The sequence below is a fragment of the Lithobates pipiens genome, unplaced genomic scaffold (genome assembly GCF_037356315.1).
Source record: "Lithobates pipiens isolate NorthernLeopardFrog02 unplaced genomic scaffold, aLitPip1_a1.2 Scaffold_28, whole genome shotgun sequence".
Taxonomy (NCBI): Eukaryota; Metazoa; Chordata; class Amphibia; order Anura; family Ranidae; genus Lithobates; species Lithobates pipiens.
Genome location: NW_027507789.1, coordinates 45644270 through 45714802, shown reverse-complemented (window position 1 = coordinate 45714802; position 70533 = coordinate 45644270). Strand labels below are relative to the sequence as shown.

The following is a 70533-nucleotide window of genomic DNA, read 5'->3' as shown; positions in this document are numbered from 1 at the left end:
CCAACGGACGTGCCCCACATGTCCTCACACTGTCCCTCTCCCCCCCAACGGACGTGCCCCATGTCCTCACACTGTCCTCTCCCCCCCAACGGACGTGCCCCCATGTCCTCACACTGTCCTCCCCCCCCCAATGGACGTGCCCCCATGTCCTCACACTGTCCTCCCCCCCCCAATGGAAGTGCCCCCATGTTCTCACACTGTCCTCTCCCCCCCAATGGACGTGCCCCCATGTTCTCACACTGTCCTCTTCCCCCCCCCAATGGACGTGCCCCCATGTTCTCAAACTGTCCTCTCCCCCCCAATGGACGTGCCCCCATGTTCTCACACTGTCCTCTCCCCCCCAAATGGACGTGCCCCCATGTCCTCACACTGTCCTCCCCCCCCCCCCCCCAATGGATGTGCCCCCATGTCCTCACACTGTCCTCCCCACCCAATGGATGTGCCCCCATGTCCTCACACTGTCCTCTCCCCCCCCCAATGGACGTGCCCCCATGTCCTCACACTGTCCTCTCCCGACCCAATGGAAGTGCCCCCATGTTCTCACACTGTCCTCTCCCCCCCAATGGACGTGCCCCCATGTCCTCACACTGTCCTCTCCCCCCCCCCAATGGACGTGCCCCCATGTCCTCACACTGTCCTCTCTCCCCCCAATGGACGTGCCCCCATGTCCTCACACTGTCCTCTCCCCCCCCCCCCAATGGACGTGCCCCCATGTCCTCACACTGTCCTCTCCCCCCCAATGGATGTGCCCCCATGTCCTCACACTGTCCTCTCCCCCCCCCCCCCCCAATGGACGTGCGCCCATGTCCTCACACTGTCCTCTCCCCCCCCAATGGACGTGCCCCCATGTCCTCACACTGTCCCCCCCCCCCCCCCCCATGGACGTGCCCCCATGTCCTCACACTGTCCTCTCCCCCCCAATGGACGTGCCCCCATGTCCTCACACTGTCCCCCCCCCCCCATGGACGTGCCCCCATGTCCTCACACTGTCCCCCCCCCCCCCCCCATGGACGTGCCCCCATGTCCTCACACTGTCCTCTCCCCCCCCCCCCCCCCAATGGACGTGCCCCCATGTCCTCACACTGTCCTCCCCCCCCCCCCAATGGACGTGCCCCCATGTCCTCACACTGTCCCCCCCCCCCCCCCCAATGGACGTGCCCCCATGTCCTCACACTGTCCTCTCCCCCCAATGGACGTGCCCCCATGTCCTCACACTGTCCTCTCCCCCCCAATGGACGTACCCCCATGTCATCACACTGTTCCCCCCTCAATGGACGTGCCCCCATGTCCTCACACTGCTCCATTCCGGAATCCTTTGATCACAGCGAGGGCGGCTTGGTATCTTTTCTTCTTCAGCAACTGATTGACAACTCGGATCACAGACGCCGGTAACACAGCACCCGCCATTCTGACAGCCAGAGAGCCCTGACACTTCCGGGTTCTTAACACAAGTGCGTTCCACCGGCGTTCCAAAGGTCACGTCCATGCTTTAAAAGTCCCCGGGCAGAAACAGAGCTCGACGCACTCAGTTCCTCTTGTGGCACTCTTACCTGGGTTGTGTGATTTGGAGCTTTGTGAATTGAGTGTGAATCCCAATAACAGTACAATAAACTATAATAGAAAGTGGAGCTAAACTCTGAACTTCTAAGAACCCTGGGTGTGTTTAGGAACATTAATATTTTGGGACCATTCAGACCTGTCATTTCCACACACACTTATACAAGTATAACTAAAGGCAAGTTTTAGTTTTAGATGGAGTGGAGAGGGAATAGAACCCCTGTCAGTTCTTATTGCTGTCTGTGTCCCCTCCCCATTAGGGATATTCATCCTCTCTAAAAGAATCCCACATTTTTTGTTGTCCCCAGAAAAGTAATAGAGGGGAAATCTTCCAATGGGGACAATGGTTCTGGTCACCCGGAGGTCCCAATAAATTCCTTTAAATTGCGGGGGCTAACTCTCACTTCCTCTTTGGCTATGGGACAGGAAGTGAAGGGAAATCTCTGCAATGAGGCACAGATGGTGAAAAAAAAAAAAAACCTGGCAGGGGTTGTAACCATCCCTTATGCTGCATACACACGACTGGACTTTCCAGCAGAAAAGGTCAGACAAACTCATTTCATCGGATATTCCGATCGTGTGTGGGCTTCAGCTGAATTTTTTCCCAAAAAGTCTGACGGACCTAGAAATAGAACATGTTTTAAATCTTTCTAAAGGAATCAATTCCTATCGGGAAAACTGTTCGTCTGTATGCTGTTCCGACGGACCAAAAACAACGCAAGGGCAGCTATTGGCTACTGGCTATTGAACTTCCTTTTCTAGTCCCGTCGTACGTCATTGTGTTCGAAATGAATGGACGAATGGTGTGATTGTGTGTAGGCAAGTCCGTTTGGCCGCAACTCTGTCAGAAACTCAGTCGGAAAGACCATCAGAATTTATTCTGAGGGGAAAGTCCGGTCGTGTGTACACGGCATCCCTCTATCCAAAATGAAAAAACATTTTACCCTGCACCTACCTGACCACCTCATGCCCAAAATCACAATGTGCTGGGCATCACCACCTAGAAAAAAACAGAATCAAGGAAGACCATCGAAAATCTAGTGGGCCACCTTTAAAACAGACCTGAAAACCATTGTGGTTCCATGGGACAAGGCTAAACTGGTCACGGCTGACAGAATTTGGTGGAAAGCACCAACTACCCAATGCTCCAAATTGCTTGAGGAACCAAGTCTAAGAACAAGGGTTAGAACCTTGTTTTTTAAAAGATTTAAATTGTCCCATTGGAGATATTTTCCCTTACTTTCTGTCCCCGAGACACAACTGGAACTAAAGGGAAATCTTTCCAAAGTGGGGTGAAAATACCCTTTAGAGAACAATTGTCCCCAGTCAAAGATTTCATCTTCGGTTCCAGCGACAATTGTAAAAGTTTGGACTTCCTGTCCTTGACTTTTCCGGTGTCAACGGTCCCCAAGGCAAATAGAGAGGGGGAGTCATCCTAATGAGGACAGCAATACAAACCTGACAAAATGTTATTCCAGACCTGGCAACTTAAACGCAAGGTCTGTTTTTTTAAATGGGGCTTCCCCAGCTTCTGCCTTGGTGAGGGTAATGTCTTTCCAGCAAGATCTGGAGAAGGTAGAGTACTCCAAATCTTACAGAGGACACAATCCCAGCACTGTGCTGCAGTGTTTTCTCCCACAATTTGGAGTGCTTCCCATTCCCGAATGATGTACCCCCCCACCCCGAAACAAAGAAGTCAGGAGAGAGAGAGAAGTATTTTAGTGTCTTTTTTTTTCTCCAATAAAGCACCAACCATAGTCCTTGCCGAGAATGTTCTGACCTCCTGTTTGCAAACCTCAAATTTCGAGGAGTTTGTATACTTTTTTTTAATACACCATCTAAAGACATTCTGGGAATCTGCTGCAGGTGCTGACCACCCAACCTGGCACGCCCTGGGGGACACCTCAACATGTGACTTCTTGTAAGCTGTACCTCTTGGAGTGCTATGTTCCTCGAGGTACGTTCTGGCCGGGGACCACGCAGGATTATTTGACAATCTTTAACCACTTGCTTACTGGGCACTTAAACCCCCTTCCTGCCCAGACCAATTTTCAGCTTTCAGTGCTGATGCACTTTGAATGACAATTGCGCGGGCATACAACACTGTACCCAAATTAAATTTTTATCATTTTTTTCCCACAAATAGAGCTTTCTTTTGGTGGTATTTAATTACAGCTGGGAGTTTTATTTTTTGCTAAACAAACAAAAAAAGATGCAAAAAAAAATCATGTTTAATAGTTTGTTATAAAATTTTGCAAACAGGTAATTTTTCTCCTTTATTGAAATGAGCTGATGAGGCGGCACTGGTGGGCACTGATAGGCTGCACTGGTGGGCACTGATAGGCTGCACTGGTGGGCACTGATAGGCACAGTTAAGGTGGCACCGATAGGCACAGATAAGGCGGTACTGATGGGCACAGATAAGGCAGTACTGATGGACACAGATAAGGCGGCACTGATGGGCAAAGATATGATGGCACGGATGGGTGGCACGGATGGATGGCACGGATGGGTGGCACTAATGGGCACTGATAGGTACCACTGATAGATGGGACTGATGGGCACTGATAGGTGACACTGATAGGTGGCACTGCTGGGCACTGATGGGTGGCACTGATGGGTGGCACTGATGGGCACTGGTAGAGGACACTGATGGGCACGGATATGTGGCATATGAGGTGCAGCACTGTTGTTGAGGCAGATTGTGGGCACTGATAGGTGGCACTGTGGGCACTGATAGGTGGCACTATGGGCACTGATGGGTGGCAATATGGGCACTAATGGGTGGCACTGATGGGTGGCACTTTTCCTATAATTAGGTGGCACTGGCAGGGGGCAGGTGGGAACTGATGAGTCCCTCTCATGGCCGCCGGTGATCGGCTTTTTTTTCTCCTCGCGCTGACAGGAAAAATAGCCGATTACCGGCTCTGTTGTGATCACACAACAGCTGTCATTGGCTGACAGTTGATCACATGGTAAGGCGTCGGGATCGACACCTTGCTCCGATCTGTGATCAGGCGAGTCTCATAGGCTAGTCGTTTTTCGTGAAAAAAATCTGACAGACCTAGAAATAGAACATGTTTCAAATCTATCCGACAGACTCAATTCCGACGGACTAAAAATCAGGAAAACTGTTCATCTGTACAGTATGCTGGTCCGACGGACCAAATACGATGCAAGGGAGCTATTGGCCACTGGCTATTGAACTTCCTTGTTTAGTCCCGTTTACGTCATCACGTTCAAGACTAACGGACTTTCGAACGGACTTAGTCCTTTCGTGTGTGGGCAAGTCCATTTGTTCAGAAAGTCCATCAGGAAGACCGTCGGACCTAGTCCATCGAAAAGTCCGGTCGTGTGTACGCGGCATAACTCTACCTGTGTATTGCACATTGAGGCCGCCCATTTATTTGAATAGCCTGCCTAATGCACCAAAATAAGTGCACGCAGTATTTTCTAAACTATTTTATAGCCTTTTAATTAGTTATATAAAATGGTATTTTACAGATAAAAGTTTAATACAGGGAACACCCATGACATTAGTTTTGCCCAGCATTCTGGGATTTCTTCGGAGAGAGCCCATCAGTAGCTTTCTCCTTTGTGTCTGTTTCTCTAATTGAGTCTGTCTAAGCAGAGCGGGCAAGGAGAGATAAAATGCGCAAACTTTTTGTGGTGGCTTTAAAACGCTTCTTGGGTTTTTTCTATTTTCTCTTTCCCTTTGCTGTCCTGTTTTTACATGTTCAATCGTGTAAAAAAAAAAAATAATAATAATTAAAAAAAAAAGGGGTCTGTTACCTCCCATTCTGATCCAGTTTATTATTTTGTACTGCATTTTTGGGTACCATTATCTTTCCATTGCACTGTTCTGTTGCCTTTTTTGTATATATTCCTCATTGACAGAATGACTTATTATTTTATTATTATACAGGATTTATATAGCGCCAACAGTTTGCGCAGCGCTTTACAACATGAGGGCAGACAGTACAATTACAATACAAATCAATACAGGAGGGATCAGAAGGCCCTGCTTGTTAGAGCTTATTATGGAAAGTCTTTACATTTATGTCCTTATGTATGTTTTTTACCCTGGTATTTGTTTGAATAAAAAGTTATTTGACTCAAAATGCGCAAATCTTTGGGTTATACAGTATAATAATAATACTAATATAGCTATGTTAGTTAGGAATACGCTCTGCTGCCCTCTGCTGGTTACTCCTGTGTTTGCACAAGCGAAATTCTTGATGTTCTGTGCAAAAATATTTTCACCCAAAAAAATAAAAATAAAATCGCACATTTTGCTATGTTAATCTTGGGAGGAAAAATGAATAAATAGTCCCCATCCCAAATATGTAATTATAACATAAATATATATGTAAACTGTAAATATATATTATAAATTAAAAATGTATAAATATAAATATAATATAAATGATAAAATATAAACAATCCATATACCTATGTTGGTTAATGATGCTGAAGTTCATGAATATTCAGGTTGGATCTTTATTCACAAAGGCGATTATTTACTAAACATTCATCTGTAAAGTTTATAATAAAATTGTGAACTTTAACAACAATTCTGTCTCCCTAAGACCACTTTCACACCGAGGGCGTTTTGCAGGCGCTATAGCGTTAAAAAATAGCGCCTGCAATCCACCCTAAACCAGCTGCTCCATTGTCTCCAGTGTGAAAGCCCAAGAGTGTGCTGGCAGGGCTTCAAGAAAAGTCATAGCAGCAGTTTCTTTGGAGCGGTGAAGGAGCGGTGTGCTGCTCCTCCACCGCTCCTTCCCATTGAAATCAATGGGGCAGCGCAGATATACCACTGGCAAAATGCCGTTACTGCGGCGCATTGCCGGCGGTTTTAACCCTTTCTCGGCCGCTAGTGGGGCGCTTAAAACTTTGCTACAAATCCAATGGTAAAATGCCGCAAAAAATAGCAGCGTTATACCACCAATGTTATGGGCGGCACAGTGTGAAAGGGGTCTGACTGCCATGTATTTAAAGGGGGAAGCGAATAAATACATTTTCTATATGGCTCATCCAAATGTGACTTGTTTTCAAATTAATTGGGCATCCCTCTATTGGTTAAAGTTAAATTTGGCCCGAGCTAAGTGATAGAAATCATAAAATATGGCACCAAACGTGGCACCATGACAGCCAAGCATTTCAAATGGGGAATTTTGAATAAGAAGCCAAGCTATTCCAATATGAAAACCATCCTGGCTCACCCAAATTCCACCTGTTTTTCACCCATTGGGCATCTTAATATATGGGAAAGTTAAATTTGGCCCGAGCCCATACCTTCCTACTTTTTGAGATGGGAATGAGGGACACCTATCAGCAAAAGTATGCAGGCATAGGACACACCCCCTGGCCACGTCTTCTTAAAGGAGAATTGTACAAAAAAAAAACAAGATCGGTTAAACCCACAAGTGCTTTTTTTTTACCACTACTATTCCTTTATATTGGAATTTGGAATTTACAAATGCAGCAGTTTAGAAATAAGATGAAAGGTTTAGTGCTGGAAAAAACACTTTTTGATAGATAATAGGTGCATTTTATATACAACTATATGGATCAGACCAAAATGAGGGACAAATGAGGAGGAATGGGGGACATTGCTCCAAATCAGGGACAGTCCCTCGAAATCAGGGACAGTTGGGAGCTATGCGAGCCAAGTAATCTAAATAAAAAAATATGGCACCAAACGTGGCACCATGACACCCAGCATTTCAATGGGAAATTTTGCATAAGAAGCCAAGCTACTCCTATATGAAAACCATCTTGGCTCACTCAAGTTTCACTTGCATTATACACATTGAGCATCCTTCTATATAGAAAAGTTCAATTTGGCCCGAACCAAGTGATATAAACCATGAAGTATGGCACCAAACTTGTCACCCTGTCACCCATGGGTGAGTCATGATGGTTTTCACATAGGAATGGCTTGGCTTCTTATTCGGAATTTCCCATTGAAATGTATAATTGTCAGGGTGACCATTTTTATGGCTTATATCGCTTGGCTGGGGCCAAATTGAACTTTTCTATATAGAAGGATGCCCAATGTGTAATAAAACAAGTCACTTCTGGGTGAGACAAAATGGTTTTCATATAGAAAAAGTTATTTATTCAGAATTACCCCTTTTGGCTTCATGTACACGGGACCTTTTTGCAACCTCTCCGGAACGATTGACCTTGACATATAGTAACCGACATTTAAAACAACTGTTTTAATACGTGGCAGTTAGGGAGACAGATTTGTTGTTAACCACTTGCCGCTCGCCATATAGCAAAATTACATCGGCAAAGTGGTTGCGATATCCTGACCGGACGCCATATGATGTCACTAGGATATCAAGCCGCTACGCACCCCCCCCCCCCCCCGGAGTGCACATCACGGCGATCGTTGTTGCGGTATGTCAGCCTGACACCCCACAACAAAAGTCTAGATAAAGAGCCTCTGACGGAGACTCTTTACCACGTGATCAGCCGTGTCCAACCACAGCTGATCACAGTGCAAACAGGAAGACCCGGTGATCAGCTTTTCCTCACTTGCATCTGCCAGACACGAGTAGAGGAGAGCCAATCAGCTGCTCCTCTGACAGAGGGGGTGGGTCCATGCTGATTGATTATCAGAGCAGCCCCCCCCGAGGATGCCCACACTGGACCACCAGGGATGCCACCAGGACCACCAGGGATGTCCACCACTAGTCACCACCAGGTATGTCCACCAGGGACAAAATTCAGTGCCCACAATGGATGCCAGTTAGTGCCCACAATAGATGCCAATCAGTGCCCACAATGGATGCCTGCCAGTCAGTGATGCCCATCAGTACCATTCATTAGTGTACATCAGTGCCACCTATCAGTGCCCATCCATGCCACCTATTAGTGCCCATCCATGCCACCTATCAGTGCCCATCATGCCCTTCTATGCCACCTATTAGTGCCCATCCATGCCACCTATCAGTGCCCATCAGTGCCGCCTTTCAGTGCCGCCTTTCAGTGCTTCTTATTCAGGTTGGATCTTTATTCGCAAAGGTGATTATTTACTAAACAATCATCTGCAAAGTTTATAATAAAATTGTGAATTTTAACCACTTCAATACCGGTCACTTATATATCTTCCTGCCCAGACCAATTTTCAACTTTTAGCGCTGTCACTGTGACAATTGCGCGGTCGTGCAACACTGTACCCAAATGAATCATTTTTTTTACCCACCAATAGAGATTTCTTTTGGTGGCATTTGATCACCTCTGGGATTTTTATGTGTACCCATCAGTGCTGCATATCAGTGCCACCTATCTATGCTCATCAGTGAAGGAGAAAACTTACTTATTTACAAAGTTACAAAAAAAGTCATTTTGTTATTTGTTTAGCAGAAAATAAAAATCCCAGTGGTGATCAAATACCACCAAAAGAAATCTCTATTTGTAAGGGAAAAAAAAATGATTCATTTGGGTACAGTGTTGCGCGACCACGCAATTGCCACATTGACGGCGCTAAAAGTTGAAAATTGGTCTGGGCAGGAAGATATACAAGTGGCCGGTATTGAAGTGGTTAAAGTTCACGATTTTATTATAAACTTTGCAGATGATTGTTTAGTAAATAATCTCCTTTGTGACTAAAGATCCAACCTGAATAAAAAGCTGGCGAATAAGGAGCCAACTTCAGCATTGTTGTTGGTTAAGAATAACCCCCCCCCCCCCTCCAAAAAAAATTATATTTAAACATAAAATTATATATATATGAAAAAAGTAAATATAATGATATATGAATATAATATAGGTAATATATGATAAATATAAGAATAATATCTATATATATATATTATATATATATTATTATATTATATATTATATAATATAATATATATATATATATATATATATATATATATATATATATATATATATAATCCCTATATAAATAGATCCATATAGATATGTTGGTTGGGAGTGAGAGCATACGAATGAAAAAATAAATATAATGATATATAAATACAATATAGGTAATATATGATAAATATAATAATAATGATATAAATCATATATAAATAGATCCATATAGCTATGTTGGTTGGGAGGGAGGGCTCTGCCGCCCTCTGCCGGTGTTCTGCCTAATACAGTCCGGCCATCATTTGCTGTCCGCTCCGTACTGCGCATGCGCAGTACGGAGCAGCCGAAGCTTCGGAAAAAGTCCGAAGTTGAACGGCGCCTGCGCCGTGAGTGGAGGCGGTAGCCCCACTATCCAAGCGGACATAGGGTTAAGAATTTTAGAGGGCCCCTCGCGGGCGAGCTTCGCTCGCCACGCTTCGGGCTCGGCCTCGCTCCGCTCGGCTCTTTTTTATTCTAACTCTATGTCTACTTGGATAGTGGGGATAGAACCTGGACTCACGGCGCAGGCGCCGTTCGTCCTCGGCAATTTTCGGAATCTGTGTTCCTGTGTACTGCGCATGCGCAGTACGCAGGGGACAGCTTCTGATGGGGGACTGTATTTTACAAGACACCGGTCACTCTTGTGATTACACGAATGGGACATTTCCCATAATGCTGCTCTTAGGACATCTGCAGCCTGCAAGATGGCGCAAGCAATATTTGAGGCTTTTGAAGGTAAAATGCGGAATATAATCCGCGCCGGTGATGTGTGGACGGTGGAGGGCGATTGATGTAGGTCCGGATTCCGCGGCGGGAGGGGAGCCCGGGGGGGAGAAGAGCCGGAGGAGGGAGTGTGCGGGAAGAGCACAGGGGGGTTGTTAAGGTGGAGCAGAGGGGGGCAGGATCCGGGAAGAGCCGCCATTGTTGGGGCGGAGGGGGGCACAGTGGAGAAGTGGAACAGCGACCTGGTCCATGTGATGATCACCTTTTGTCCTGCACGTCAAATGTGACCTGAGGAGATCAGAGAAGGACTGCAATCACTCCTCACTGCCATGTATATCCTCATCTCACAATGTGTGCGATCTCTTATCTGCACCGTGTGCCAATATTATATAACACCCCCCCAAAACATAAACCTATAAATGTAGCTGGGTTCACATTCTGATTATAAAATAGCTGTCTATGGACATCAAAGTGGGGTTCCAAGGACACCAAAGTGGGGTTCCATGGGCATCAGAGTGGGGTTCAGTGGACATCAAAGATGGTCCATGGACATCAGAAGTGGTTCCATAAACATCAGAGGTGCTTGAATAGACATCAGAGATAGTATGGACATCAGAGGTGGTCCATGGACATTAGATGTGGTTCTGTGGACATCAGTGGTGGCTCTGCAAATATCAGACATTGCTCCATGGACATCAGAGGTGGTTCCATAGACATCAGAGATAGTCTGGACATCAGAGGCAGCTCCATAGAGATCATAGGTAGCTCCTTGGACAGAAGAGGTGGCTCCATGGATGTCAGATGTGGTTTCCCTGATATCAAAGGTGGCTCTACGAACGTTAGGCACAGCTCCAGGGATGTCAGAGGTGTCTCTTATGGATGTCGGGGGGGGGTGTCTCCATGGACGTCGGGGGTGTCTCCAGAGACGTCGGAGGTGGCTCCAGAGACGTCGGAGGTGGCTCCAGGGACGTCAGAAGTGGCTCCAGGGACGTCGGAGGTGGCTCCAGGGACGTCGGAGGCGGCTCCAGGGACGTCGGAGGCGGCTCCAGGGACGTCGGAGGCGGCTCCAGGGACGTCAGAGGCGGCTCCAGGAACGCCGGGGGTGTCTCTGTGGATGTCTGGGGTGTCTCCATGGACATCTGGGGTAGCCCCATGGACGTCAGAGGTGGCTCCAGAGTCATCAGAGGTGGCTCTATGGACATAGGGGGTGCCTCCATGGACATCGGGGGTGCCTCCATGGACGTCTGGGGTGGTTCTCCATGGACATCAGAGGTGGCTCCATGGACATCTGGGGTAGCCCCATGGACCTCAGAGGTGGCTCCAGAGACGTCAGAGGTGGCTCTATGGACGTAGGGGGTGGCTCCATGGACGTCGGAGGTGGCTCCAGAAATGTCAGAGGTGGTTCCAGGGATGTCGGGGGTGTCTCTGTGTATGTCGGGGGGTGTCTCTGTGGACATTGAGGATTGCTGCATGGATGTCGGGGGTGTCTCCATGGACATCTGGGGTAGCCCCATGGATGTCAGAGGTGGCTCCAGAAATGTCAGAGGTGGCACTATGGACATAGGGGGTGGCTTCATGGACGTCGGACGTGCCTCCATGGACATCGGGGGTGTCTCCATGGATATCGGGGGTGCCTACTTGGCCTTCGGGGATGCCTCCATGGACGTCTTGGGGGGGTTCTCCATGGACATCAGAGGTGGCTCCATGGAGCTGACATGTTCTGTGGACATCAGATGTGGCCCCATGGACATCAGAAGTGGTTCCATAAACATCAGAGGTGCTTGAATAGACATCATAGATAGTGTGTACATCAGAGGTGACTCCATAGACATCAGAGATGGTCCATGGACTTTAGACATGGTTCTGTGGACATCAGTGGTGGCTCTGCAGATATCAGACATTGCTCCATGGACATCAGAGGTGGTTCTATAGACATCAGAGATAGTCTGGACATCGGAGGCAGCTCCATAGAGATCATAGGTAGCTCCATGGACAGGAGAGGTGGCTCCATGGATGTCAGATGTGGTTTCCATGATATCAAAGGTGGCTCTACGAACGTTAGGCACAGCTCCATGGACGTCGGAGGTGGCTCCCTGGATGTCGGAGGTGGCTCCATGGACGTTGGAGGTAGCTCCAGGCACGTCTGAGGTGGCTCCAGGGATGTCGGATGTGTCTCTGTGGACATTGAGGGTGGCTCTGTGGACATTGGGGATTGCTCCATGGATGTTTAAGGTGTCTCCATGGACATCTGGGGTAGCCCCATGGACCTCAGAGGTGGCTCCAGAGACGTGGCTCCATGGACATCAGAGGTGGCTCTATGGACGTAGGGGGTGGCTCCATGGACGTCGGAGGTGGCTCCAGGGACCTCAGAGGTGGCTCCAGAGACGTGGCTCCATGGACATCAGAGGTGGCTCTATGGACGTAGGGGGTGGCTCCATGGACGTCGGAGGTGGCTCCAGGGACGTCAGAGGTGGTTCCAGGGATGTCGGGGGTGTCTCTGTGTATGTTGGGGGGTGTCTCTGTGGACATTGAGGATTGCTGCATGGATGTCGGAAGTGTCTCCATGGACATCTGGGGTAGCCCCATGGATGTCAAAGGTGGCTCCAGAGATGTCAGAGGTGGCACTATGGACATAGGGGGTGGCTCCATGGACGTCGGACGTGCCTCCATGGACGTCGGGGGTGTCTCCATGGATATCGGGGGTGCCTGCTTGGCCTTCGGGGATGCCTCCATGGACGTCTTGGGGGGGTTCTCCATGGACATCAGAGGTGGCTCCATGGAGCTGACATGTTCTGTGGACATCAGATGTGGCCCCATGGACATCAGAAGTGGTTCCATAAACATCAGAGGTGCTTGAATAGACATCATAGATAGTATGGACATCAGAGATGGTCCATGGACTTTAGACATGGTTCTGTGGACATCAGTGGTGGCTCTGCGGATATCAGACATTGCTCCATGGACATCAGAGGTGGTTCCATAGACATCAGAGATAGTCTGGACATTGGAGGCAGCTCCATAGAGATCATAGGTAGCTCCATGGACAGGAGAGGTGGCTCCATGGATGTCAGATGTGGTTTCCATGATATCAAAGGTGGCTCTATGAACGTTAGGCACAGCTCCATGGACATCGGAGGTGGCTCCCTGGATGTCGGAGGTGGCTCCATGGACGTCGGAGGTAGCTCCAGGCACGTCGGAGGTGGCTCCAGGGATGTCGGAGGTGTCTCTGTGGACATTGAGGGTGGCTCCGTGGACGTTGGGGATTGCTCCATGGATATCTAAGGTGTCTCCATGGACATCTGGGGTAGCCCCATGGACGTCAGAGGTGGTTCCAGAGACGTCGGAGGTGGCTCCATGGACATCAGAGGTGGCTCCAGAGACATCGGAGGTGGCTCCATGGACATCAGAGGTGGCTCTATGGACGTAGGGGGTGGCTCCATGGACGTTGGAGGTGGCTCCATGGATGTTTGAGGTGGCTCCAGGGACATTGGAGGTGGCTCCAAGGACATTGGAGGTGGCTCCAGGGATGTCAGAGGTGGCTCCAGGGATGTCGGGGGTGTCTCTGTGGATGTCAGGGGGTGTCTGTGGACGTTGAGGGTGGCCGGACATCGGAGGTGGCTCCATGGACATCAGAGGTGGCTCTATGGACGTAGGGGGTGGCTCCATGGACGTTTGGGGTGTCTCCATGGACGTCTGGGGTGTCTCCATGTGGGGGTGTCTCCATGGACATCTGGGGTGTCTCCATGCGGGGGTGTCTCCATGGACGTTTGGGGTGTCTCCATGCAGGGGTGTCTCCATGGACGTCGGGGTGCCTCCATGGAGCTGACATATTAAAACAACTTCTTTATTAATTCCATGAAACGGAGCACACAAGCAGTGAGATTTCTTACTCGTTTCATGCGCTTAAACCTAACGCGTGAATGTTCCCAAAAATAGGAAGGGCATATCTTTGCAGTGGGAAACAAAAGGAATGGCATTAATAGCATGCATAGGTTATATATTTATAAGCACCTTTTTACAGCTTTCATGCAGGCATAAGAAAATGTTACCTGCACCAGCACATACACAAGAATATTTGGTAATTTATGACTACTGCATGTCTGTTGTGATTCTAAGGGGTCTGCCTTTTAAAACATTCACAGTGTAGATGTGTTTAGCATTCACACAGGTACAACAAACTATCACTGTATTGTTTGTAATATGACTATCTATCTCCTATGGTCATCGGCGCCATCTAGTGGCGATAATGCAGTATTTTTTCTGATTGAGTATTTCAGAAAAATACAACATTATGGCCACTAGTTGGAGCTGATGTTCGTCCATAGGAGATAATCATATTACAAACAATACAGTGATAGTTTGTTGTGCCTGTACAAATGCTAAAGACATCTACAGTTATACTGTACTACTACATTATGGCCACTAGTTGGAGCTGACGGTCGATCATAGGAGATAATCATAATACAGACAAGACTGTGATAATTTGTTGTGCCCGTGCAAATGCTAGAGACGATCGGCACAGTGTTTTTCTTTTTTTTTTCTTTTTCATACATTGACACCTCTGTGTTTTTTTAATGTCCAGATGGTGGGAATAAGCTTTAAAGTGGATGTAAACCCTCACATATACCCAGTGAGGTGAACAGCCTCAGATGACACACGGAGATTAAACAAATCTCCCTACATACGTTTTACTTGTATATCTGCTGTCTTTCCCTTTCTACACAAATTTGGAAAGTGCAGATCGTGTTCGAAATCTTGTTTCCTCATTCAGCAGTGGAGTCTGGGCTTACACTGTTTGAAAGCTGATTGGAGGAAAGGCACACACCAAGCTTCTACATAGGCAAAAAAAGGAAGAAACAATGCAGAGCGGTGCTATGAATAGACAAGCTGTCTGCTAAACTATTTATAACACCCCCCCCAACATTTCAGTCGATGTAGAACTTGTCAGAAGTTATCATGCTGATAACAGAAGAACGGAGCAGGAGAAAGCCATGGGACTTAGTGCTTTGAAGAAAGATAAGAAAACATTACAGAGGTCAAATTTCATGAATCAGGTTTACATCCACTTTTAAGATGCAGGCCTATCAGTGTAATTAGCAACCTTCTCTTATGGTAGCCCTACATGGTCTAGTCCGGCACCTGATTTGATGACCTCAGGTTACAGTTCGGTGGGGACCAGACCTCGTAAAACTACCTTAGGGAGCTGTAACAAGGTTTTATGACAGCAGGAAACACACCTTGTTTGTACAAGAAGATCTTTAAACTTATCGTCCTTTTTTATTTTTTATTTTTTTACCCTTACCTTGATCGAAACCACAGATCTACACTTAAAGCGGTAGTAAACCCGCAAATTTTTAATTTTTTTTTAAACCTGCAAAGCAAAAGGCATAATGAGCTAGTATGCACCGCATACTAGCTCATTATGAAATACTTACCTTAGAACGAGGCCCCGACATCTGGCCCGATCCACGCCGAGGGAGCTGACATGCTCCCTCGGCGTTTCTTCCGGGTATCGCGGCTCCGGCACTGTGAGTAGCCGGAGCCACGATATCGCATGCGCGCGGGAGATTTCATTACGGCCGGCCACTGCCGGATTTTCAGGCCGAGAATCCCCTTGTGTGCATGCGCCGCTGCAGTCAGCGGCGCATACCGAGGGGAATATCTCCTAAACCGTACAGGTTTAGGAGATATTTTTTTTACCTACAGGTAAGCCTTATTATAGGCTTTCCTGTAGGTAAAAGTTAAAAATTTGAGTATACAACCACTTTAATGATGTTCGTGATGCCCTCAGGCAATAGGTCGGCAAGGACCAGGCGTTGTAGAACTATCCTAGGGGGCTGTAACAAGGTCTTCTAACAGCATGAAGAATACCTCTTTTGTAGAAGAAGATTTTCAAATTTTGATCCTTTTTTTTTTTTTTACCCTTACCTTGATCGAACCCACAGATCAAAATCTAATGAAATTCTTGATGACCTCTGGCAACAGTTTGGTGAGGACCAGGTCTTGTAGAACTACTCTATGGATCTGTAACAAGGTCTTCTGACAGCAGGAAGCACACCTTTTTTGTTGAAGAAGATTTTCAAATTTTTGCTCGTCCTTTTATTTTCACCCTTACCTTGTTCGAACCCACAGATCTACACTTGATGAAATTTCATGATGACCTCAGGCAACAGTTTGGTGAGGACTAGGAGTTGTAGAGCTATCCTAGGGGGCTGTAACCAGGTTTTCTGACAGCGGGGAGCACACTTTTTCTTCTTCTTAAAAAAAAAAAAGTTTTCAAACTTTTCATCCTCTTCTTACCCTTACTGTCACGTACCTTGGTATCAGAGCCGATTGTAGAAGGAGACCTCCCTTACAGCTCTGGCTCGGGAACCACTGGGTTTGCAACAGTGGTACAGGAGCGCAGCGAGGTAGGAGTGCCTGTGTGGTAGTTGGTACTGGTGCTGATGAGTAGAGCAGATCCACCGGATGGACTGGACTGTAGAAGCCGCAGAGAGGGGTGGCAGCAGGTGTGGGTCAGTGACCCCAGGATCCTATGCAGGAACTGGATCAGGGCTAGACTAGAACAAGGTGAGACAAGCCAGGTCATACTTGGGTAATCAGGCAGTAGATCAGCAGGCAGAGAGAGTCGTCAGCAGACAGGCAACGGTTCGGCAACAAGGTCAACAGATTCAGGATAAGCAGAGTCAAGGCAGGCCAGGTCAGGAGAGGAGAAGGCTGCAGTGGTCAAACAAACAGGATCAGATAACAGCAGGTTCATGGTCAGACTTCAGGTAAAGCTGCAGATCAGACAGTGCTGTATAGGAGCAGCTGCTGTTCTTTTAAAGGGGAACTGGCGCCAAGCCGAGTTAGGGGATGTGCACGTGTGCCTGCCGCTACCTGTTGCGGCTTGTTCCCGCAGGAACACATATGCGCGCACGCCTGTGCGCCTGTTCTGTCACAGAGTATCCCTGACACTTACTTTGTTCCAACCCACAGATACACTTTTCAATATCTGAAATGTGGACCTCCACCGTTGGTTGAACCTCATCTGTTTTGCACCCCATGGTACATCTAACTGAGATGTTACATCGATTTTGCTTGCAGTGAAAAGAAACTTGTACTGGTAGAAATATCTGGGCAGCCATTGCTGGTGTATCATCTGAAAAGGCTAGCCAGCACTGCCTACAGGACTTTCTGATTTACTGACTCACAACAAGGATACATCAAGTAAAATCGAAGTGAAGTGTGAACTTGTGGGTTTCATCCTTGTTTGTAGTCTAACTCGGAAAGTATTGAGTTTTACGAATCGGCCTCATGGCCGGACAACTAGGTTTTTAAAAGAAGAGATCTGCATTGGCAGTCTTTATATTTCATCAGGACAGGTTTCCTTGGCCTTGTTGATAGTTGATAGCTTATTCTAGATCTTTCATACAGAAGGGTGTCAATTTCAAGCAGGTGCTTCTGTATACGTGTCATGTGTCTGCAAAGCCAAATAATAATGGGATATTTACTGTGCACAGAGCCAGACATATCACACAGCTATATTACCGCTGCTTCCATAATGTCTGCCCTGACAACTATTGTGGAGTCTGACAACCATCCTTCTTTTTCTCCAGGCATGGACAACCAAACAGTGTTAGCAGTGCAGTCCTTACTCGATGGCCAAGGTGGAGTATCTGACCCCAACGCTCAAAATGTCAGCAGCGCTGGACCAATCCAAGGACTCGGTATGAAATTCAGATTAAGAATACTTTATAAATCCAAAGGTAGATTATTAATCCCAAGAGAGAATTAAAGCATTTCTCTTCAGAAGATATTTCATAGTTTCCTAGTTAGTAAGGTTGAATAAAGATACCAGTCCATCCAGTTCAACCTGAGTGAGGTGTCTACAATTGTCCCTATCCCTGTACATTGCACACTCACATCAGTCCCTACCCTCAAGGAGCCCACAATCCAAGGTCCCCATTCATATGTTAGGGCCAATTTTGGACAAAAGCCAATTAACCTACCTGCATGTCTTTGGACTTTGGGGTCTTCTTTTAAATATAGCCATGTTGCTTATTAAATGGTCACTAGACATACAGTAATTCATAAGCCAGATCATTGTTCACAGAGCTCAGTTATATATGGGTTAATCTGCCCATAGATATAAGGGGATTTTGGCTGGCACCTGAAGAACCAGAAAAAATTTGGACCTGTTGGTACCACACCAGCCGACATCCTGCAATCTCAAAACCCAAGGAGGCGGGCATAAGATTGTTGGTCGAACAAGTGATGCAACCAATTGGATGCAGTTACTGTTCAGGTATTCTCACAGCCATGGGTGCCTGCTGTCAGACTATAATAGCTGGTGGGGAGATTCCTCCATCCACACTGTTTAACAGAACTAAATAGGAAAAATCTGATGCCGCATACACACGATCAGAATTTTGGTTGGAAAAAGCTCTGGTTTTACCTACAGGATTTCGCTAAAGCTGTCTTGCATACAGGGGCGGACTGACAACTCATGGGGCACCCGGGCAATCAGGGATTATGGGGCCCCCAGGCAATCAGAGATTATGGGGCCACACAGTATACACAAACACACACAGTATACAATCACACAGGTTACACATAAAGGTACACACAGTATACACAGATATGTTTCTATTGGCTGAGAAGGTACTGGAGAAGTGGGGCAGCTATAACCTTGGGATTTTTACATACTGTCCCTGGTTTTACCGAGGCTGGCAACCCTTATGGGGCCCCCTAGTGGCCCGGAGTCCTCGGGCAGTTGGCGAGTGGCTGAATGGTCAGTCCACCCCTGCTTGCATACACACGGTCACACCAAATTCCGACCGTCAAGAACGCAGTGACGTACAACACGTACAACGGGACTAGAAAAAGGAAGTTCGATAGCCAGTAGCTTCCATCTCGTAGTTGAATCTGAGCATGTGTGAGTTTTTGAATGTCGGAATTGCATACACGCGATCGGAAACTTTTTCCGTCTGAAAAATTGAGAACCTGCTCTCAATATTTTAAACAAAAAGAGGTAGCTGCGCTGACAGTGACACCCCTGGTAGTGAACCAGTGCTGAATACAAAATGAATAGAAATATGTGAATATACAAACAAACAAGTAAAACATGCCAGCATAAATTCAGTGCGTAAATGAATATAAATCCTGTTAAATGTGATGATAAAAAATAATGAAAATAAATAAAACTGAATGTAAAATAAAAAACTCAAATAGTCAACAAAGTCCCAGTGATGACTTGAGTAATTGTGATAAATTCATGCAATCTTCCGTCACCAATATGTGCTGATCACCATAAAGAATGCACACTTACCAGAGGCAAGCAACAAACAGCCAGGTCTTTTGCTGGCCGAAATTCCGACAGTGTGTATGCAGCATAAGCCCTTGTACACACGGTCGGATATTCCGATGTACAATGTCCGATAGGACCGTGTTGTCGAATAATCCGACCGTGTGTGGGCTCGATTGGACTGTTTCTGTTGGAGTATCCGACGGACCAAGTTTTCCAGCTGGGCTATAAAATTTTCCGACAACATGATCCGTTTAGACTTTGTCCGATTGTGTATAGAGAATTCCGATCGGACAAAGTGCCACGCATGCTCAGATCAAATTCCTAGACCAAAGCTATTGGCTACTAGCCTGAACGTAGTCCCATGGTAACAAAATTATGTCATCACGTTCTGAACGATCGGATTTTCCGACAACTTTGTCCGACCGTGTGTATGCAACAGTTTCGGACAAAATCCAACGGATTTGGTTGTCAGAATGTCCGACCGTGTGTACAAGGGCTAAGAGTGTATGGCCAGTCTTAGTAATGGAGCTCCTTGGTTGTTCACTTACACATAACCCATATATTAGGAGTAGTAATTCTCTTTTTTTTAATTTATATTTAAGGCTGGGTTCACACCATAGCGATGCGGGAACGCCGCGAATCCGCGGCGTTTTCCCGCATCGCATGCCTCCCGCCGGCAGTTCACACTGCCCTATGCGAACTGCTGGGAGTGTCAATGAAATCTTAATGACACCCCCAGACCAGTCCGCATATCGCAGTGCGATCCGCAAACTCGGACAGGAATCGGATCGCATGGTGTGAACACCCATGCGATCCGATTCTGCTGCGGACCAAAAAAAGGGTCCTGTGCGAGTTTGCGGCGGGTGCGATGCGAATTCAGCCATACTATCTGTATGGCTGAACTCGCATCGCACAGACAGATCGGATGTGATTTGCACTGCAGTGCGGTGCGAATCACATCCGTATCTCTCACCCGCAGCGGTGTGAACCCAGCCTAAAGCAGAGTTCCATATATGCTCAAAGGTGCACATGCTGCTGTAATGGCAGCCATTTGCTCTGGTGAGTTTTCAATTCACTTGATGTTGGTGGCTGGCCCATTTTTATACTTCACTATATATGTTTTGGGACTATATAAATTTACTGACACTTCTAACATTTTACATGTCAGTTTTTATTGATACTTTTTTGTTCTTTACATGTTGTTTGCATTATTAAAGCGTTTGCTACCCCAAAACTTTATATTCCTGATATGTGCCTGCTGTACCATGTACTTGTATGAGAAAGTATCCTGTTCTCTTTGTATTGATTCCTTTGTGTGAAATCCCCGGGGGATCTTTACATGTTGTTGTTTTTTTTGCATTAATAAGTCTCACCGAATTTAATTCGGTATTCAGGATCGACACTGTTTATTGAATTTATTGGTGCTACACTATTGATATATAAATAGGTACGTATAGCATGTTTGTTATTTAAAGAAAAAACATTTAATATCACTTTAAGCCAATCGGAACTGTTACCAGATCGGTACTGGCCTTTAGCAATATATATATATATAATATAGTGTATAACACACACATGCGTGCACACACACAATATATAATGTATATACTAAATAAATAAAATAAAAAATATAATTATTTCTCCACAAAAATAATGTTCTCCTATTTCCTTTACAAGTTACGAGTTGTTCATGAAAATTATGGCCACTAGATGGTGCTGAAAGTTCTAGGAAACAAATACTAATTCTCAGCTCCATCTAGTGGTCATAATGTGGTATTATCAAAAACCACTTTTCTTCAATTAAATACACCTCTTGGTCTACACAGTGCCTCCAATATAACTAATGTTAAATGTATATTAACAGCAGAGATATATGTTTAGTTGTGATCTTTCTTATAGATGATGAAGATGTCTTTCTGTGCGGGAAGTGTAAAAAACAGTTCAACTCCTTGCCAGCTTTTATGATCCACAAACGGGAGCAGTGCCATGGCAATGCACCATCCCTGGCATCTGTCTCCCTGGGAAACCACAGTGTTTATACACCGCCTGTCAGCTCCGTGCAACACCAGCCAGTTAACAGACAGGTGAGTGTATTTTGTATCATCATTTCAGCAGCTGGCTTAAAATAAATTTTCATGTGACTTTCACTTTTTTATCATTTCTTTTTCTTACTTTTTGTTTTTACTGCAATAAATAAACTGTATTATGAAAAACATATAGACTTCCTTTAACCAATTGCTTACTGGGCACTTATACCCTTTTCTTGCCCAGACTAATTTTGAGCTTTCAGCGCTGACGCATTTTGAATGACAATTGCGTGGTCATGCTACACTGTAACCAAATCAAAATCTTATAGTTTTTTTCACACAAATAGAGCTTCCTTTTGGTGGTATTTAATCACAGCTGGGTTTTTATTTTTTGCTAAACAAACAAAAAAAGATGGAAAATTTGGGGAAAAAAAATCAGGTTTCATAGGTTGTTATAAAATTTATCATACAGGGAATTTTTCTCCTTCATTGATATGCACTGATGAGGCTGCACTGGTGGGCACTGATAGGCACAGTTAAGGCGGCACTGATGGGGACAGATAAGGCAGCACTTATGGCCACTGATAAGATGGCAATGATGAGTGGCACTGATAGGTACCACTGATAGGTGACACTGATGTGCAGCACTGTTGATGCGGCACTGAAAAGTAAGCCCTTCCCACATATTATATTTGTCTGTATAGGTAAATATTGTATTAATAACTAAAAAATGTGCAGAAAGTGCTTGGCAAATGTGTGTCAATAAGTAGAAAACACAGCGGTTCTAAGGCTGGACTTTATTTTTTTCCCTACAGATCTCCACGTACATCGCCGTTCCTCCCTCACCGCTCATTCAAACTCTGGTACAGGGTAATGTCTTGGTGAATGATGAAGTCCTGCTGTCCGCAATGTCTGCCCTTACCTCACTGGACCAGTCGATGCCTCCTGCCCCTGCTCCTGTACAGGTAACAGCATGTGCATCATTCCTGACCACTAGAGTGTCTGTGTTGCCTATAACAACCAATCAGACTCCAGCTGTCATTTTTGTAGTGTATATTAGAGGATCAAAGCAAGGATCTGGTTGCTGTGGACGGGACTCTCACTTTCTTTAAGAACAGACACATATTGGTCAATTCATGAAGGCTTTATATCATGTTATGTCATTTAATGTGTTACAAAAATATCACAATTAATTTATAAAATAAGTTTCAGGCACGTGGAATGTCTTCAGGGTTTATATCAGATCATGTGATATTTTAGCACATCATAAAAATGAATGCAAAAGTAAATTCACAAGGTTCATCACAAAGGTTATCCCTACGTAAAGCGGAGTGGAAGCTCTGCTTATCTGCTTCCTCCCCCACCCCCCCCCTCCAGCACCTTTGGGTGGGGGGGCGTCCGTGATGAGATCACTCGGAAGCTTGGTCCCCCTCATCTTTCCCCCGCTGCCGGGCCATTCAAATAACGCAACGCGCTTTGCACATGCGCAGTAGGGAACCGGCTGCGAAGACTTCACTGCCGGTTTCCCACAGAAGCAATGGCGGCGGCAGCACCCGACAGCCGATAGAAAAATCGGCTGGGGTGCTGGCACCTTGGGATCCCTGGACAGGTAAGTGTCCAAATATTAAAAGTCAGTAGCTACAGTATTTGTAGCTGCTGACTTTTTTTTTTTCTGAAGGAGGCTGGACCTCCTCTTTAAGGCTGCAGTCACACATGGGCGTTTTGAATAGAGGACAGAATCGCCGCGATTTCAAAATGCCCAGGTGTGAATGAAAAATCCCGACAAACATTTCAGATGGCATTCATTTAAATAGCACCTAAAAACGCGGTGCGGTTCTGTCGTGGTTGTTAGGCGATAAATCACCCTGCAAACGCGGCAGACCACATCACATGAAGTATGCCGCCTAAAGAAGCTGCTGAACATTTTTGGTTGACAAGCGTCACGCGACACGGTTTGCTGTGATAGCAGCGCAATTTGTCGTGCCAGAACCGCACCACGTTTTTAGGTGCTATTCAGAGAAATGACATCTGAAATGTGCGATTTGTCATTCACACATGGGCGTTTTGAAATCATGGGCAGAATCCGGGCGATGAATGCGGCTCAAGAATTTTCGTTACCGCTGTATGGTCAATAAACGGCGAATAGGTGATTATGCATTTCTGGAGTGCGTTTATAAATGAAGCTTTAGAAAACACAGAGGCAGCCAGTGCTCCCATGAATGGCTGTGATTTTAGCTATCATTGAACAGCTCAGCTCACAGTAACGATCTACAGAGGCAAGCTGAGTGTCTCTGTACCTTGTGGTCACTGTGAACCAATCACAGCCATCACCATAACAAACACTAATGCCGCGTACACACGGTCGGATTTTCCGATGGGAAATGTTGGATGTGAGCTTGTTGGCTGAAAATCCGACTGTGTGTATGCTCCATCGAACATTTGTTGTCGGACTTTCCGCCAACAAATGTTGGCTAGCAGGTTCTCAAATTTTCCGCCGACAAAACTTTGTTGTCGGAATTTCCGATCGTGTGTACACAAGTCTGTCACACAAGTTCACGCATGCTTGGAATCAAGCAGAAGGAGCCGCACAGAGTTGAACCTCCTTTTTCTCGGCTCGTCATACGTCTTGTACGTCACCACGTTCCCATGTTCTTAATTGTTGGCCAACATTTGTGTGACCGTGTGTATGCAAGACAAGTTGGAGCCAACAACCTTCCAATAAAAATCCACTGTTTTATTGTAGGTTTTATTGTAGGAAAGTCCGATGTGTGTACGCGGCATTATAGTGTTTACAAATGTCCAGCTCATTCACAGTCACACTGAATGTCTCTGTACCTTGTGATCACTGTGAACCAATCACAGCCACCACAAGCACAAACACTAATAGTGTTTACAAATGTCCAGCTCATTCACAGTGGAAGAAGTTCCCCTTCCTCCATTGTGAATGGGCTGAATGTTTGCAAATACAACAGAAGGGGGGATCAGCAGTTTAAAGGTGGGGAGTCTTAAAATGTCAGTGACCACCAATGATGTGGGATCGTTTTTGCAAAGGTAAAGAAATGAAGGGAAAATTTAAGCAAACCCAAATTTGTGTGCCGTGGAAAAAACATCTAATGTGGGAGCAGGTGTCTTTAGTGTCTTGTTTCTGGCCAGAGTTCAGCTCTAACCTTTTGTCATCAATACATTTCTTTTGTTCCCTGTGTGTGATTATGTTTTATCATTTGGGCAAGCTTTTTTTTAATTCATTTTTTTTTAATTGTTGTTTTATCCAATAAGGACCTTATTTCCCCTTGTTAATTTTACAGAGCCATCTGAGTATGCACTCTGGGGGCACCTACCTCCACACCCCGTCTTTGCATCCACGGCCTCCTCACCCACCACTCTCTGCACCAGGGCAGAGCCTCATGGGGGTTCCCGTCCAAGCTAACAGCGGCAGCTGCAGCACCGTGGTTCAGGTCTACAGCTCACCGATCAGCATGCCAGGGAACACCGGGATGGAGATCCATGGACTCGGCATGGCACCCTACACCCAGATAGAGGTAAATTTACATGTCTACAGCTCCTTATAATAGAAATAAAAGTAATAAAAAATTATGAAAGAGACAAGGTAGGAATCAAAAGTAAAATAATTTAAAAGACCGCATCTCTCTGTGCTCGTACGCAGAAGTGAATGCATATGTAAGTCACGCGCGCATGTAAACAGTATTCAAACCACACATGTGAGGTATTGCCACAAACGTTGGAGCAAGAGCAATAATTCCAGCACTAGACCTCCTCTCTAAGCCCTTGTACACACGGTCGGAGATTCCGACAACCAAATCCGTCAGATTTTGTCCGAAACTGTTGCATACACACGGTCGGACAAAGTTGTCGGAAAATCTGATCGTTCAGAACGTGATGACGTAATTTCGTTACGATGGGACTACGTTCAGGCTAGTAGCCAATAGCTTTGGTGTAGGAATTTGATCTGAGCATGCGTGGCGCTTTGTCCGATTGGAATTCTCTACACATGATCGGAGTATGTCTGATCGGAGCATTTTGTCTGAAAATATTTCCGGCAAGTTGGAAAATTTGGTCCGCCGGATATTCAGACGAAAACAGTCCAATGCAGACCACACACAGTCGTAATATCCGACAAAACGCTCCGATCGGACACATTCCGTCGGAATCTCCGATCGTGTGTACAAGGGCTTACTCTACATAGGTCACCTGTAAAGGCGTTGAAAATGTTACCTATGGAGATTTTTAAGTACTGTAGTTTGTCGCCATTCCACGAGCATGCACAATTTTAAAGCGTGGCACGTTAAGTATCTATTTACTCAGCGTAACATAATCTTTCACATTAAACAAAAAAATTGCAGTAACTTGTTTTTTTTTTATTTTTACTTTTTTTTTTTTATTCATTAAAGCAGGGGTCTCAAACTCAAATTTACCTGAGGGCGACAGGACAATTTTTCATATGCCATGGGGGCTGCATGCAAACTTTCAAACTTCAAAAACAACAATAAACTAAATATGGTGGTAGTTACTGCTTGCTACCAGTCACTACTTACTGCCAGATTCTTGGCAGTGTTTGCTCTGTGTTAGATGAGCCAAATTTGCTTTAAGTGAGTTAAAAGTTGAGACCCTAACAACAGCCTGAAGATGGGCATCAGTTAGCCTAGACCTGGTTCTAGATTTATTAAAGCTCATAGTTGGAAAATAAATTTCACACAGGTATGTATTTCCATATAAGCACCCCCAGTACTGGTGTCAGCGGATGCATTATTAACCCCCAGCACTGGTGTCAGACGCACTATTAACCCCCAGCATTACCCCCTATGCTCCACAAATATCCTGCCTACACTCCACAAATACCCCCTCTTCACAAATTCCAACCCCAGTCACCCCAGTAAGAAAAGGGAAAGTGGTCAGCGGGACTTTAAATGACCTTTAGTCACCCCACTTTAGTGACCCCACTAAGGACTTTGCTCAGCCTCAGTGTGATGGCTCACTTACCTCTCCTCCTGGCAGTCAGCTGGTAGCCTGATCTCCTCCTTTCAGGTCCTGGCTTCAACACTGGCCTAGTGGCAGGGCATACCAAGAAAGCCGCAATCTCCCACCCTGAGGTGACAGCAAGACTCTGGATCCAGGGCCGGGCACAGCCTCCGAGGGAGGACAGCTCTGGTCAATCATCAGTGTCTAGGTGGGAGGGGCAATGGGTGGATCCTCCCTCCATTCTGTTCTCTCTCTGCTCTGCTCTCCTGTGCTGTGTCTGTGCTTCCTTTGCTGTGCGCGCTGGGCTGCAGCAGCACCCAGGGGGGAGAGGATACAGGAGAGGGAGAGAGAAAGCTCTTCGGTGCCCCCCTCCCCCCCCTGAGGCGCCTGGGTGCGATGCACCCGCCTAGGATCGACCCTCCCTGTGGGCCATTTGTAACCAATCCCGCGTGCTGGTATTTTGAGTCCCCTGCATTAAAGTGTATTTTTTCAAAAAACAAATACCGTTTGCAAAACATCTGCACAAATACCATGTGACATAAGAAATTGCAACAATCGCCATTTTATTGCCTAGAGTCTCTGTTAAAAAAAAAAAAAAATTTCCAGCCAAACATACTGATTTCATCTTGTAAACAAAAAGTACCAGAAAAAAACCCTGGTCAGCAAGTGGTTAAAAAATCATTTTAGCCCTTAAGATTACATAAAATCTTCAAAACATATATTTTTCTGAAAGCAAACATCCTAGAGAATAAAATAGTGATAGTTCCAATTTTTTTTTTTTTTTTTTTAATGTCACTCAATATTACATCATTAATTTTAGGGCACACAAACGCAATAAATTACCCACTTTTTGCTAAAATATAAATGACGAGGTTGCACCCTGAGTAAATAGGTACCCAACACGTCAAAGCTTAAATTTGCATGTCCCCGTGAAATCGAGCCAAACTTCAGTAACCTATATTTTCTATAGGTGATGCTTTAAAGCCCTCTTTAGGTCATCAGCTTCAGAGGAGATCTGGTGCTGGAAATATTACACTCACGTCGGCATTCGCAGGGATATGTAACACGTGTATCCCAATCTACGCTTATGTTCGTACATGCGTATATGTGCGGGTAACTGAAATTTTTTACAATTTAACATTTTTTTTGTTTTTACTTAACATTTTTTCATCACAGGGGACAAAATGTCTAAAAGACCCTGGATACCTGTACTCCACTGAATGTAATTCAATGCAGATTGCATTGCAATATAATTTTTTTTCCTGACCATACTAGCCGGGGACACTGATGGGCAGACTCGAAAGTGATGTCAACCATGTCCCTTTCTGGGTCAGCAACAAGGAGGGGAGGAGAGCGGGCGTGTGTCCACTCTGCTTCCTCCCCTCTACCCGGTGGCACCCACAATGTTAATCCCGGCCCCACAGATGGCATGACCTAGCAGCAAAAAGGTTAATGCCTTAGGAAGCATTCACACCTTGATGTCTTGCTTTGCTGCGTTAACGCACATGCAATAATGCAGTCCATTCAGTTGGCAGAAAAACATCCAAATAGTCAGACATGTACAATTTTTTTGCAAAGCGAAACACAATGATGTATGGTAGTACATTACCTAATGCTTTTAGGTGTCATTGAAAATGAATGGTACCGTAATGTTGCTCTGCTTTGTGTCTTTTAACCACTTAAGGACCGAAAGAATTCCCCCCCTTAATGATCAGGCCATTTTTTGCGATACGGCACTGCGTTGATTTAACTGACAATTGCGCAGTCGTGCAACAGTGTACCCAAAAAAATTGACGTCCTTTTTTCCCCACAAATAGACCTTTCTTTTGGTGGTATTTGATCACCTCTGCGATTTTTATTTTTTGCGCTATAAACAAAAAAAAGACAATTTTGAAAAAATAAATAATAATATATATAGATTATATATATATATATATATATATATATATATATATATATATATATGTATATGTGTGTATATATATATATATATATATATGTATATGTGTGTATATGTGTGTGTGTGTATATATATATATATATATATATATATATATATATATATATATATATATATATATATATATATATATATATATATATATATACTATATTTTTTACTTTTTGCTATAATAAATATTCAAAAAATAAAATAAAAAAAACGCATTTCTTCATCAGTTTAGGTCAATATTTTTCTGTACATATTAGTGGTAAAAAAATAAAATAGCAAAAGCGTATATTTATTGGTTTATGCAAAAGTTATAGCATCTACAAAATAGGGAATATATTTATGGCATTTTTATTATTATTTTTAATTTTTTACTAGTAATAGCAGTGATTAGCGATTTTTAGCGGGACTGCGACATTGCGGTGAACAGATCGGACACTTTTGACACTTTTTTGGGACCATTAACATTCATATAGCGCTTAAAAAAAAGCAACTGATTACTGTATAAATGTCACTGGCAGGGAAGGGGTTAACACTAGGGAGTGATCAAGGGGATAAGTGTTCCCTAGGGAGGTGTTTCTAACTGTGGGGGGAGTGTACTGACAGGGAATAGAGAGAGATCGCTGTTCCTGATAACTTCCCTGACAGAATGAGGATCTGTCAGTTTACATTGACAGATCCCCGTTCTGTCTCTCTCGGGATTGATCGCAGGTCGCCGGTGGACATGGGCAACGCATATCGGCTTCAACGTCACGTGGCCCCTATACCCCTTAAGCGGCTGCTGTACAGCTACTGCGATTTGCGCAGGGGAGCCAGCCTTCCGCTGTATAACGATGGAGTCAGCAAGTAGTTAAGGTCACTTTGCAGTAAAGCAAGGAAAAATTCAAAACTTCTGTAGTGTATTATTTATGCTTTGCTAATCAAAATGAAGCTCATACAACTGTAGGAAAAACAATATAAGTATATTACAAAATATGCATACAATATACACATGCACAAGATATCTATCCTCCCTAGCAAATGAGCATGGAACATTGTATGCAATAGTAATAGGGATACACCAATTACTTGACTTGGGTTCTTCCTGGTGATATAGAGTTTTCTTCCTTCTACCGAAGATCTTTTCCAAAACGGTCCCTTATTTTTCAGAGTCCTCCAAAACTAGTTATTTGTCTTCAGCACGTGACTGAGTTCAAGTCATTTGTTCCCTTCCGTTAATTCCTGCCAACATCACTTCCTGTTTCATGAGCTTCATGTACCAGTCAAACAAGTTCATTAGCATATGAACAGGGGAGGCCTAGCTTCTAAAATCACTCTATAGAGGGTGTTTGACAGGAAGTGAGAAGTGTTATGCCGCCTCCTCACTCCTGTTTTAACCCCAAAAAACCCATTGACGCAGCTCAGCTGCAAATGTAAACAAGGCCTAATACCACACTGACACTTCGCAAACTTGAATTGACTCATCTTATCATGGATTATATTGTAGACTTTGGGGGCAGGAGTGGTATTAGCGACAGAAGGATTATTATGAATTCTTTTATTGGCAGGTTCCAAGTCAGTGCGTTGAAAGCACAGTTTATAACACTCCCCCGGTATACAGCCCCGGGAAACAGGGTCTCAAATCAAAAACCACAAGTAGCTGCTCACCCTGTACTGACTTGAGTGGGAGCAACATGGGAAGTGTGGAGGCCACTGTCCCTAACAAGACTCGCCGGCCGAAGTCTGACAACAGCAGCCCAAACGGTAAGGATATTCAGCCTTGCGCAGTTTTTGCACACATATAAAAAAATCATTTTAGGCCTGAAGATTAGTTAAAACCCCCAAACGTTATATTTTTTCGGGGGGTGGGATAGTTAAGTGCTTAGGTGTAACCTTTTTTTTTTTTTTTTTTGCAGCTAACTTTACTTTTTCCACATAGGGGTCCAAAAGTCCATTAACTTGTTCTAATTCTATAGTTCAGGACATTAGGGAAGGGCTGATAATACTTGTGATAACATTGTAGAGATCACAGGGCAGCGCTGGATTTTCTGACAGCGTCAGCCTATTGAACAGATATAACAAAATGCTTTTAATGGTTTATTTACCCAACCAGAGGGAAAGAAATAAGAGTAACTACACTTTTGTTGAGAAAAAAAAAAAAACATTCCCCCTGGGTGAGCTATGTACATTGCAAGGATTTTAACAAAGTTTGTTGCCAATTCCTTCCTTTTGTTATTCTGAAGAAATAGTCGTCTGTTTGTCTGTGTCCATGTACAGAGTGAATCTGAATGGGACTGATTTTATCATTATCAATTAGCTGCTGCACCTGCAGGGTTCTAATGAGCAAAGTGTCAGGGTCTGCATCCCGTTAGATGTGTTTTCCCTTTGGGGGAATCTCACTTGTTGCAGGGGATACTCAAATCTGACTTGTATCTCAGTGCAGACCTCTGAGAAAATCAGTAGGCCAATCAAATAAGCAGGAAATATTATTATTATTATTTATTTTCATTATTATTATACAGAATTTATATAGCGCCAACAGTTTGCGCAGCGCTTTACAGCATGGGGGAAGACAGTACAGTTACAATACAATTCAATACAGCAGGAATCAGAGGGCCCTGCTCATTAGAGCTTACAATCTAGGATTACTGGGATGCGTTCTGCACACCATCTGTTTATAGATCGCCTCCAGGTTGCCATATGGCATTACATTTTACAGAAAATGACAGCACTGCAGATTGAAGTGGAAATTACATTTTTAATAACATTCAATTACAACATGACTTGTGCTGTAATCGTATATGCTATATTATTTTTATTTTTTTCCCTACGAAAGTGGAGTTACCCTTTAAGTGAGATTAGACCCCTGAAAGCATACTCCCCTCCCTTGCTCCAGGATCCCAGAGGATGGGGATGCTGTAGACTGAGGGTCCTGCACTTGGAAGGAATGATGCACATTTTTATGATTGTGCAGAATTACCATTCATAATGCCACAATTACTATATAAAGTGTATATATAAAAATTTTAGTTATTTGTCCAGGAAAACTACCTGAACATTCATTCTGTGCAAATGGGGCTAAATGAAATGTTACTAGGCTATTTTCTCTCCAGGTCTGATGTTCTTCTTTCAAAAGAATAGCATGAATCAGGAAAATACTGCATTATGGCCACTAGATGGAGGGTATTGTCAAATTAAGATGTTCGCTTCATCTAGTGGCCATTATGTGATATTGTCCTGATTCATGATGTTCCTATGAATGAAAAACATCCAACCAGGAGAGAAAATAGCCTTAGAAATATTTAATCTGCAGGCATTTGCACATGTGCCTTTTGTGTCTTTTTTTTTTTTTAAACAAACTAACTACGATATGTAACAGGCAGTTTTGCAGGATAAATAGCTGTAAAAATGTTTTTTTTATTTTTTTTTATAAATACTCCCCTATGGGGTCAATTTACTAAGAGTTAAATAATGGGCAAAAAAAAAAATTGGGTAAAATAATGCTTGCAGTAAATCAGTTTTGAAAGTGCAATTCAGTAAGAATTTTGCATTGAATACCAATTGTGATTTAGTGGTAATTGCCGCATTATTTAAAGCTGTAATTTATTGCATTGAGCTGATGGCTAAGTAGCAGGCCGCTGCATCCTTACCAACGGATGACTCCTCAGCGGAATGTAAAAAAATAACCATGCCGACAATTAAAAATGATTTAATAAAAAAGCAACGTGCCCCCCCCCCCCCCCAGTCCATACCAGGCCCTTTGAGTCTATTATAGATTTTAAGGGGAACCCCACACTATAATAAAAAAAAATGGCGTGGGGCCCCCCAAATCCATACCAGACCCTTATCTGAGCATGCAGCTCGGCAGGTCAGGAAAGGGGGAGGGGAAAGCAAGCACCCCCCCCCCCCCCCCCGAACTATACCAGGCCACATGCCCTCAACATGGAGGGGGGGTGGTGCTTTGGGACAGGGGGGAATCTGCCCCCCACCATCTAAAGTACATTGTCCCCATGTTGATGGGGACAAGGGCCTCATGCCCACAACCCTAGTCGGTGGTTGTGGGTGTCTGCGGGTGGGGGGCTTATAGGGATCTGGAAGCCCCCTTTAAACCCCCCCCATTGAGTATGTAGTACCCCCACCCATTCACCAAAAAAATGTCAAAAAGTTCTAAAAACACAGAGACAGTTTTGGACAATTCCTTTATTAAAAAATAAAAAAACAGTATCCCCTGATGTAAATCCATCATCCATCACGTCGTCCACTGCACCCAAAAACAAAACAAAAAAACGATCCCGACATCCATAAGGCTGACTGATTACTGCAGGCTCCGCCGTTTGACAGTTCTTTTAGCAGTAGGCGGTCAGCTTTCATGGACAGCGGGTGCGTTAAAAAAAAATAAAAAATTTGGGTGCGGCAGGCGGTGTGATTGACAATGGATTTACAGCGGGGTAACCGCTGACAGCTGATGAGTCATCCGTTGTCAAGGACGTGGCGGCCCACTTCTTAGAAACCAGCTACTTAAAAAACAGTTTTTTTGACAAATACTGCATGTGATACCGCCAGAAAAACCCTGGTGGTAAATATCTTTAAAACCCTGTTGGTAAATATCGCATGTTTTTTTTTTTTACTCTCTGGTTCATTTGTGAATTGGACCTTTTAAAACGATATTTACCCGCACATTTTTTATTTTGCGGTAAATACAGCATAATCGTTATTTGTTTTTGTTTTTTGTGAATTTGACTTTAGTTAGCGTATAATGTTAAATGTTAGTGAATTGACCTCCTTGTCTTTCAAATGCCGCCCATTTGAATGAACATATACGTAGATGACCCTATCTAGGATTTTAGTTGTAAGAATCGTGCCATTCTGAAGTTCATTTTGGCTTGCACCCTTATTTAGGAAAAATGAAGACCCCCAAGTTGAAGTGTACTTTCTGCGATAAAGCCTTTGGCAAGAACTTTGACCTTCAGCAGCACATTCGGAGGTGAGCAACTTTCTGATGGTCATTATCGCATCTCAGTTCAAATCAGTCAGTATTGTTGGATGATGGATAAACCACATGGGCGATCATGGGCTTTGGTGACCTATTGAGGCTTATATGCTTATATGGCAGAGATGGTAGTCATACATCACTATGCATAGCTGCCGATCACTGAGTGGGTTTACCATTGTAGTCAGCCAGATAAAAGCTAATTGATTGCTATGGGTTACTGCAGACCATTGCCCTTGCTTAAAGACTCCTTGTTAACCCTTTTGATAGAAAGTTTTGATCGGACTTTAGCCGGTACCAGTGAGGGACATTTATAACTTAATTACAAATATTATCTTTATTACAAAAATTATTTTTAAAAATCGAATAGAGATCCTATTCAAAGAAGATCATAGCTATTATTATTATTACTATTATTATTATTATTATTATTATTATTATTATGCAGAATTTATATAGCACCAACAATTTATGCAGCGCTTTACAATATAAAAGGATACAATACAATAAAATATAAGAGGATTAAGAGGGCCCTGCTCAGAAGAGCTTATAATCTAATAGGGTGGGGCAGGTAGTACAAAAGGTTATAACTGTGGGGAATGAGCTGATGGAAGTGGTAGGAGATTAGTTGGAGACATGATAGACTTCCCTGAAGAGATGAGTTTTCAGGGATCCCCTGAAGGTAGCGAGAGTAGGGGATAGCCGGACCAGTGGAGGTAGCGAGTTCCAGAGGATGGAAGAGGCTCTGGAGAAATCCTGGAGAAGAGCATGGGAGAGAGCTTGAGAGTAGGAGGTCTTGAGAAGAGCGGATGGGAAGATTTTGGTGATATTTGGAGACAAGATTGGTGATGTAGCTCGGGGCAGAGTTGTGAATGGCTTTGTATGTTGTGGTTAGTATTTTGAATTTAATTTACTGGGTGATTGGGAGCCAGTGTAGGGATTGGATGAGAGGGTTGGCAGACACTGAGCAGTTGGTAAGGTGAATAAGTCTGGCAGCAGCATTCATGATGGGGATAGCTATTAATCATATATATCGTATGATGGATAGCTATGTTCTTCTTTGGATAGGATTTATATTTACAGTCAAAGGAATCAAGGTCCTGAGGAAGCAAAGATGTGAAACGCGTCAACCTCATGGCTTAATAAATATAGAGATATATAATGTTTTGTTTTGGGTTTTTTTAACAAGAAAAGAGATATGTTTCTTATAACCATCTTAATCATATTGATCCGAGCCAATCCCTTTTGGTTTTATTTGTAAATGTGTACAGATTGTTTAAAATAATTTTTGTAATAAAGATAATATTTATAATTATGTTGTAAATATCTTTCACTGGTACCGTATCGTCTATAATCTAGGGATGAGGTACCCACTTAGCCCATCGATTCTTATATACTTGTTAACCATATTAAACTTTTAAAAGTAATGGTAAAACAAAGTACTTGCTGTGATTTGTAACCCAAAACAATGGAGCTCGAAAGCCCCCAATCCTGGGTCAGTCTGTGAGTAGACTGGTGCAAACTCTTGTATTCTTCAACAAAATGCTGTCCCTGATGTGAATGAGTAAAAGAAGGCTTCAGCTCCTGTTTTCCACCCGTAGAGAATGCCTCTGACCTGTTTTGCCCTTTTGGTGATGTAGACGGCGTGTGCAGACGGCAACCATTTTGTTGAAGTCTACTTGCTGTCATTGTTATAAGCTGCAAGGCCCTCCTTTGTGTTCCCATCTGAACCTGGACTTCTTTTCTATAGTGATATGCCCATCTTCAGGTTAATGCAACCACAGCGCCTTTTGGATATTGGGCTCTCTTGATATATAGAGTTGTACCCCGGAAATTTTGTGTAAATGTTTTCCAACAATCCCTAATACTTGATTTTGAATAGAGTCAGGAAGGAAAAGAATCCCTGTTAGGTTTTTATTATGCAAAATTATGAGCAGTGAGAGTGCGACACCCATAGGTCATAGTGTCCAAGATATTATTTTTTTCGATATATTTAGTAGAATAGAAATCGAACGTATTTCGTGGGTTAGAACATTCACCCTTCATCAGGGCTTGGATCCTTTAACACCTAACATTTGGCTGGACCCGACTGGGTTACAATACAATAATAATTGTGATATCTTTGTGGTAAGATCTTAACCAGAAGCAGCTTTTTGCAATGTGCAGATTGTTATTCCGTTGAGTTTAGGTGATTTAAGGGCCAAACCCTGATGGAGTCAAAGTGTTTGAACCCCCTGAAATGTGTTCTTTATTCTACTGGAAATGTAATACTCTTGGACTCCTCAGCCTATGAGTATGGTGCTCCCTTTACTGTTGATAGCGTTGGACTTTGCTCACCCGTTGGTTCAACACATGCTGGAAAAGGTACACCGTTATAAAGTCTTGCCCGTTTTGCTCTCCACTCCAAGGTGCTCCACCACCACACAGACTGCACGCTCGCCTCAGGGTACGACTCATACAAATATATAGGTCTAAAGTGTTGATCCAATAATGCTGGGATGTCTTCCACCCAAATAGGATGTCTTGTCTGGTGTGCAGATCCCTTTAAGAATCTGGTTTTGATGCTAGTGCCTGGGGGCCATACTCATACAAAGAAAAGATTGCTAGTAGTGCCACACATATATTAAAATAATTAAAAGCCAACAGATAATGCACTCGCATAAGATAAGAGTTGATAATACTCAACCATAGCATGTAAAATATACACAGGATCCGTTTACACCCTACTTCTGGCTTTCTGAAGTTACGTCACCTGGATCCGCTCGATTTGTTGCGTCACAGATCACGTGGCTTCTTCAGGACTAAGCTAGGAGCTTAGAAGTTTTCTTGTGGTTCGAGAAACTATTTATTACATTAATGTTTTCAGGGCCGTTTTTAATATAGATTGGGCCCTGGGCAAAATTTTTCTTGGGGGGGCCCCCCCCCCCATGCAATTTCCCTCTCCACCTACTCTGAGACATGCAATAAATAGCAGCTAGACCTAAAATCATTTTTCTGTATCAGATCAGGCAGCAATTGCAATTGGTTGCCAGCAGTTACAGCATATCATTACTGCTTACTGACTAGTTGCTAGAGGTTACAGCACATCACCTCCTCACAGCAGGGGAGCATGATATACATAGGAATGCCACCTTTATTTACATATCAATGCCGCCAGCCGCAGCTATTTACTTAGTATTGTCGCCACTATTTACATATGAATGCTGGTTATTTATATGTAAACACAGGGTCTGCAGGTGAGTCACTTGCACACAACAATAGGGCAGAGCTGGGCATCATTAGTACCAGCACTTCACACAGATATTAGGACACAGCATAGGACTAAAACCTCAAGGGACAAGGGAATTTAGACCTGGATAGTTGGCAAGTATGAGGCAGCTGTTTTGGGCCCCACAACAATGACAGGGCCCAGGGCAGCTGCCCCTTTTGCCCTGCCTTAAAGACGGCCCTGAATGTTTTAACTTGGTATAAGTAACGTTTTGCTCACATAAATCCTTCTTTTCTTGAAGTCATACAGGAGAGAAGCCATTTCAGTGCATTGTATGTGGACGAGCATTTGCACAGAAGTCCAACGTTAAGAAGCACATGCAGACCCACAAAGTCTGGCCAAAAGTTCCAAGTACAACCGGCTCACAGGGATCCATGACATTACAGGTGGTACCACTCAACACCTCTCAGTCAGAGGAAGAGTCTGCGGAGAATGGAGGTAGGTATCTGTCACACTGTATAGGAATAGCAGAACATTGTATGGTGTCGTCTTTCTCACAGAGAAATTTAGTTGACACTATGCTTGTATTTAGCTGTCTCCAACCAGGTCCCGGTAGAAAATGCCCCATCGCAGGACTTGGACACAGTCCAAGGTGGGTCGTGTGATGGGACAGAAGCCAAGCAGGTGGTCGTTATTGACAGCTCCTATCACTGTCAGTTCTGTCCCAGCAAGTTTACCAGCTACTTCCAGCTCAAATCACATATGACACAACATAAACAGGAGCAGGTAGGTCACAAAAGCAGATCATCACTATTTCCGGAGTTTGACTGGGGACATGTTTGACCGGTTTGTCTAGCTGTCCCTTTTAGGGAGATTTGCCCTTTCTGTTTGTCTTGGTGACCATTGCCAATGGGATAGAAAGTGATGGAAAACAGACGTGTGCGATTCGTTTTGTTATGAAACGATATTCAGATGGAATTTTTGTTCATTAGAGGTTCGGCTCTATCCGCATCTCCAAATCACAATAGTAATGAATTTCTACGAATCCGATATTAACCACTTGACCTCCAAAAGATTTACCTCCCTTCATGACCAGGCCATTTTTTTTTTTTTTTTTTTTTTGCAATACGCAAGTGCGTTACTTTAACTGACAACCCAAATAAAATTTATGTTATTTTTTTCCCACAAATAGAGCTTTCTTTAAGTGGTATTTGATCACCTCTGCATTTTTCATTTTGTTGTGTTATAAACTAAAAAAGGCACCGATTTAAAAAAAAATAACTATTTCTTTCTATTATATTAAAAAAAAAATCGAATTTCTTCATAAATTTAGGCCAATATGTATTCTGCTATATGTTTTTGGTTATAGCGTCTTCAAACTATGGTATATATTTATGGAGTTTTTATTTATTTATAAATTTTTACTAGTAATGGCGGCAATCAGCTACTTATAGCGGGACAATATTACAGACGGACAGTCGGGACACTAAAGCCCCATACACACTATCAGATTATCTGCTGATTTTTTCCTTCAGCTTTACCAAAACCATATAATATGAGGTCAAACCTTAGAAGTTTCAATGTGTATGCAATCAGGCAGGCCCTTGCACTACGTGGTTTTGGTAAATCTGAAGGTAAAAATCAGCAGAAAATCTGATAGTGTGTATGGGGCTTTACTGACATTTTGCGGGGACCAGCGACACTAATACAGTGATCAGTGCTAAACATATGTACTGTCACTGTACTAATGACACTGGCTGGGAAGGGATAAAACATCTAGGGCAGGGGTCTCAAACTGGTGGCCCTCCAGCTGTTGCGAAACTACAAGTCCCATCATGCCTCTCTCTGTGGGAGTTGTACTTGTAACTGTCAGCCTTGCAGTGCATCATGGGACTTGTAGTTTTGCAACAGCTGGAGGGCCGCCAGTTTGAGACCCCTGATCTAGACCTCCTACTCTCTAGGGAGATCAAAGGGTTAAGCGTGTGCCTAGCCAGGGTTTTTGTGACGTGTGCTGCTTTTACTAGGGGAAGAGATGGATTTTATTCCCAGGTTTGCAGGGACACAATCAATCCCCCCCTTGTGAGAACAGAGCTCTGCCTTGTTCACATTGGCAGATCTCCGTTCTGTGTGCTTGGCACCCACAGTTCGGCTTCAGCTGTGATTGATCACAGCGGACACGCACCGCCAACACAAGTGCAGGATCACGTATACTGTATACATGTGATCTTGCACAGGAAGGCCGCCCTGTAGTGGTAAATGTGCTATAGGGCGGTCCAGAAGGGGTTTATTAGAACAAAAACAACAAATTAATTCTTATTCATTCGGGCCCTTTGTTAATGTTTGAACCATCCGAAAAATAAACCACATAACGAATGAGCCGAATTTATTTCAGATCAGTAAAAAACTCCGAATTTTTTACTCCCCTGTGCAACAGGCATAATAATGATGATTCCTACTTATTGTGTTTGAGTTGGAAGGAGTTGGATCCATGAGAATCTCCTAAAACACTGAATCATAACATTAGGAGTGAATCCGAAATTAATTTTAGTTCAATTCGTTATGATTTACAGATTCTGATGGATCCACCTCCATCGAACTCAGAGTGCATAAGTAACCTCCTGAAATAACGAATTAACCCTTTAACCACTTCAGTCCCGGAAGGATTTGACCCCTTAATGACCAGAGCATTTTTTGCAATACAGCACTGCGTCGCTTTAACTGACAATTGCGCGGTCGTGCGACTTTGTACCCAAACAAAATTGTTTCCCCACAAATAGAGCTTTCTTTTGGTGGTATTTGATCACCTCTGCAGTTTTTATTTTTTGCGATATAAACAAAAAAAGAGTGCTCTGCGCCCCATGCCCACCCTTTTTTGAAGCCAATTAAAGCCTCAGGCTCTAAACATGTGCTAAAAAAACAAAAAAAAAACACATTGGAATCTATATTTCCGGCGCCCTGCATGTAGATTAGGGGCTGGGCGCATGGATTAGGAGGGTGGTGCCCCATATGGAAGGGCCACCACTGCTTTAAAAGCATTTCAAAGAAAAAAATAAATCATAATTCATAGTATATGATGTATAAAAAAGACTAAAGAGATGAAAAGATGTAAGACTTGTATTGGGCTTTACAGCAACTGACGCATTTCTCCAGGTATACAAGTGTGTGGTGAAAGGCTGTGCTCATACCTGCCAGAAGCTGGAACAGTTCTTGGAACACATCAAAACCCACCAAGAGGAGATGACCTATCGATGCCACATCTGCAACAAGGATTTTTCCTCCCTCTATGAGATGGGGGTCCACCAGTATTCTCATTGCTTGCTCCCCTTGATCGCCCCCAAGAAGGAGATGGCTGTATACAAGTAAATTGTCTCTATAGATGTACAGTGTTACCTTTGCTGTGCTTAAATGAAATGTACTGTATGGTGTATTCTCAATATGTAGGCATTTTAAAGTAAATTTCCAAGTTTATTGTTACTTTTTTTTTTTTAACAGGATACTATTACTTTAAATAGTTTGTTTTGGCCAAGCTGGCCCAGACAATTGACTTTGATGCCAGAACAGGCTGGCTGCTGTAATAGGCTATAGTAGCATCAGCTACATTCTGGGAGTGGCTCTGTGTTCCAGCAGTGGTATCAGGCACTTCCTCTCTGCTGCCAGGTATAGATCACGTTGGCTTAGCTCATCAAACTGTCAGAAATCAGGCAGAGACAGAAGTACAGTTAAATCACACTTGCTTAATAATAAAAGTAAAAAGAACAAACATTGTCAAAACATAGCCAAAGTTCAGTAACCGGAAAGGGATAGTCAGCCAAGCCAGCAGTCAGGGATGAATGTAGTGGAACAGCAAGCAGGATCTGGAGCCAGAATTGATGTCAGCAAAGCAAGTCTTGAACAGGCTTACAAGAGATAGTTTCTATGATGTTGACCAAGATGAAGGCAGAGATCCTCTGGACAGGACGGCTTAAGTGGGCAGGACTGATGAGCAAGATATCATCAACAGCTAAGTAATTATGGAGAGATAGGAGTTGGCAATTAGCCGACAGCTGAGCAGCCAGCTCGGGGAAGGAAGGGCTGAGCCCAGCCCTGACACAAACATCATTTAGCAGAAGCCTTGTATTTTGTCAATGAATACAAGGCTTCCTCTGACTGGCTGAGGTGGAGATTGTAATGTCATCTGCCCTCTTCTCCACCTTGGACAATCAGAGAACGCCTTGTATTCATTGATAAAATTTGAGGTTCCTCCTGAATGCCAGGGATGCGCTGAGATCCACTCCATCTATACCTGGTAGCAGAGAAGGAGTGACTTATGCTGCTGCCACTTCCTGAATGTATCTAATGCTTCTATAGTCTACTACAGAACACAAAGCCAACACATCATTCCAACATGGAGATAAGTCTTTTGGGCCAGCTTGGCCCAAAAATCTATTTAAACTGATAACAATCCTGATATTCCAATCTATGTTGTTATTCTAACCTTGGGTGAAGTGCATTTTTGCCATGGCTTTCACCTTTCTATCATCTTGCTCGCCTTTTCATGGTTTAATTATTGTCCTTTATGCAAATTCTCCATCAAGTGGTTGTCTCTCTATTTAGATTCCCTGCCTAACCACTTGACCTCCAGAAGATTTACCCTCCTTCACGACCAGGGAATCATTTTTTCACTAGTAATGGCGGCAATTGGTGACTTTTAGCAGACATCAAGTCTGCGGTACCCAACGATCAGCTCCCGCTGTGTATAATCACAGCAGTAGCAGGCCGCGTGGCAGCCCCCAACCGGGAAGTGTTGGCTCACTTACAGTGGGTATTAAAAGTCTGCACACCCCTATTAAAATGTCAGGTTTCTGTGATTTAAAAAAATGAGACAAAGATAAAAAATTTCAGAACTTTAATGTGACCTATTAACTGTACAACTCAGTTGAAAAACAAACTGAAATCTTTTAGGGGGGGAGGAAGTAAAAATAAAAAAATTAAAATAATACGGTTACATAAGTGTGCACACCCTCTTATAACTGGGGATGTAGCTGTGTTCAGAATTAGGCAATCACATTCAAACTCATGTTAAATGGGAGTTAGTACACACCCGCCATCATTTAAAGTGCCTCTGATTAACCCCAAATAAAGTTCTGCTGTTCTAGTAGGTCTTTCCTGACATTTACTTAGTTGCATGCTACAGCAAAAGCCATGGTCCGCAGAGAGCTTCCAAAGCATCAGAGTATCTCATTGTTAAAAGGTATCAGTCAGGAGAAAGGTACAAAAGAATTTCCAAGGCATTAGATATACCATTAAACACAGTAAAGACAGTCATCATCAAGTGGAGAAAATATGGCACAACAGTGACATTAATTTAAGATTGATTAGAGTAAATCGAGGGGGGGGTTTAATAAGGAGTTAAACAGGGAAACATTTAAACTGACAGTTTGCTTTAAAATGATTTCATCTGCAGATGGAAATTAATCCCTTTGATCTGTAGCTAAAGAAATGGAAAGATACAAAAAGGAACAATGTTTCTTTTTATTTTAGTGTTGCAGTAGCTGAGCAATGTTGTTGATAAACATTGCCCGGCTGCTTTTTTTTTTTTTTCACAATTCCAATTGTCTGACTTTTTTAAGACTTCAGCTGTCAACAGGGAAACGCCACTGACAGCTGAATCAGTCATTGGTTGTTAAGGATGCAGCGGCACCGCTCCTTAACAACCGATAATTGCCTGCTTTTTTTTTTTTTTTTTTTTTTTTACATTTCAGCTGTCGGTGGGGGAATCCCAGTGACAGATGAAAGAACTGAGCATAAAATTATCTGTTTCAAGTATTAGTGCATTTGCACGAGTACTGATGCTCATGCAAATGCTTGGTGTCCGCACCCATACCAGTATCGGAGCAACCTTTAGTTTCAGTGTTTCCTGTCTTCCCCAGTCTTATGAGGACAGCAAGGTGAGACTTATCCAAGAAAGCCAGAATGAGAATATAACCAACTGTGTTCCTTGGGGCCCACTTTTAAGCACAGGAGATTTTGTATTTGGTATCTATTTGCATATCTGTAGACAAAATTACATTTGGCGATTTCAAGTTTTTATTAAATAGATTATTTGTGATAAACCCAATTGTGGAAAACACTTGTAAAAATATGTTGTTTCAGCTTTAGTTATAAAGTGGTAATTACATCCTTATTTTAGGTGTTTGAAGTGTATGAATAAATATTCCACACAAGAGGCACTGGAGCAACACTTACAGTCGGCCACGCACAGCTACCCCTGCCCACACTGCCAGAAGGTGAGGATATGTTTTCTGTCTAACATCTTCATCCTCTCAAAAGACTGAAAGAATACATGAATCCATCTGGAATTGTCTGAGAGCAACCACTTAGATTCTGCTTCCTCAGGGGTGGGGCTCAATCTAGAAAGACGGAAGCCAAACATCCAACAGCCAGTACTCCATACTCTTACTACTTGACCTCTCTGCGGCCTTTGATACTGTTGACCAACCGCTCCTTCTCAATAAACTACATTCCCTTGGCCTCCAAGATTCTGCTCTATCCTGCTTCTCGGCCTATCACAACGCTCCTTCAGTGTCACCTACAACTCTGTCTCCTCCTCTCCATTGCCCTTTTTGTGGGGGTCCCCCAAGGCTCTGTTCTTGGACCCCTTCTCTTCTCTATCTACACCTCCCCCCTTGGTCAATTGTTAACCGCCCACGGCTTCCAATACCATCTCTTTTTCGATAACACCCAAATCTATCTCTCTACTCCTCACCTCACTCCTTCAGTCTCCTCTCGCATTACTAACCTACTAACTGACATATCAGCATGGATGTCACACCACTTCCTTAAAGCGGTTCTCCATCCTAAAGTGGAAGTTCCGCTAATCCGATCCCTCCCCCCCTCCGGTGCCACAATCGGCACCTTTCAAGGGGGAGAGAGGTGCAGTTACCCGGATAATCCAGGTATCTGCACCCACTTTCGGGACAGACCGCCGCAGATGCCCCCCCCCCCCCCCTTGTGTTCTGGGAAACACACAGTTCCCAGGACACAGCGGGGACCAGCAGAGACGGTCTATCATGAATGCTGCTTCCAGACTTATCCACCTGACTAACCGCTCAATACCTGCCAACCCTCTCCAATCCCTACACTGGCTCCCAATCACCCAGCAAATTAAATTCAAATTACTAACCACAACATACAAAGCCATTCTCAACTCTGCCCCGAGCTACATCACCAATCTTGTCTCCAAATATCACCCAAATCATCCTCTCCGCTCTTCTCAAGACCTCCTACTCTCAAGCTCTCTCGTCTCCTCCTTCCATGTTCGTCTACAGGATTTCTCCAGAACCCCTCCCATCCTCTGGAACTCCACTCCACCTGTCCTGCTATCCCCTACTCTTTCTACCTTCAGGTGATCCCTGAAAACTCATCTCTTCGGGAAAGCCTATCACATCCCCAACTAATCTTCTACCACTTCCATCAGCTCATTCCCCACAGTTACAACCTTTTGTGCCACCTGCCCCACCCTATTAGATTGTAAGCTCTTCTGAGCAGGGCCCTCTTAATCTTCTTGTATCTTATTGTATTGTAACTGTATTGTCTCCTTTTATATTGTAAAGCTCTGCGTAAACCGATGGCACTATATAAAGCCTGTATTATAACAATAATAACATACCTGCTCTGTGCAATGGTTTTCCACAGAGCAGCCCAGGTCCTCATCTTCTCGAGTCCCCCACCTGCATGCCATAAGACACACAGAGCATGGCTCAGCCCTGCTCCTTCCTCACTGGCCAATGGCTCCTGCTTCTGTCTCTGAGCCAATTAGGAGGGAGAGAGCAACTTTTTTTTTTTTGTGTGTGTATCTGTGTCCCCATTAAATATTTTTTTCCCTCTATTCCCGTTGCAGTAACAATGGTAACATTCATCATTGTCTGTCCCAATAACAGAGGGATAACACTTCCCAGTGTATACACAGGCAGGAGTATAAACCTGACAGAGGTTGTAACCCTCCCCCGCTCTATCCAAAGCTAAAAACAAATAAAAATTCTGGCCTTAAATATATTTTAGGAACATGTTAATTCAGGTCAGGTTTACTTTCAGTAGTTCTACTGCTGTGGGAGGAGGGGTTCTGGAGAGGTTCTGCAGAGGAGGAGGGGTTCTACAGAGGTCTGCAGAGGAGGAAAGGTTTTGGAGAAGTAAAGGGGGGGGGGGGGAAGAAGAAAAGAGATTCTGGAGAGTAGGAGAAGTTCTAGAGCGCAAAAGGGGGAAGGAGAATAGGAGATGGAGGGGTTCTTCAGAGGAGGGGGGGTTCTGCAGAGGAGAAGGGGTTCCGCAGAGGTCTGCAGAGGAGGAAAGGTTTTGGAGAAGAGGAGGGGTTCTGGAAAAGTAAAGGGGGGGGAAAGAGGAAAAGAGGTTCTGGAGAGTAGGAGAAGTTCTAGAAAGCAAAAGGGGGAAGGAGAAGAGGAGGAGGGGTTCTTCGGAGGGGGGGGGGGGGGTGGTGGTTCTGCAGAGGAGAAGGGGTTCCGCAGAGGTCTGCAGAGGAGGAAAGGTTTTGGAGAAGAGGAGGGGTTCTGGAGAAGTAAAGGGGGGGAAAGAGGAAAAGAGGTTCTGGAGAGTAGAAGTTCTAGAGAGCAAAAGGGGGAAGGAGAAGAGGAGGAGGGGTTCTTCAGAGGAGGAGGGGCTTTTCAGAGGAGGGGCGGTTCTGCAGAGGAGGAGGGGTTCTGGAGAAGAGGAGAGGTTCTGCAGAGGAGGAGGGTTTCTGCAGAGGAGAAGGTGCCCCGTAGAGATCTGCAGAGGAGGAGGGGTTCTGAAGATGAGAATAGAGGAGGAGAGGTTCTGGATAAGAGAAGGGGTTCTGGAGAGAAAAAGGGGGAAGAAGAGGAAAAGAGGTTCTGGAGAGGAGGAGGGGTTCTGGAGAGGAGAAGGAAGAAGAGGAGGAGAGGTTATGGAGATGAGAAAGTGTTCTGGAGAGGAGGAGGGGTTATGGCGATATGATGAGAGAAGAAGAGGAGAAGGGGTTCTGGAGAGATGGAGGGGTTATAAAGAGAAGGGGGAGCAAGAGAAAAAGAGGTTCTGGAGAGGAGGAGTGGTTCTGGAGAGAAGGATAGGTTCTGGAGCAACTTCCTGCGCTGTCTGCCTGTGCACAAGGAGGGGTCACGGAGATAAGGAGAGGTCATGGAGAGGAGGAGGGGGCTATGGAGATGAGGAATGGTCATGAAGAGGATAAGAGGGGGAGTCATGGAGATCAAGAGGGGTCATAGAGATAAGGAGGGGTCATGGAGATGAGGAGGAGGAGGGGGTCATGGAAATGAGGATGGATCATGGAGATGAAGAGGGGTCATGGAGATTAGAGGTCATAGAGATAAGGAGGGGCAGGGTCTCCATCAGGGGGGTACAGCCGATACAACTGATGGAGATGAGGAGGAGTTTTTGAGAAGAGTAGGGGTTATGGAGATGAGGAAGGGAGGAGAACAGGAAAAGGGGGTCTGTGCACGTTGTAATCTATCAGAAATGACGTAAGCAGAGTTGGCAACACATGCTTTGGAATTCAGAGCTGTGTTGTCCTAGCAAAGAAGAAGTTAGGAGCACACTACATTTTTGGTACTTTTGTGTACTTGCAGTATGTTTAAATGGGTAAAACATGGGGGAATGTGCACATATTGCAGAGGGGTACTAAGTGTGTTTTTTTTGTTTAATGTGCCTTTATACACACGTTCAATTATCTGTACCTATGGGTTGCAAAACTACCCTGAATTGTAAAAATGCTATAATACAGCTCATAAAAAACACCTTTCAATTTTTATTGACTACAATTAGTGCTTTAGGTAATAATTTTTTTTTTGTGTCCATTTTTGTAGGTGTTTCCTTGTGAGAGATATTTAAGGCGCCACCTACCCACTCATGGCGGAGGAGGGCGGTACAAGTGTCCAGTCTGTAAGAAGTTATTCAGGCGGGAACACTATCTGAAACTTCACAGCCACATCCATTCAGGTACTACTTATGTCTTTAAAGTGAATGTAAAGTTAGAAGGTTTTTTTATCCTAATGCATTAAGATAAAAAGCCTTCTGTATGCACCAGCCACCCTAATACTTACCTGAGCCCCATCTAGATCCAGCGATGTTGTAGTAATGTCTTGGCTGCCCTGGACGCACCTCCTCATAGGCTGAGACAGCAGTGTGGCGCCTTGGCTCCCGCTGCTGTCAAAGTAAGTTAGCCAATGAGAAGAGAAATGGGGCTTGGCCGGGCTGAGGCTCCGTGTCTAAATGGACACAGAGAGCTGTGGCTCGGCTTGGGTGCCCCCATAGCAATCTGCTTGCTGTGGGGGCACTCAACAGGAGGGAGGGGCCAAAAGCACCAAAGAAGGACCTGAGAAGAGGAGGATCTGGGCTGCTCTGTGCAAAACCACTAAACAGTGCAGGTAAGTATGACATGTTTGTTAATTTTATAGAAAAAAAAACAAAAAACTTTACAATCACGTTAAGTCAGGGGTCTCCAAACTTTCTCAGCAGAAGGCCAGTTTACAATCCTTCATGGGAATACAAAATACCCCTTCATTGGGTTTTAGTGGGAGTAATAGTGCCCAATCAATGGTGTTAGTGGGAGGAACGGTGCCCAATAATTGGTGTCAGTTGGAGGAATAGTGTCCCAAGGGCCGGATAAAGCCAATAAAAGGGCCACATCCTGCGCCAGGGCCAAAGTTTGGAGACCACTGCCTTAAAGTGTTTGTTAACCTAAAAAAAATATATTGATCCTGTGCCTTTAAAGCATGTTACATAGCACATTGTGTGTGCTGTGTAGTTTGGCCCCTTATATCACCTGAAATACCTGGCTGATCCTGTCTTGCTATGCCCTCCCCTTGTAAACGGACCACAGTTTATCATGGCTGCTGAGCCCTGGCACCGTGATCAGTTTACGTGCCTCCGTCATCTGCAGCTCTCCTCTCTGCACTCCCCACATTCTGTCCTCCCTCCCCTCCCTGCCTGTCAGCTCTGTCCACGCCTCACCTCTCCCCTCCTGCTGCAATCATAACTATATTATGATTATGCCATCCCCTCTGTAAAACAACAATATGTATCTCAGTATCTTTACTATGTAAAAAAGATGCTTTCTACCTTTTATCAGAGCCTCACCTGGCGCTCACGCAACCGCTCTGCTCTCTCTTCTCCCCTTCTCACTGGCTGATGTCAGCTGGAGTTCTCAGCCCCTCCTGCTATAGCTGTCAGCCAGGGAAAGGAGAGAGTCGAGGAGTCACGTGAGCACCGGGAGAGGTTCAGATATAAGGTAGAAGTCAGCATCTTTTTTTATATAGCACAGACACAGGGATACATATTGTTATTTTACAGAGAGGGTGGCATGATCATAATATATTGGCTTAACAACCACTTTAAGTCATTACTTGGCTGCTGGGCACACTGAGTAGCAATGTTGCTGTTTTTGTGCAGTTGTCTGTCTTAGGGCCTCGTCACACTGGGGACAGTTTGCCAGAAAAAATACTGCAATATTTCTATATAAGGTGGAGAAATACTCTCCTATTTGTATGCATGCACAGCTCAGTGAATACTAAGGCATTTTGCAATGAGGAAGGTAAAAGGCCTTTATTGCACTTGGTGTGTCTCTTCTGCAATAAAAATCCTTCCTACTACCAAGTTTTTGAATTCCTGGTTAGGGTCCCGCTTTAGGAACAAGTTAGAACAGATTATCCTACCCACATGTTCATGTTCATGTTTGTCTATTGATGTTCTGTTCCAGTAGTTCCTCCAAAGACAGTAACTTTTCTGTGTCTTTGCAGGTGAAAAGCCATTTAGATGCACTCTCTGTGAGTCTGCGTTTAATCGCAAGGACAAGTTAAAAAGACACATGTTGATCCATGAACCCTACAAACAGTACAAGTGCCCCTTCGCGTATGTGGTTTGTGAATGTGGGCTTTTCTAACTGCAGGTTTATAAAAAACATGACTATTCATATGACGTAAACCTCCATTGACTGATGTGGGAGCGAGTTTGCAGCCTGCGATAAGCTTTAGGATGGGCAGATGTATTGTTCCCTATCATTATTCGTCAGACATCTGCCATCTAAAGTAGAAGTATCACCAGAACTTGCAAAAACATTGCTAATCCAGCATGGCGCTTGTAGGTCACTTTTTTTTAAGCCTATTAGAGCCTATGGCTCTAATCAAGTGCTTCAAAAACACCCGCCGCCACTGTAATTCAGGTGCCCTGGGCCCGAAAAGGGGCCCGGCACCTTAATACGGGGTGGCAGCGATGGCCATGGATAGAGTAATGGTATGCCCTATCTATGGTATGGTGATAGAGGGGGTGGCAGGTGAGAGGGGGGCAGCGCCCGTGGGTCCTTAATGCACGGGTCCCCACTGCCCGTCACTAACAACTTCATCCAACGGGTACCTTTAGACTTCCTTAAGCCGACCATAGATGTAGCGATTTTCCTTCCTGCAACCACCGGTAGAACTCAATGGCTCCACGGGAGGGATTCTCCTATCAACATTGACTGTGTTGATGGAGGAATCAAGCGATTTTCTTTTCTTCTCACAGGTTTGCCAATCTGACAGAACACCGCTTTTATAATTCAACATCAAAAAGCTCTGACAGATTTCAAAATCCTGTATTTCACTATATAAGCTGAGTTTACTGGTAAAAATAAGTGTGGAAGGCAAAACTCCAAAAAAAGATGTCCGCTTGCCGCCTTCTGACTGTAGGCTTAGTGCGGATTAGTGCGGGTGTACCAAGATGGCCGCGGCAGAATGTCACTTCGGTTGCTCTTTCTGATGGGTAGCGGCTTTTTGACAGGGCATCGGCCGAGATTTCGATCCATCTATGACCGGCTTAACCCTTTATCTACATTCTTTTCTATATGGGTCAGAATATGGGGCCCTGTGCATACAGTAGACATAGCTCCCAACTGTCCCTCTGTCCCTCTTTCCTCCTCATTTGTCCCTCATTTTGGTCTGATCTATATAGTTGTATATAAAATGCACTTTTTATCCTCCAAAAACTGTTTCCCAGTGCTAAATCTTTCATCCAAATTCTAAATTGCTGCATTTGTAAACTTTAAAAGCCAATATAAAGGAATAGTAGTAGTAAAAAAAAAGCCCTCGTGAATTTAATTAACTTAATTTTTTATTGTTTTTTTGGTTAATTCTCCTTTAAGGGGGTGTGGCAGGGGGCGTGTCCTATGCCTACATACATTTGCTAGTAGGTGTCCCCATCTCAAAATGTTGGGAGGTATGAGTAGATGTGTACAAAACAAATCCAACTTTATGTGTAAACAGAAAAATCTCTGTTTTCTCTTTCCCTAAGGTCTCACACTGGCTGCAACAAAGAATTTAATCGCCCGGATAAGTTGAAAGCGCACGTCTTGTCACATTCAGGTGAGCGGGGAAAGCTTCTAGTACAATGCTTGTTGCTTTGGCGGTTCTAGGTCCTAGTTTTAATAGCAGTTTTCCCATCATCTGAATCAGGGATGAAAGCACACAAGTGTCAGTACTGCTCCAAGTCATTCAGCCGGCGAGCGCATATGATTGAGCATCAAAGGAGCCATACAGGGAATTATCGCTTCTGCTGCCCCAACTGTGGAAAAGGATTCACTCGCCAGAAATATCTGAAAGAGCATAAGTGCCGGCTGCTGGCAGAAAATGAAAAGGACCAGGTAAGGAGGTGGAGGGATCTACCTTTCTGAATGAAATCAATTAGTGAGCTGTTAGTGCTAAACAAGAAGTAATGTTACTGTGCTAAAGTCAGAATATCCACTCCATTTATGTTTATTGTGTATTTATTTTTAGGTAATCCAGAGTAGAATAACAGGAAGCCCTTGACATGTGTAATCTAAATGGACCTGCTTCCTCAGGTTACATGATTCTTTTCTGAGCCAAGTGTCAGATCGCTGTATATAGACACAAAATAGAGCAGTCTTTACTGCAGGGGACTCTCTACTGTTGCTGTGGCTGCCTTAGGCCGGCCATAGACGGTTTGAATCTCATTCAAATTCAAACCGTGTATGAGCAGTCTGAATGTACCAAGTTGATCGTTTAATCAACTTGGCGGCTGCTATAGCTGCTAGCAGTAATCACTGTCTTCTCCTGGTGGGACGGCTTCTCTGCCCAACCCCCCGCTGGGAGAACACAATGTCTTGGCAGGAAGAATTCCCCTGCCAGCACTGTTGGTGTTGATGGGGGAATCGTGCTAATTTCCACGGGTTTCAGGAAAGAAATTTGCACCGTCTATGGCTGACCTAAGGCAGGCCATAGTTGATGCGACTATGGTTGCAGGAAAGAAAATCGATTGATTCCCCCATCAAAACAGTCAGTGTTGATTGGGGAATCCCTTCTGCAGAGCTATTGTGTTCTCCCAGTGCGGGGAGCCATCCCTGCCAGGAGAACCCAGTGATAATGGCTATAGCCGCTGGCTGGTAAAAGTCTTACATGCTGGTTAGATGGCCATAGAGTGTTTGAATCTCGGCTGGTCCATGCTGAATCGGCCCAGATTCGGACCATAAGGCCTGCTTAAGGTTGTATGTTGACGTGGAGATTTCGCTATATGCTGTGCGCAAAGCATGTCTTCTGCGCTACTAAGCACCCTTTCAGCCTATTGGTATAATGCATCTTACTATGTCCCTGTTTCCCGTATCATCCCATGACCACCATCTTACATCCTCAGCTCCATCATCCAACCAACTGACCTGAACCTCGGAGCAATCTTTATTCTTATAACAGATAGAGCCTCATGGTTTCACAGTCGACCAATCAAGCACAGGCATTCCTTCAAACAGGAGGGGTTATACAATGACCAATGACTAGGGGAGTCTTATGGGCGTGTCTGGGCATGGGCAGTGTGTATGATTTCCCGCCCCATGTCTCTGTCCCCCAATGGAAGCTGCATGGCTGGTCTAAATCATGGACGCTGTCCGACCATAATGCACCCAAAGACTCCCATTTTTACCGTTGGCATGCATCCTTATTCTGCGTTATTCAGAGAACAAAGCATACCCGGATTATACCGTCCAGTGTGGATGGGAGATTATCTCACGGTCCCCCCCAAATGTGTTGATAAGGCACACAGGGGTGACACGAGCGTACATCCACTAAACTGATAATGTCTTTGCAGAGCGAACACATCCCCCCCAGACGATCGTTCTGTGCATCGCACAGGGGCCCTTCACTGGGGGACATATACCCACTCTGCAAACATTTCGCTACATCCCCAAAGAGCTTTTCACTACCAAACGGATCTCAGCCAGCGTCAGTCTGCCCCAGTCAGCTCTTTAGAGCGGGCTGCTGGAGAACTAACACTGGGAGACCCTATGACAATACATATTAAATACATCTTCATAAACTTTCCACAACAATGTGCGGTATATGTGTTGACCTTGTTGGTTGCCTCCCAGCCAACGTCCTTTTACTGAAAAATCAATGGAGTTGGGCAGAAAATGGTCAGCCTCATCAGCAGCTGCATCCAATCAGATGAAGCCTCTGTTGGGGTGTTCTGACGGGAGCTGGCTGTGGCTGTCAGGATACAATAGCCGCAGAGGGAGACTCCTCCATTTACGCTGTATAGTGTGGATGGGGAGATTTGTTTGATTATTTTCATTCAGCCCACAGGCTGAACAAAAATAATCTATCTGTATATACCAATCTAAGAGTCAAAAGAAAAGTAAGACATTGTAAAGTTAGCGTCTGAGTTCATAGACTTTTCAGGGACATCTTAGTTGGATTTTAGCTGGAGAAAACCTATAATCTGTTCTTGTTGCTAACAGAAGGCAGGAGCAACAGGTTATGTATAAGTGTGTTTATAATGTAAACCTATTGTTTGGCCACTGTGTGGGGGGGGGGTGTGGCTACATGTGACACATCACTGATCTCTGCTCCCGATGACAGGGAGCAGAGATCAGTGACACTGTTACTAGGCAAAACGGGGAGATGCTTGTTTACATTAGCATCTCCCCGTTCTTCCTCTCCGTGAGATGATCGCGGGTATCCCCGCAGCAATCGCGTCCGCGGGACCCGCGACCCGACTCACGCCGCCTCTTAAAGGGCAACGTACAGGTACGTTAGTTTGCCGGTATGAGCCCTTCTGCCGACGTATATCGGCGTGAGGCGGTCGGCAAGCAGTTAAAGAGGAAGTAAAGGCAAACATTTTTTTTTTTTAAAACACACCCTGTAAGGCAAAGGCATAATGAGGTAGTATGCATAGCATACTAGCTCATTATGAATAACTTACCTGAGAACGAAGCCCCCGAAGTGGTCCTCCATCTTCCTCTTCGCCACTGCCATGTATCCCGGAGCGACTTCCGGGTCTCGCAGCTCCGGCGCTGTGATTCGCCGGAGCCGCCATGACATCACTCCCGCGCATGCGTACGGGAGCCGACACTCGCTGCATATCGCCACGATCTGTGGCCTGCCCAGTGCGCCTGCGCGACGCTGTCTACCGCGCATGGGCGGTAGACAGCGGTGGCTGTCTTCGGTTAAATATCTCCTAAACCGTGTAGGTTTAGGAGATGTTTCTTGGACCTACAGGTAAGCCTTAGTCTAGGCTTACCTGTAGGTCAAAGTTGGTTGTAAGGGTTTACAACCATTTTAAGCTTTAAAGCGGGAGTTCTGCCGTTTTTTTTTTAAAAGCCAGCAGCTACAAATAATGCGGCTGCTGACTTTTAAAATTAGGACACTTACCCGCCCAGCGTGCCCGCAATGTCGGCACTCGAAGCAGATCTCTCGATCGTCTCTCGGGTGCTGCCGCCGCCATCTTGGATATGGGAATCAGGAAGTGGAGCCTTGCGGCTTCATTTCCCGGTTCCCTACTGCGCATGTGCGCTGCGCAATAAGGATGGTCCCCGCTGTCTCTGGGATCCGTGTGTTTCCCAGCAGACAGCGGGGGACCCACGGGAAGTGGCGTAAATATCCGCAGATTCTGAGGATATCTATGCCGGAAGTGGGTGCAGATACCTGTACTGTACAGGTATCTGCACCCCCTCCCCCCTGAAAGGTGCCACTTGTGGCGCCGGAGGGGTAGAGGGTTCCAATGAGCGGACGTTCCAGTTTAGGGTGGAGCTCCGCTTTAACAAATAAAACCTGGAAGCTGATTGATTCTATGCAGAGCTCTACCAGATTTTGAACTACAAAGTTTTAATCAATCAATCAAATCAGTCGAGGTCCATTTTTCAGGCTACCACTTAGGCACAATTAACATGTTCTCTATAGCATAGAAAATCTTCACTTTTTTGAGTTGCGTTCCATTTTATTGCTGACTTTGTATTGTAAAGTGGCGTGTTGCTTTGTACTGTGATCACAATTTTGTATTCTAACACACTGTGATTAGGTCAGAAAGGCTCAGAGGAAAAGAGGGCGAGGGAAACAAGATGATGAGACTGCTGCGGAGGAAGAGACAACGCTGACAGAACTGAAGACCAGGCAACAGCGCCTGGATGACCCCGGTCCAGGAGAAGAGAGCTTTCAGCAATCTGACGCTGTACTTTCCATTGTGGTCGAAGGGGCCGGAGCTGCCAGTGAAAGCTTAGATGTGTCCTCTGGTCCTGACAACACAGCCGCCACCACCGTGACACTGGCAGAGCTGCAGAATGCCACAGACCCTTCATGTTCTATGCTGGCAGTGCCTATATATATACACAGAGCCCAGAGTGACTAGGCTAGGAGAACAGAAACATGGGACTTCTTATGGCAGTATATTACCCAACACAAATCATGAATCTCCTAAATCTTGCTTTTGTTATGAGTTCCCATAAACCCCATTAGAGATCAGATTTGGAAAAATTAAGATAACACTCCTAAGGCCACATCCATATAGACTTGAATTAGATCGAAGGATAAATGATCAAAAGGACCTAATTCGGACTTTACAGGTAAGATGGACGAGAGTGTTATAAAATTAATACTTTATTAACAATGAATCACAACGGACAGGTCAAGAAAAAGAAGAATTAAAAACATACAGTAAACATGTAATGGTCATAAATGTCTAATGTAAACAGAAGGTTGACACCAAATAGATGGCAATGAGCCCTTATGTGTCAACACATTTCGCTATTTCGCTTCTTCAGGACTGGGGGTAGTTGAAAGGAACAGGTCTCACTTGTCGACATGAGATTATCAGATTATCTCCACATGGAGATCTCCTAGGTCAGTGATGGCGAACCTTGGCACCCCAGATGTTTTGGAACTACATTTACCATGATGCTCAACCACACTGCAGGGTGCATGAGCATCATGGGTAATGTAGTTCAAAAACATCTGGAGTGCCAAGGTTCGCCATCACTGTCCTAGGTGATCACCAGAGAATCAGGAGGCAAATTCTTATTGGTACCAGCAACTGTATATCAGGCTGATGGCATGAAAATATATGTATTGGGTATTAGCTCATATAGTTTGCCGGGGGAGGAAAGAGAAGGGCATGGAGAGCTAAATGACTGAAAGGAGAGTAGCAGGAGGGGGAGGGTGAAAAACACAACCTTCCCACCTATAATATCAGGGGCTCAAACAGTAATCCACATGGACAAAAATATGTGCCCCTTTCAAACTGGATTCACCGGACTCTCCTATATCTGCCCACAATGAGTGTGACTACATAGACTTCACCGGTGTGTTTACACAAGCAACACTGGCATATAGTTTGGTGTCTCCCCCGGGAGCAAAAAAAAAGGCGGCTTTTTTCCACCCTTTTTTCCTGCTTTATATGGTGATTCTCTGGTGATCACCTAGGAGATCTCTATGTGGAGATAATCTGATAATCTCATGTTGACAAGTGAGACCTGTTCCTTTCAGCTACCCCCAAGTGTGTCCTGATGAAGCGAAATAGCGAAACGCGTTGAAGCACAGGGGCTCACTACCGTCCATTTGGTGTCAACCGTCTGCTTACATTAGACATTTATGACCATTACATGTTTACTGTATGTTTTTAATTATTTTTTTACTTGACCTGTCTGTTGTGATTCATTGTTAATAAAGTATTAATTTTCTTACACTCTAGTCCGTCTTGCCTGTAAAGTCCGAATTAGGGCCTTTTGGATCTTTATCCTTCCTTCCCTCTAATTCAGATCAGATTTGGATTCATAGAAGAAATACCATGAAAACCACTGAGGTTTATCGACTCATTTTACAACACAATAAGATGTCTAAGGCACATGACTAAATACACAAATGAATATACGTGAACTGTCTTATGTGCCAAAGGATATGTACGTCTGTCTGGCCATGTTTATGATTTATACACCTCTGACAGCAAAGCTAGGAGAATGACACCGCTTTCTGTTACAGTGGTGTCAGATTCCTATCCCTAGCTTGTTGATTGGACAATGTAGGAATAAGAACATGAACTCTGCTCTCTCCTCCTGTCAACATGTTCCCTGTGAGCACATGTGCATGCAGCAGAGCCTAGTGCTGCCCCTTCTTCTCCCAGAGTGCTGCTGTGCAGGGCATGACAGTGGCTCATATCAAAACAGATTCAGGTACTTATGCTGGTTGTATGTACACATGAATTTCATTATTTTTAAAAGACGCGTCTTCATTAAATTGTGTTTTTTTATATATATATATTTATCTGCCTGGAGTCCATCTTTAAAATTTTGCCTATGGAATGGAATAGGACACGTCCTTGCGGCTTCACAGCCGATTTCCCACTGCGCATGGCCAAGTCATGCTGCTCTTTGTGAATGGACCCGCTGCCTTCTGGGCCCTGTGAATGTTGCAGGATGTGGGGGGCGGTAGGAGCAGGAAGTGGGAGTGTGTACCTGCTGAAACTAGGTACCAGTTCCCCAAAAAATAAAGCAAACCTCCAAAAGCGGGAGGGGGGGGAGGTGTTAAAGCGGAACCTCCCTTTTTAGAATGAAGTTTCCCTTTAACCACTTGCCACCCGCCGTATAGCAAAATGACGTTGGCATAGTGGTTGTGTTATCCTGACCGGACGTCATATGGAATCTTTCAGGATAACAAGCCGCTGCACGACCCCGGCATCGCCAGGATTGTTGTTGCGGTGTGTCAGTCTGACACACCACAACACCGATCTAGGTAAAGAGTCTCTGACGGAGAATCTTTACCACGTGATCAGCGGTGTCCAATCACGGCTGATCACCGTGTAAACAGAAAGAGTCGGTGATCGGCTTTTCCTCACTCGCACCTGTCGGGCGCGAGTAGAGGAGAGCCGATTGGTTGCTCCTCTGACGGGGGGGGGGGGGGGGGGGGTCTGTGCTGATTGATTATCAGCGCTGCCCGGTGCCCCCCCCCCCCAGGATGCCCACACTGGACCACCAGGGATTCCCACCACAAGTCACCACCAGGTATGCAAATCAGTGCGCACAATGGATCCCAATCAGTGCCCACAATGCCTGCCAATCAGTGATGCCCATTAGTGCCCATCCGTGCTGCCTTTCAGTGCCGCATATTAGTGCTCATCAGCGCCGCCTTATCAGTGCCTGTCAGTGAAGGAGAAAATTTACTTATTTACAAAGTTTCGAAAAAAACAAACAAAAAAAAAACAATTTTTTTCAATTTTCAGTCTTTTTTTTTATTTGTTTAGCAAAAAATAAAAATGCCAGAGGTGATCAAATGCCACTAATTTAAAGCTCTATTTGTTGGAACAAAATGATTAAAAACTTGTTTGGGTACAGTGTAGCATGACCGCGCAATTGTCATTCAAAGTGCGACAGCGCTGAAAGCTGAAAATTGGTCTGGGCGGGAAGGTGTATACAGTAAGTGCCCGGTATGGAAGTGGTTAAGGTACAACTACATTTTTGCTACAAACACCTTCACAAATGCTGCTAGCAGCTGCACTTTAGCAGCATGGCTCCAGTCTAAGGGGAGTTACTGTACTGGCATTGCCAGTGCTGGAGATTTCTTCACTGGGGATATAGACACCCTAATGCCGCATACACACGGCCAGACTTTCTGGCAGAAAAGGTCAGACGGACTTTCGACAGAGTTACGACGGACTTATGAACGAACGGACTTGCCCACACACGAACAGACTACAGTCCATTTGAAAGTCCATTCCTTTTGAGCGCGATGACGTACGACGGGACTAGAGAAGGAAGTTCAATACACACGGGCGGACTGTATGGCCTACTTAGTCCGCCGAAACACATTTCAACGGACAGTCCGCTCGTGTGTGGGCTTCAGCGGACTTTTTCAGCGTGCAGTCTGGCGGACTAAGTATTTCGGAATTTCCGTAATACTGTCCGTCGTACTCGCATTTCGGCGGACAATCCGCCCGTGTGTATGCCAGTCCGCCGTACTTTTGAAATGAGCGGACTTTTCCCACCCGTCAAAGTCCGCTCATTTCGAGCGGGTATCCAGGTAGGCGGGGCCCGCGAAGGAGACGTCGCTGGCCCCGCCGCCTGGTATGGACTTAAAGGGGAACCCCAACGCCGAAAAAAATCGGCGTGGGGGTCCCCCCCAAGTCCACAACAGACCCTTGTCTGGCGAGCGAGCGCCCCCCCCCTCCTGAGCCGTACCAGGCCGCGTGCCCTCAACATGGGGGGGGTGCCTTGGGGAAGGGGGGGGCGCGCGGCCCTCCCACCCCAAAGCACCTTGTCCCCATGTTGATGAGGACAAGGGCCTCTTCCAGACAACCCTGGCCGTTGGTTGTCGGGGTCTGCGGGCGGGGGGCTTATCGGAATCCGGGAGCCCCCCTTTAATAAGCTGGCTCCCGAATACCGGCCCCCCACCCTATGTGAATGAGTAAGGGGTACAATGTACCCCTACCCATTCACCTGTAAAATAAAAGTACAAAAAAAAACACAACACACGAGATAAAATACTTTATTGCACAGCTCCGGGGGTCTTCCGTCTTCGGGGGTCTTCTCGCCGGACTCCTCCGCTATCTTCTTGTAGCTCTTTTGCTAGCGGAGGAGTCCGGCGAGAAGACCCCCGAAGACGGAAGACCCCCGGAGCTGTGCAAGTATTTTATCTCGTGTGTTGTGTTTTTTTTGTACTTTTATTTTACAGGTGAATGGGTAGGGGCACATTGTACCCCATACTCATTCACATAGGGTGGGGGGCCGGTATCTTTTTGTAGCTCTTTTGCTAGTGGAGGAGTCCGGCTTTCTTCCTCGCCGCCGGCCTCTTCTCCCGACTTCGGGGGTCTTGTCCCCCTCTTCGGTTCTTCTGCCGGGCCACCGCGCCTTCTTATAGCTCTTTTACAGGCGGTGGCCCGGTCTTCTGTCACCGCCGCCGCCGCCTTCCGTTCTTCTTCTTCTTCTTCTTCTTCTTCTCCAGGAGATGTTGCCTCGACGATCTCTCCGGCCGGAATGCCAGGGCCGCGCTGCGCGGCCACTTATATAGGGACAAGGGGCAGTGTCACATGGCTTTATGTCACATGGGTTGGTGTCACATGGTGACCCCGCCCCTTACGATGTCATAGTCCCCATGTGACATCAACCCATGTGACCAACCCATGTGACATAAAGCCATGTGACACTGCCCCTTGTCCCTATATAAGTGGCCGCGCAGTGCGTCCCTGGCATTCCGGCCGGAGAGATCGTCGAGGCAACATCTCCTGGAGAAGAAGAAGAAGAAGAACGGAAGGCGGCGGCGGCAGAAGACCGGGCCACCGCCTGTAAAAGAGCTATAAGAAGGAGGGGTGGCCCGGCAGAAGAACCGAAGAGGGGGACAAGACCCCCGAAGTCGGGAGAAGAGGCCGGCGGCGAGGAAGAAAGCCGGACTCATCCGCTAGCAAAAGAGCTACAAGAAGATAGCGGAGGAGTCCGGCGAGAAGACCCCCGAAGACGGAAGACCCCCGGAGCTGTGCAATAAAGTATTTTATCTCGTGTGTTGTGTTTTTTTTTGTACTTTTATTTTACAGGTGAATGGGTAGGGGTACATTGTACCCCATACTCATTCACATAGGGTGGGGGGGCCGGTATCCGGGGGGCCCCCTTATTAAAGGGGGCTCCCGGATTCCGATAAGCCCCCCGCCCGCAGACCCCGACAACCAACGGCCAGGGTTGTCGGGAAGAGGCCCTTGTCCTCATCAACATGGGGACAAGGTGCTTTGGGGTGGGGGGGCCGCGCGCCCCCCCCTTCCCCAAGGCACCCCCCCATGTTGAGGGCACGCGGCCTGGTACGGCTCAGGAGGGGGGGCGTTTGCTCGCCCCCCTTTCCTGGCCGGCCGGGTAGCGTGCTCGGACAAGGGTCTGTTATGGACTTGGGGGGGACCCCCACGCCGATTTTTTTCGGCGTTGGGGTTCCCCTTTAAGTCCATACCAGGCGGCGGGGTCAGCGACGTCTCCTTCGCGGGCCCCGCCTACCTGGAGACGCGCTCGAAATGAGCGGACTTTCCTCCGCGTGTGTGGGCGAGTCCGTTCATTTCAAAAGTAGGGCGGATAGTATGGCGGACTTAGTACGCCGTATTAGTCCGCTCAAAAAGTGGTGTGTGTGGTCAAGTCCGTTCATTCGAAAGTATGACGGACTGTCCGTCGGATTGTATGACGGACTAAGTAGGCCATACAGTCCGCCCGTGTGTACGCGGCTTAACGGTTTGCCTGATAGGAATTGAGTCCGTCGGACAGATTTGAAACATGTTCTATTTCTAGGTCCGTCTGATTTTTTTTTTTTAAGAAAAACGATCGGCTTATCCCACACATGATCGGACTATCTGACGGAATGATTCTGTCGGAGCTAGTCTGCCGGAAAGTCCGGTCACGTGTACGCGGGATTAGTTATAGATTGAGTGGGGAAGGGTTAGAATCTCTGCAGGTGCAAAATCAAGTGATGCTTCAGCACTGTTCTGCTGCCTGCTGGCTGCGATGTGGCTTTCCCAGGAGGCTGCGGGCAAGCCAAGGGTACATCACTCACCACACGGAGGAGGAGTAAGGAAATGGCAGGGGAAGGTGATGCAGCAAAAAGTCAGTTTGATGCTGACGTTTGCTTAACCGGCGCACAACGATGTACATCGACAGAATGGCACGGCTGCGCAAATGGCCGTACCTGTACGTCCCTTTGAATTTGCCGGTGGCGTGCACGTGCACCCGCCGCGAGCTCTGAGAGTGGGATGGCGGGTCCCACGGACTCGATACCCGCAATCGTCTCACCGGGAGGAAGAATGGAGAGATGCCAATGTAAATAAGCATTTCCCCGTTCTGCCTAGTGACACTGTCACTGATCATAGCTCCCTGTAATCGGAAGCGGTGATCAGTGACATGTCACACACAGCCACATACAATTAATTCTGTTGTGCTGTTATTTGGTGATTGGCCAATCAGGCACCCAGCACTCTCTCGCACACACACAGATGGTGTACAGAATGTTCCCCAGATATGTCGTTTCCTGCTTGTGGGATTGGCTCACTGATTTTCTGCTCCAAGATACAAGTCAGATTTTTGGGCATCCCCTGCAACAAAAATGTCATTTTTGGTGAGATGCTCCCAAAGGGAAATCACTTGTAAAGTGATTCAGACCCTGGCACGTTCCTCATTAGAGCCCTGCGGGTGCAGCAGCTAATTAATATTTCTATTATCACGCCCTTAACCACTTCCCGACCAGCGCACGACGATGTACGTCGACAGAATGGCACGGGCAGGCATATTGCCGTACATGTACGTCCAATCTTCAATGCCGCCCTGCCATCGGGAGCGCGCCGGTCGTGACCACCATGAGTCCGGTTGCGGGACCCGCAGACTAGATTGCCGCAGGCATACCCGCGATCGTCTCATGGGACGGCTGAATGGAGGAAATGCCGTGTAAACAGCATTTCTCCATTCTGCCTAGCAACTAGTGACGCTGATCTCTGCTCCATGTGATTGGAGCAGAGATCAGTGTTCACTAAATGAAAGCCCAACCCCCCCACAGTTAGTAACACACCCCTAGGAACACTTAACCCCTACACTGCCACCCACTGGTTAACCCCTTCACTGCCAGTGTCATTTACAGAGGAATCACTACATTTATATAGCAGTGATTACTGTATAAATGACAATGGTCCCAAAAATGTGTCAAAAATGTCCGATGGGTCCCCCACAATGTCGCAGTCACAATAAAAATCGCTGATCGCCGCCATTACTAGTAAAAAAAAAAATTATTAATAAAAATGCTATAAAACTATCCCTATTTTGTAAACGCTATAACTTTTGCGCAAACCAATCAATAATCACTTATTGCGATTTTTTTTTTACCAAAAATATGTAGAAGAATACGTATCGCCTAAACTGAGGGAAAATTGTCGCTCTATTTTTGTTTATAGCGCAAAAAATAAAAACCGCAGGGGTGATCAAATACCACCAAAAGAAGGCTCTATTTGTGGGAAAAAAAGGACTCAATTTTGTTTGGGAGCCACGTCGCACGACCGCGCAATTGTCAGTTAAAGCGACGCAGTGCCGAATCGCAAAAAGTGGTCTGGTCTTTGACCAGCAAAATGGTCCGGTCTGAAAGTGGTTAAAGATGCAGTCTGTACATGGACACAGACAAACAGCTATTTCTTTAGAATAACAAAAGGTAGAAATCTGCATCAACATTTGTTAAAATCCTTGCAATGTACATAGATCACCCAGAGGGGAATGTTTATTTCTGAACAAAAGTGGAGTTGCTCTTTATTTTTTTGGGATGCCTGACTTTACACGCACATGAACTTTAATGGCGGTTTCAGTCCGTAGGGTTTAATATTGAGTTGGCCCACCCTTTACAGCTATAACACCTTCAACTCTTCTGGGAAGTCTGTCCACAAGGTTTAGGAGTGTGTCTATGGGAATGTTTGACCATTCTTCCAGAAGCGTTTGTGAGGTCTCTGCTCAAATTTATCCCAAAAGTGTTCTATTGGCTTGAAGTCAGGACTCTGTCCAGGCCAGTCAAGTTCCTCCACCCCAAACTCACTCATCCATGTCTTTATGGACCTTGCTTTGTGCACTGGTCAAAATCATTTGGTGGAGAGGGCATTATGGTGCGGGGTTGTTTTTCAGGGGTTGGGCTTGGGCCCTTAGTTCCAGTTAGATAACTGGATAAAATAGTCACTAAGGCTACACCTGTAAATAGTAGCTGAAGGGGGAATCAAAAATATTAGCCCCTGAGCAGCTCAATAATCATAGCCATCACCTCAATTAGATGACACTAAAGCCCCGTACACACGATTGGATTTATCGACGGGAAATGTTGGATGTCAGGCTGTTGGCGGAAAATCCAACCGTGTGTACGCTCCATCGGACAATTGTCAGACTTTCTGCCAACAAATGTTGGCTAGCATGTTTTCAAATTTTCCGCCAACAAATGTGTGTTGTCGGATTTTCTGAGCATGTGTACACAAGTCCGTCGGATAAAAGTCCAAAGTACAAACACGCATGCTTGTAAGCGGTCGGTCTTGTAAACTAGTGCTCATAATGGAGAATTAACCTTTGTGTCGCAGCAAATTACTAAATCTGGAAATGCAGCGCACATTTCTCTTCTTCTTTAATGGGATAATAATGAAGCTGCTTTGCTGGTGATACTGATGGAGTTATTGCAAACTAATTTTCAAAGGCTTTTTTTTTCTAGTGATACCAATAGTAATATATACAGGGGGTCCCCCTGTATTTTTTTTTTTTTTGGGCCACAACACCATTTTTTGGACCACAACACCATTATCCCGTCGTTTTTCAGATCAAAGATACAACTATGTTGGTGCCCCTTGTTAATTTTACATTGTATTTTTTTAAATGTAACTGCCTACTCCCAAACTGTCATTTGAAGTAAAACACATAGCCAAGTATTATTCTACACAATTTTTTAATTGTGCATTAAAAAAAGAAAACTAATAAAATTAGACATGCCATCTGCCAATAGAACTTAACCAAAAAGTGCATTCTATACATCCAAAAATATAGAAAATATACCAAATCAAATCATTCAACCAAAAAAATTATGTCAAAGCAATAACTCCAAGGCCAATAATAAATAACACGTTATCTCCTCCGCTTCCGCAACATGTCTGGTTGACGAACGGTCCTTCAGAAACGAACTGAAAAGAACGAAATGAAAAGTGCGAATCAACACTTGCCAAACTTCTACTAACACAAAATTAGCAGGAGCCCAAAGGGTGGTGCTAAAGAGCTGAAAAACAATGTAGTACGTCACTACGTTCGTGATTATTGGCCAACAATTGTGTGACCGTGTGTATGCAAGACTTGAGTTTGAGCCAATGCCCTTCGGACAAAAGTCCATGGTTTTGTTGGCCAACAATCCGATTGTGTGTACGAGGCTTAAGAGGTGTGTTCCTCTGAATTAAACAACAGCATATAGAAAAGGGAAAAAGATTTGCAAGGAATTCTTCAACGAGAAACAACCGGCATTAGTCAAAATTGATTAAATATTTATTAAGCAATTTTACATAGACACGAGAAACAATAAAAGTTATATCTAAATAACTTCCACCACATTCCGTTTAAAATTTGACAACGTTGTCAGAGGACACAGGTTGTCACCACAAACACTCCTACCACACATATATTATGGCCCACTAATTCCACATGGTTAAGAGCTAAATCTGTGGATAAATGAATCATAGAGACAGAAAAACTGACCCCTAGAGTTCCTTATGGTGCTCCTCACCGGAGAATAATAACTTCACAGGTAGCGTCAATGATGAACTAGATAGTGGTCCATATAAGACATATTCCTCGGAAATTGAAGGAAGAGCCCAGATGATTTTGGAATATTAACAAGGATTAAAGGGGAAGGGAAGTGAACAGGGAAAATCCGAAGATGGTACACAACAGTTGGGAAACAGGTAGAGCAGCCGATTATTAACCACTTCAGCCCCAAAAGATTTTACCCCCTTCCTGACCAGAGCACTTTTTGCGATTCGGCACTGTGACGCTTTAACTGACAATTGTGTGGTCATGCCACGTTGCACCCAAACAAAATTGACGTCCTTGTTTTCCCATAAATAGAGCTTTCTTTTGGTGGTATTTGATCACCTCTGCTCTTTTTCTTTTTTGCATATGAACAAAAAAATCGACAATTTAAAAAAAATATATATTTTTTACTTTTTGCTATAATAAATGGGCCTGGTCATGAAGTGTGTGTGTGTGTGGGGGGGGGGTAAGTCTTCCAGAGGTCAAGTGTTTAAAGTAGAACTATAGGCAACATTTTTTTTTTCTCATTTTGGATAGGGAGGGTTATAGCCTCTGTTCGATTCTTGCTGTGTTCGCATTGTGGAGATTTACGTTCACATCCTGTCCCAAAGCCAAACAGGAAGTGAGGGGAGATCCCTTCAAATAAAGGGAATTTCATGAGGCCTCCCCAGGTCACCAGAACTAGTGTTCTCATTGGAAGATTTCCCCTTTATTACTTTTCTGGGGACAGCCCAAAATTTGGGTTTTTCTTTTACTTTCAATGGCAATGGTAAACAGGACAAATAGAAAGGTGGAATATTAGACATGTGCAATTAGTTTAGTTCCGAATTATTTTTTAACGAATTTCGATTAATTTGTTGATTCGGAAATATCCAAATTACCAAAAATCAGTTTAACAAATTTCTCTGAATAATCATAAATTTGAATATTCGAAAAAATCTGAAATTTGAAAACCCCAAAGATCTAATAATAACCTAACTATTACTAACTATTAAATTATAGGTATTGGGATTTCCTTGAAAATTTGGCTGTTAGTGAACGCAACAAATACGAATTTTTCCGAAGTTACAAATTATCAGAAATAACAAACCCTACATCTAAATGAATGGAATGGAACAAATTAATAATAACAAGTTTTTATTATTTATTATTAATTTGTTATGTTCTATTCGTTTAGTTATGGCATTCATTATTTTGGATAATTCGTATTCGTTACTTTCACTAACAGACAAATTTGAAAGGAAATTCCAATACCTATAATTTAATAGCTAGTAATTCTCAGTTAGTTAGTTATTCTTTTGAATTTTTCAGATTTTCTTTCTTATTTTCATTTTGAATCCTGCATCTAAACAAATGGAACAGAACAAATTAACAATAAATAATAAAAAAAGGTTTTATTATTTATTATTAATTTGTTACGTTCTATTCTTTTAGATATGGCATTCGTTATTTTGGATAATTCGTAACTTCGGATAAATTCATATTCGTTATTTTACTAACAGCCAAGTTTGAAAGGAAATTCCAATACCTATAATTTAATAGTTAGTTATTAATAGTTATTCTTTTGAATTCTCTGATTTTCTTTCTTATTTTCATATTTTCGAATCCTGCATCTAAACAAATGGAATGGAATGAATTAATAATAAATAAAAATAAAACCTTTTTATTATTATTATTTATACGTTACATTCTATTCGTTTAGATACGGCATTGTTTTTTGGGGGAAAATTCATAACTTCGGATAAATTCGTATTCGTTATTTCACTAACAGCCAAATTTAAAAGGAAATTCCAATACCTATAATTTAATAGTTATTATCAGTTAGTTATTCTTCCGAATTTTCAGATTTTCTTTCTTATTTTCGAATCCTGTATCTAAACGAATGGAACGGAATTAATTCTATTCGTTTAGATACGACATTCGTTATTTTGGATGATTCGTAACTTTGGATAAATTCGTATTCATTACTTTGACTAACAGCCAAATTTTAAAAGAAATTCCAATACCTATAATTTAATAGTTATTATCAGTTAGTTATTCTTCCGAATTTTCCGATTTTCTTTCTTATTTTCGAATCCTGCATCTAAAGGAATGGAATGGAATGAATTAATAATAAATAAAAATAAAACGTTTTTTATTATTATTATTAATACGTTACGTTCTATTCGTTTAGATAATGGCATTCATTATTTTGGAAAATTTGTAACTTCGGATAAATTTGTATTTTTTATTTCACTAACAGACAAATTTAAAAGGAAATTCCAATACCTATAATTTAATAGTTAGTTATTATCAGTTAATTCGTTATTCTTTAGAATTTTTGGATTTTCTTTCTTATTTTCGAATCCTGCATCTAAACAAATGGAACGGAATGAATTAATAATAAATACAAATAAAACGTTTTTATTATTATTATTATTATTAATACATTACGTTCTATTCGCTTAGATACGGCATTCGTTATTTTGGATAAGTCGTAACTTTGGATAAATTCGTATTTGTTATTTCACTAACAGCCAAATTTAAAAGGAAATTCCAATACCTATAATATAATAATTATTATTAGTTAGTTATTCTTTAGAATTTTTGGATTTTCTTTCTTCTTTTCGTATTTTCGAGTTATTGAATTTACAAAATGCAATCATAACGAATGACCCGAAAAACAAAAAAATAAAAAAACAAATAAAACGAAAACTAAAATGAACAAATTTTTCGGCAGTACACATCTATTGAATATCCCTAACGGGGGGCACAGACAGCAATAAAAACTGATAGGTGTTTTAATCCATTTCTCCCCCTATACAAAACTAAAAAAAAAAGTTTTGACTTTAGTTATACTTTAATTGTGTACTCTAACTAAACACTAACCATTAAATGTGACCTACAAGTCCCCGGGCTTCACTCCATGAGGTTGACATCACAGTTCCTATTACACTTCCTCTTTCTATGTGAGTCACCAGCCGGCCTGACCTTCCATGTCACATGATCGCCATGTCATGAATTTTTGTGTGTGCTGAAACTCCCCGATCAGAGCGTCACATGGTGAGGATACCAGGATTGTTAGCAATCAGTCCACACAGAAAGAGAACTGACACTACGGAGCGGTCCCTAAGCAGAAAAAAAAAGTCATAATAAACTATGCCTGGCTATTATTAACCGCTTGCCGACCAGCCGCCGTCATTATCCACTTCAGCCCCGGAAAATTTCACCCCCTTCCTGACCAGAGCACTTTTTGCGATTCGGCACTGCGTCGTTTTAACTGACAATTGCGCGGCCGTGCGACGTTGTTCCCAAACAAAATTGACGTCCTTTTTTCCCCACAAATAGAGCTTTCTTTTGGTGGTATTTGATCATCTCTGCGGCTTTTATTTTTTGCGCTATAAACAAAAAAAGAGCAACGATTTAGAAAAAAAGCATAATTTTTTACTTTTTGCTATAATAAATATCCCCCAAAAATATAAAAAAAACTACTTTTTTCCCTCAGTTTAGGCCGATACGTATTCTTCTACATGTTTTTAGAAAAACAAATCGCAATAAGACCCCTTTCACACTGGGGCGTTTTTCATGCGCTTTAGCGTTAAAAAAAGCGCCTAAAAGAAGCTGCAACTGCAATCCCAATGTAAAAGCCCGAGTGCTTTCACACTGAGGCGCTGCGCTGGCAGAGCGTCAAAAAAAGTCCTGCGAGCAGCTTCTTTGCAGCGCTTTTGGAGCGGTGAATACAACGCTCCTAAAACGCCCCTTACCATTGAAATCAATGGGAAGCGCTTGTAAAACGCCCGAAAAACGCCTGAAAAACGCTATTGGCAGCAGCGTTTTGTGAGCGCATTTAACCCTTTATTTGGCCACTAGCAGGGGTTAAAAGCGCCCCAATAACGCTCGAAAAACGCTGGTAAAGCGCTGCTAGTTTAAGCGGCGCTTTACGAGCGTTTTTCAGGCGCTGACATTTCACATTGGGACTGCAGATGAGGCTTCTTTCAAGCGCTTTACATGCGCTTTTTTTAACGCTAAAGCGCTTGAAAAACGCCTGAAAAACGTCCCAGTGTGAAAGGGGTCTAAGACCCCTTTCACACCAGGGCGTTTTTCAGGCGCTATAGCGTTAGAAATAGCGCCTGAAAAACGCCCTAAAGAAGCTGCACTATTGTCTGTAGTGTGAAAGCCCCGAGGGCTTTCACACTACAGCGGTGCGCTGGCAGGACGTCAGGAAAAAGTCCTGCCAGCAGCTTCTTTGGAGCGGTGAAGGAGCGGTGTGTTTACCGCTCCTCCACCGCTGCTGCCCATTGAAATCAATGGGGCAGCGCTGTAATGCCGCCGGCAAAACGCCGCTATTGCGGCGTATTGCCGGCGGTTTTAACCCTTTCGCGGCCGCTAGCGGGGGGTAAAAGCTCCCCGCTAGCGGCCGTAATGCGCCGCAAATCCGGCGGTAAAACGCCGCTGAACATAGCGGCGTTTTACCGCCGCCGCTATCAGCGGTGTGGTGTGAAAGCAGTCTAAGCGTTTATTGATTAGTGTGCGCAAAAGTTATAGCGTTTACAAACTAGGGGATTGTTTTATGGCATTTTTATTAATACATTTTTTTTTTTAAATGTTGGCGATCAGTGATTTTTTTTCGTGACTGCAACATTATGGCGGACACGTCGGACATTTTTGACACGTTTTTGGGACCATTGTCATTTATACAGCAATCAGTGCTATACAAATGCAGTGATTACTGTGTAAATGACACTGGCAGTGAAGGGGTTAACCACTAGGTGGCGCTGTACGGGTTAAGTGTGTCCTGGGGCGTGTTTCTAACTGTGGGGGGGGCGTGGCTGTGTATGACACGTCATTGAACTCTGCTCCCGATCACACGGAGCAGAGATCAGTGACACTGTCACTATGCAGAATGGGGAGATGCTTGTTTACATTGGCATCTCCCCGTTCTTCCTCTCCATGAGGCAATCGCAGGTATCCCAGCGGCGATCAAGACCCACGACCCGACTCGCGGGGCTTGCCGCGGGCACGCGTGCCCGCTGGTCGCCTCTTAAAGGGCAACGTACAGATACGTCATTCTGCCTGTGCGAGCCCTTCTGCTGACGTATATCAGCGTGAGGCGGTCAGCAAGCGGTTATACTGCGGCAGGTCGGCTCGTTCCCGTGAATCGCCGTAGGCGTACGTTGGATTGTGAACTACATTTTGTGGGGGAGCCAATCAGCAACTCAGACTTGATGTCCGTCAGCCACCCACAATCGTTCCCCCCGCAGTGAAAGAACGGGGATCTGCACTGCACTGTGTAAACAAGGCAGATCTCTGTTCTGACAGGGGAGATCACACAGATCCTGTCTTTTTGCTATGCAGGAAGACGGATCTGTGTGTTTCCCCTGTCACACAGTCCCCCATACAGTTAGAAAACACACCCAGGGAACACATTTAACCCCTTGATCGCCCCTGATGTTAACCCCTTTCCTGCCAGTGTCATTAGTACAATAACAGTGCATATTTTTAGCACTGATCATTGTAATAATGTCACTGGTTCCCAAAAAAGTGTAAAAAATGTCAGTTAGGTGTCCAAAGCTCCCAACTGTCCCTGATTTCAAAGGAATGTCCCTCTATCCCTCTTTCCCCTTCATTTGTCCCAAGAAGATTGCTTGACCATTCAGGACAGCGCAGCTCGCGCATGCGCAGTGTGGACCCGCTTATGAAGCGTCAAGCTGTCACAGCCGGGTGCCCACAATTGTAATGCCGTGGACGGGGGGCAGAGAGGAGCGAGGCTTCGGGAGGCCGCATCGCTGGACCGTGGGATGAGCGAGTGTTTATTTAAAGTCAGTGGATACACTTTTTGTAGCTGTTGACTTTTAACAAACTGAAAAACGTGTGGAACCTCGCTTTAAGGAGGTGCTGGGACTGTCTCCTGAACGCCTGTCTTCTGCTCCTCTACTGACCTATGAGAAGCCATCCACCGCCGATTGCTTTTTAGAGGATGGTAGGCGCTGCTGTTAGCATGAGAGAGCCCTAAGAATTCATTTTAGTCACTTTGGGGAGATTTTCCCCAACTTCCTGTTGTGTCTTTGGAACAGGAAGTATCTGTTCTGGGGACAAATGTATAACAATGAAATTCTCCTCACTTTGGGGGATTTTCCCCCACTTCCTGTTTTGTCTGTGGGACAGAAAGTATCTATTCTGGTGACAACAGTATAAGAGGAGGATTTTTCTCAATTTGGGAAGATTTTCTCCCACTTCCTGTTTTGTCTGTGGAACAGGAAGTATCTATTCTGGTGACAACAGTATGAGGGGGATTTTTCTCACTTTGGGGGATTTTCTCCCACTTCCAGTCGTGTCTTTGGAACAGGAAGTATCTGTTCTCCGGGAAAAATGTATAACAAGTAAAAACCCCTCACTTTGGGGGGATTTTCTCTCACTTCCTGTTTTGTCTGTGGAACAGGAAGTATCCTGGTGTC

The 70533-nt window shown here is 44.5% G+C and overlaps 2 protein-coding genes across 2 annotated transcripts in view; one reads left to right on the top strand and one right to left on the bottom strand.

Moving 5' to 3' along the window:
• PXMP4 (peroxisomal membrane protein 4) overlaps nt 1-1446 on the bottom strand; it is a 10941-nt gene extending 9495 nt beyond the window's left edge. The window contains exon 1 of the mRNA XM_077459161.1: nt 1295-1446. Within this exon, the coding sequence (XP_077315287.1) occupies nt 1295-1407 (113 nt within the window). The 5' untranslated portion in view covers nt 1408-1446. The remainder of the gene's footprint in view (nt 1-1294) is intronic.
• Nucleotides 1447-10072: 8626 nt separating this feature from the next.
• On the top strand, nt 10073-54424 carry ZNF341 (zinc finger protein 341). The gene is made up of 16 exons (XM_077459160.1): nt 10073-10167; nt 17754-17864; nt 21344-21528; nt 22287-22436; nt 24777-25010; nt 29944-30139; nt 33275-33359; nt 36875-37071; nt 37166-37359; nt 39724-39932; nt 42743-42839; nt 46404-46536; nt 48336-48447; nt 49861-49931; nt 50022-50209; nt 53872-54424. The coding sequence occupies exons 1-16, from the start codon at nt 10137-10139 to the stop codon at nt 54196-54198; spliced, it is 2520 nt and encodes an 839-aa protein (XP_077315286.1). The 5' UTR covers nt 10073-10136; the 3' UTR covers nt 54199-54424.
• The last annotated feature ends 16109 nt before the right edge of the window (nt 54425-70533 follow it).

Excerpts from the sequence above, each read along its gene's own strand:
- ZNF341 (XM_077459160.1), top strand. The coding sequence starts at position 10,137 with ATGGCGCAAGCAATATTTGAGGCTTTTGAAG. Across the intron at positions 30,140-33,274 it reads TGACAACAGCAGCCCAAACG|GAAAAATGAAGACCCCCAAG; the intron begins GTAAGGATATTC and ends ACCCTTATTTAG. Across the intron at positions 46,537-48,335 it reads TCACAGCCACATCCATTCAG|GTGAAAAGCCATTTAGATGC; the intron begins GTACTACTTATG and ends GTGTCTTTGCAG.